The sequence below is a fragment of the Labrus bergylta genome, chromosome 20 (assembly GCF_963930695.1).
Source record: "Labrus bergylta chromosome 20, fLabBer1.1, whole genome shotgun sequence".
NCBI classification, from domain to species: Eukaryota; Metazoa; Chordata; class Actinopteri; order Labriformes; family Labridae; genus Labrus; species Labrus bergylta.
The window spans coordinates 6,346,225-6,418,313 of NC_089214.1; the positions used below are offsets into that span (position 1 = coordinate 6,346,225).

At 40.2% G+C, this 72,089-nt stretch overlaps 1 protein-coding gene across 2 annotated transcripts; it reads right to left on the bottom strand.

Annotated features, from left to right (window-relative positions):
• Nucleotides 1–16,208: 16,208 nt before the first annotated feature.
• cdh19 (cadherin 19, type 2) lies at nucleotides 16,209–42,132 on the bottom strand. Of its 2 annotated transcripts, XM_065948990.1 has the most exons (13): nucleotides 41,945–42,132; nucleotides 35,809–36,209; nucleotides 35,391–35,685; nucleotides 34,100–34,219; nucleotides 32,197–32,364; nucleotides 30,307–30,497; nucleotides 28,163–28,416; nucleotides 26,263–26,399; nucleotides 24,799–24,920; nucleotides 24,371–24,488; nucleotides 21,910–22,161; nucleotides 20,104–20,146; nucleotides 19,225–19,521 (listed from the first exon to the last, which is right to left on the bottom strand). In XM_065948990.1, the coding sequence occupies exons 2-13, from the start codon at nucleotides 36,064–36,066 to the stop codon at nucleotides 19,377–19,379; spliced, it is 2,103 nt and encodes a 700-aa protein (XP_065805062.1). In that variant the 5' UTR covers nucleotides 36,067–36,209; nucleotides 41,945–42,132; the 3' UTR covers nucleotides 19,225–19,376. The 2 variants fall into 2 exon arrangements, with proteins under 2 accessions (XP_020489345.2, XP_065805062.1); XM_020633689.3 differs by lacking the exon at nucleotides 20,104–20,146 and having other exon boundaries at nucleotides 16,209–19,521; nucleotides 41,945–42,129.
• Nucleotides 42,133–72,089: the final 29,957 nt, after the last annotated feature.

Sequence of the window (72,089 nt, forward strand, 5' to 3'; positions counted from 1 at the left end):
TTCATGTGATTAACAGCATCATTTCTTTTTAGTTTTATGCTTGGGTGATGTTTGTTTTTGTGCCAGAATAAAATGCATTGACTAAACAGAAGTATTATTATGTGTACACCTGCATCATGACGAGAAGAATTCTTTAAAGGTATATATTAAGGTTAAAAAATGTGCATTAAGTATATCTTTCTGCCGGGGTTAGAGACATTTACCTTAAGTATATGTTGCCCTCCTCTCTTGCACAGAGGCAGAAAAATTAGTTGAAATATGAGCTTATATGAGCTTAGCCAACTGGGGACTAAAACCTTGCATGTTTATGCATGCTGGTGAATATTTATTTCTGCGATAACCCAGCATGAAACCAAACTCCAAAGGAACCCTGTCTCCGTTTTCTTGCTCCCACACAGAACAAAAATAAAAATAAATAAAGCTAGTTGCTTGTCTGTGCCAGGGTGTCGTTGGCAAAAAAAAAAAAAAAAGGGGGGCCCCTGCTCAGGCATCAGCTGGACGACTCCTCACTAGTCCTTTGAAAAAGAGAAAAGGGGGGGAAAGGAAGATCAAAGGCCGAAGCAGCGGCATGTTTTATTCTCTGTCTCTCTCTCTGTGGCGCTCACAGTCTGCCTCGCCCTCAGCAAGAGGAGTGTCAGACCTGAAGTTTATGTACTCTATAGTCCCACACAAATTAGACCGGTCCCAGACCTGGGCAATATAAATAATTCTCTTGAGGGGTTTGTGTTTGAAAATGAGTGCAAAAGCTCACTCCTTGATCGCCCGAGGAACGCACGCTGCCCAAAGTAGGTCAAAGTGGCAAGATTAGGCTAATAAGGTGTAAAAGAAGACGGGTTTAGGATAATAACCGGAAAATAACTCAAGGTTGATTCATCAGACATTTGTCAATGTTCACCAAATTGGCCAGAGTTGAAAGTAGCCAGTGGGGGAAAGTTTAACGGAAGATATCAATGCATTCATCTTTCAAAGGCTGCCATTTTTCAGAGGAAGTTTAGAACCAAGATAACTGCGAGAACTAGCTCTCTTTTAGGTCACACAGTATAACTCTGACGGTTACATTTGACTTAAAATAAAACATATACAACTGATCTGCCGTTTAACTGCTTCGATAGATAGTTTTACCTCAAAACTCAAAATGTGAATGAAATGTCACATTTTGTACTTTTTTGGACTTTCTATTTTGAGCTATGAATTCTCACCATACAATAAAAATACCACCTTGTTATGTCATCCTTTTTCTTTTCCCAATGAACTTGGCTAGAGTTGTAAAGTGGCCCTGTGAAGGGAAGTTTGACTGCAGGAAATATGAAGTTTGATCAACAGGAGGAGCGATGCTTTCAGCTCTGAAGGGCAACCTTTTTTTCTGGTTTAGAAATGTTTAAAAAAGGAACCTGAGGCAAACTTTTATTCAGAAGTCACTCATGTAAGAATTCAGTTTTTTCACAACTTAAACAAAACAGAAATTCAGCCGTTAGATTTGACAACCAACGTTACATTGATTCATAATTTCAGGTCACATATTGTACTTCTTTTCAACCAGTTTGAATAAGTCTCAGAGCTCCCCAAAACATGGGGAGCCTGGAGTTTGATCCTGTGTTTGATCATGCCTATAAACCCCTCTATTTCAGCCCTGCTCAGAACAGGCTGTTTCTGTGTCTGTACCTTTAAATGTAAATGAGCTGTGTCTGACCACGCCCCCCCCCCCCCCCCCCCCCCCCCCCCCACTCTCTGGAAGGGCTTGGGGGGCTCGGGCTTTCGTGCACCATGCTCTATTTTTTACAGTGAGAAGGCAGACTCAGAGGGCAGAACAAACACCTAGCTGTGGGAGTGTCACCCACCTGGGAGAGGGGTTACTGCCCTTTGTGATGTCATGAAGGGAAAATCTCCAAACTGCCTGTTTGAGCACACATTTTCTTAGAGAAAATTTGAGAATAATCCCACTTTTAAAGGTAATCTTAGGGATTCATGCAGTTTGAAGTAGCCTAACATTAATAAATGACATCATCAACATTTTTTTATACATTATAGTTTAAGTTTAGATTCAAGAAAAACGTGTGACTTTTTGAACCTTTCTGTCCTCTCACAGTTTGAACTGTGAAGCTAGAAGTAAGATAAAACTGTATTACATCATCGTTTTTCTTTACCTTTGATGGGTGAAAAAAAACATACAAGAGACACATCTCAAAATACAACCAGAGCCACTGGATCGCTCAGATCTGCCTCCTTTTTCACTCGAATGACCATATAAACATGTGACTAAGGAGCACACATGAAGTCATGGAGGGCAACTGTACAATGACAAATTCAAGTAATTAGAAAACGATGCACTGGAGACCTCTCCACTGATGATTGGCAAAAACATGTCAGGGCAACATCAGCATTAATGAGCCATAATCGACATAGGCCTAATTAGCGATGCTTTGTACTTTTTACATAGGTTTATCATCATTAGCCAAGCCTGGCTTGTTATGGAGCCAAAACATGTGGGTGGCATAAGTGTTTGTTTATCATGTAGACATGTAAAATAGTTACATGCTACAACAGGCTGGGGTGCAGGGGATTGGTTTTAAATGTCTACGGCTGCCATGGGGAGGGGCTTAGGGGGTAATTAGATCTCAAAAGACCGAAGGAAACATGCATGAAAACGGTATTTACTGTGTTCTGGGGGATTTTTTTTTCATCTTAAGCTAAGCTATGCATTCAAATCAGGTTGACTAATTAATCACCCATCTATAAATCTAATCAACCCAATCAACAAAGCTTTAACACCGCTTATGTGCATTTAAGTACATGTGTTTTGTTGTTCAAATCCAATTTTCTTGAGCTAATATTAGTCAAAATGAAAGAGAAAAGTTCATAGTGGAGAGTTTTATTCTGCATGTCTGATCTTACTGTGTTCTCCGACATAACAAATGACAAAATCCATCGATCATGTCTTCTGCCATCCACTAATTTACATAGTTTTACATGCAGCAAATGAGTGCACAGACGAGTGGTTAATAATTTACACGCCGTTCTCCCTTGCTATTGCTGATTCAAGGTGGGAGCATGCCGGGTTTATTTTGCTAATAAAACCGAATGGCACAATGAGAGGATGGAATTATCCTGGTTGTATTTAATTGAGTTTGACCAGGTCCCTGCTCAGTGTCGGTCTAATCTCCCCCCGGCACTGTAGTCTCTCTCCCGGGGAGACAGGGGGAGGCCGATAAACTTTGAAGCCGGCGCTGAGAACCTGCTCGCTGCACCCTCTGCATTATTCATGATGCAGGGACTAGAGCATCTTCAAATGGCCTGTCATTTCCTTTTACCCTCCATCACAATGGCCATATGCTGCACACACAAGAGGAAAGGAAAGAGGGGGGTGGGGTGAGGTGGGGGGGGGGGGGGGGGGAAGCAATCTCCAGCTAAGCCTGGCCGAACAGGAACACATACATACTAACGGATACATTCACAGGTAAACCCACACACACAAGCGGAAATGTACAAGTGGGAAAAGCTCAGGGAATTCAAAAGTGTAGTGGCATATTTCAATCTTGTTTTGCCGTTCAAAAACTAACCTCCTCCCACGGCTTCCACCCCACGCAGCTACTACTGCTGCTGCTCAAGTAAACATGATGATAGTCCCGAATCCCTGCCAGACTGGAGTCAGCGGCGGAAAAGTTCCAAAAGGACAAACAAAAGGAAAACTTTTCAGGCAGATCTTCAAAGATCCTTTTTTTTTTTTTTTTTAACTTTCCTTTCTTGAAAGGTAGGATCTGTTGCTAGAACTATCCTCAGATGTAAATCTCTCACACCACGGGGCTGTTAGTTTTTTTTTTAAATGTTCCAAAGCTGAACAAATTGTGGAGGCGTAATCAAGAGTAGTAAGTAACACGGTCTCCAGTTTCCACCGTTCTTCCCTCAGCTCGGTGACACTCTGTCAGCCACCCCTGAGTCCTTTCAGCCGACGTTCCGCACCTTATTTGTGTTTACCGAAGTTTGTTTGCGTAACAAAAAACACACACACACACACAAGGCAGGAACGTCCCTCGGAGGTAATTGGGATTGCCGTCATTTGGTCTCCCTAACGTCTGCCATTCAGCATTAACATATCATTAGCTCTTTCTGGGACCGTTCACTCAGAAAACGAGAGGTCTCTGTAGACCTCACAGCTCCATCAGTATGGCACAAGAGCGGTTGGCACCTTTCTCTTTGTAGATCTCTGGAGAGAGAAGCGGAGCAGAAAGACACGTGGGAGTCAGCAGGATTTTTCAGGTGCGTCCTGATTACTCTGATTTGGAAAGACTCACATTAGAGGCTGCAGTTTATGCAGTATTATTTTATTTTTTCCTCGATAATTCAGATCTTATTTTCCCCTGACCTTCACCTTGAAATCGAAAGAGGCAGCTGACAGATTGTGGAACGTGATAAAATAAAAAACATATATGGTTCCCGGGGGTTGACGTGCATTCTCTTAAAATACCATCAGCCTTTTAGTGATTCCTTAAATGAGAAGGAGGAAAAGATGTCCTTGTTGACTGTTGGAGATGCACCGCGCTGCCTCGAAAAAAAACCTTAATGACAAAACATCTGGCTCATAGTTTTCCTGGCCGTGCTGGAATGGCGACAGCTTTAGCATTTAGTCTTCGTAAATACCTTGTTTTGACACCTTTAATGGCGCGAGGCTTAAACTGTTTTTGTTGTCGACTCACACGCTGAATGGGAAGCTGCTGTAAACCGAAGCTGCTCTTCCTTCCAGATAATTAAGAGGCTGAAATGAAATGCAAATACAGACGCAAACGTGCAACGCAACAAATAAACGGACTAATAGGAGAAGTGAGGCTCAAGGTGTGCACGTCTGCACCTGCAAGGTCAGGTTTGGTTTACCTGCTGCCCATTTTTCCTTCTGCTGTTATGGATACAGTTTAAAATAGAAGAAGACAACAAGTCAAAGCAGAACAAAATCCATTAAAAAGAGCATTGATGATCACCAAAACATGACATTTGTTTTCTTTTTTTTTACCATAAAATACTTTTTTTTCTCCACAGCATGGATAAGGGATGCTTTAAGTGCCCTTCCTGCATAAGAAAATCATTCTGTATTTCACAAGCAAGGATCACACAACATCCACATGCGTATTAGATATTTAATGATATATGTTATGAATGATGAGCAGAGGCGCTGCTTGTCAACAGGCCAGGCAGGCAACTTCTTGGGACCCCAGATCATTAGGGGGCACCAAAGCAGCGGCCGAAAATGTTACGATGGTAGGAAACCTTCTTAGGGGATCCCCATCTGACATAACTCACTCTGAGCTGAACGCTGGTTAGAGGGCCCCCCCAATTGATGTTTGCTTAGCCCCCCCCCCCCCCCCCAGATTCTAGAATCGCCACTGATGATGAGACAGATGAATGTATGTTGAGATAATGATTACGATGGAAGAGGATGTTGTGAGTTTGGCTGGTCTGGGAGGATGGACTGACTGCAGGGCAGAGGGAGACTCAGGATTGGGGTTCAGTCTCGAGCGTAACTCTGCCTGAGCTGATTACAGCCCAGACTGTGCCTATTAGACGGACGAGGTGAAGGGATAAGGAAGGAGGGTGAATGGATGAGAGGAAAGGAAGGGAGGGTGGGACAAAGAACTGAGACAAACAGAGTGTAGCGGGATGGCTCAGTATAAGTTGGCTTGTCAGGTGATTGAAGGTGTTGTTTGGGTGTTGCCCTAAGTTTATATATTAACTTAATTTCTTACACAGACAACACAAACATAGCCATTCTCATTTGACTCCTTTTAAAGCAGGAAATATACCAAGAAAGATTTTAAAAATCATATTTCCAGTTAACTTAATGCCTGATATACTGTATTTATTTCACTTCAAGAATGGAGGACTGTGAGCTGGAGACGGATAAATGTGTGATTCTTGACTTTTAATCAACAATATGAGAGACAAAAACACCTCCAAATCTCTGATAACCCGATAATGAACTCGATAATTGCTCCCTTTAGTCATTTAGGTATTCATTTACTAATGTTTTCCTCTCTGCCTTTTTAATGCCTCCTCATCTTCCACTTTTTGAGAAACTCCTGGAGTGGAAAAGTGAGAACAGAAGCTATTTGGTGATGAGTATGGAAAAGCTCCCTGGAAGGTAAATTAAAGGGCGGAGGGGTTTGTTGGGATCATGGTTTATATTGTGATTTTATATATTATCTTTAAAATCAATCAGAAAATCTTTATGCATCCAAAAACACAGAAATGACATAAGCTGTGAGCCTAAATCCTCGCGGAGATGTTCTGATGTGGATTAAACAGAATCCATTTCAAGCGAGGGGATCTATGTCCAGTAAGACTCTTTACTACTGTTAACAAATGTATTTCTTATTCTCCATAAAAAAAAATCATCTGAATCAGTAACATGATCATGACACATTGCTTTATTTTGGTGAGGTCGTGTATCAGATGAGAAAGACGACTTTCAACAGCTCAGTGCTCCTTGTAGGAATCAAATAAGAAAAACATCCTCCATGTTGCTTTGTAGCTGGCAGCTAAATGAAGCCATCAGTCCAGGGGACACGTTTGCTGCTCCTGATGGGCGTATCAACACATGCGAGACAGTGAGTAAATATTTCCCGTGGCCGGCCATTAGAAAGTCACTGTTCGGTGGTAAAGGCTGTCTAATCCCTGCTGCTATGTGTTTCAAATTCAGCAGACAGAAGGAAGCTGATCCAATTCCTCGCATCCTGCAGGACACAGATCTGCATTTCCTCTGCACTTTGATGAAACAGCAGCCAAGCTGTCCGCCTCCATTAACAGCCCCTCTGATTTTACACCGCGCTCTGACAACTCTGTGTGTGTGTGTGTGTGTGTGTGTGGGACTCTGCCTGAATGTGTGTCTGCGGGTGCATATAATAAATATGTTTGAGTGCATACGCCTGTGATGTACGTCTTGGGATGCGTATGTTTATGTTGCTTTAAAGCTCAAAGCTTGAGGTATCATGACCGGGGCAGCCTGTGGTTATTTTTAGAAAACCTGGACAGCCTGCAAAATGTTGGGAGACACAAAAATACAATCCAGCAGAACTTATATGGGTAAAGATATAACTTAGAGCCTGCAGCATGCAGAGGAACTCCTCTGACTTTATGGCAGAGTGTTTATTTCTTATGATGAATCAGAACAATTCGCATAGTAACAAAGGGAACTAGCTTTGACGTTGGGGAAAATAAAGATACAGAAAGGAATCTAAAAGAAGGTGATACTGGATGTTGCATGCTGTAATCTAAGGAGTTAGTATTAATTCTTTAAAGACTACAACATGTTCCAATAAGCTTTATCAAAGCTGTTTCAAAGTCAGGAATTATGGACCTTTGTTCCTACTGCCTTTGCTGTATTTGCAGGCTTATAGTCACAACATGTCTCAGACTTGCATGCCATGTGTTCTTGTTTTTAAGTCAGGCTACTCAGATTGTCAATTATGGGGGGGGAGAGTGGTTTTGACGTCATTTGCATTCAGAAGGCTTTAGGGTGAAGTGTCCCTGGATGGATGCTTGATAGAACTTCAACTTCAGAAAACATACAAATGAAAAAAAGCTTAAGAAAAGAAATAGAATCAGCTACACTAATGTGAGAACACACGACCTGTTAATAGACAAAAAAAACTAAATCAGGCACTGCAAAAACAGAAAACCACACTGGTTAAGGTTGGACTGTTTTAAGGGGACAATGAAAAGTGATGCACACAGCCTGGACACTCCTCTTGCTTAAAGAGTTATGGCCCATAACGTCTCGAAGTCAGCTCTCTTTAATTGATGTAGGAAACCAAGCTTAAGTTCTCCCACATTCATTTTTTTTTTCGTCCAGGCAATGCTGGTCACATGCAAGCTATTATCTCTGTGCAACTTGCCATGTTAATAATTTTTTTTTTCAATTTGCATGTGGTGTTCCCTTGCATTGATCCCATTGCATGCACCTCCAATGGCCGCCACTAGGGGTGACCTCGCATTATGATGTTATACTACTAGCCTATATAATGTTGATCAATCAATCAATCATTATTTATATGGCACCAATTCATATCAGTGTTATCTTGAGACACTTTACAAAAGATCATAGAGGATAATATGCAGGAAGGATTTCTCCTTTGTATTCCTCGCATTCCTGTTGTCCACACTTCCTTGCAGCTGAGGTGGAGGTCGGAGCAGGCTGTGCATGAACGACGACGGGAGTGGTTGTGGGGTGACACAGTCTGATGGTGGTGGCTGGGCGTCAGGATGATGGAAATTTGAATTTGTGTTGTGATTTTATTTTTCTTATCAGTAATTATCCAGAAAGATCTTTGAGGTTGACATGACGAGACCTGGCCAAGAGGAACACGAGTTAATGTGTAAATGCAGAAAAACACAAATATCAGAGATCAGAACAATCAAGCTTAAATTGAGTTGCATGTTGCAATGGAGCCTTACTTTTTTCAAAGTGAATCAGACAGTTTAGATGCTGAATACTCTGCAAACGATGCAAAGCGGCCTCCTGGTGAGGAAGTCACTTTGGAGAAGAAAGCCAAAGACTGAACGAGATCAGGGTCGGAAGATTAGAAACAGTTAGTGTGAGGGCAGTTCTCCCTGCGTGGCTTCGTACACAATTATGTACAGTTAGAGATAGCCAGCCTACTAATTCAGACGCTATTAAACTGTAATGAGTTTTGATTCCTCTTTTTTTGTGCAAGGTCCCACATCTTACTCAGATGCTTCCACTTTGTTTCTGCAAACATCTGTAGGTAAAGAGCAACAAAGTCACAGTGAGACATCAGAGTTTCAGTTTAGAGCAGTTAAAGATTAAAGCATCACTAACTACAACTCTGGCAGCAGGAGGCTCGGTGTACTAACAGAAAACAAGGCTGTGTTTTTGTCACGTGCTGTCACCTTTTACTTCACGTGTTATAAGACGGAGACAGCGACAGGCTAATGTAAACCAGCCCTCGTGTTCTTTTCTTCTTCAGGCCACATCCTTTCAAAACTGTAAGAGTACAAACATGGCTGCTGGCTCCAGAGCTCAGACTAAATGCCAGGCCGGCCCGTCGTCACAGTGATGCAGAACAATGATCCACGCAGCTTGAAGGGCAGGAGTACTAAAGGAAAAAGGGCATATTTTTGTTCCACCGCCATGATGACGTGTACACACAGGATGGTTAAGTACGATAAATTGGCCCGAAATTGGCCAATGAGTTCAGACGTGCTTGTAATGTGGCGTAAATTGCGTGCCCTTTCAGGCAGGGGGAACAAACCTGCTCAATGTCAGCGCTCTCTCCCACATGTTGAGTGCTTAGTTTGCCATGCAGTACAAGATCTCCAGGCCTGTTTAGTATTCACCCACTTGAGTTTCCTAAAGGTTACCAAACCTAATTAGACATTTATGCAGGATCTTCAAAGGTCCCCCCGTTATTAATGATGTGCTACTTCTGAGGACTGCATCGATGGCTTTTTTTCTGACTCGGAGAGCACGCTCCTCACAATATGTGCATACACAATGGAGACACACAGACATCCAAAATGCAGCAGGAGGCTGGTGGCTGGCGGGTTGTGATTACTAAAATTGCTTGCGTTGAGAAGCACACTAAAGTGCACAGACACACAATCAGAGTGTACTCATTATGTTCCCGTGCTGTGGTTAAAAACAGGTTCAAGTGCACCAAAGAAAGGCTGATCGACATGAGTCAAATATAACACAGAATGTTATGAAACTCGGCCTGGTGAAGCCCCCTTCAAAATAAAGGCATCGAGTCTCCTTCATTTGTTCTATATTTACTTGTTTGCACTCCAAAAGTTAAATCCTGAACAATGACCAATTCATGACAACTTGTGTTTTGGTTATGTTGTCGATTTTGGCACCCCCTGTGGAAAAAGCAGAACAGACTGATCTTGTTGTTTGGATGTGTATGTAGTGTTTACTTGAAAAAAATCTCATCATTCTCTTTTTAAATCTCTAACATTGAATTCACTTTTATTCTTGGACCTAGAAATGCTTAAAAAAGGCTGTTTCTGGGCTGTTAATTGGCCAGTCTGACGCCTATTCCACGGCAGGGGTAACCCCTAATTTTCTGCTTTACTTTTATTAAGGTCATCAAAACACATCATACTTTATTTCAGTTTCATAAACAGGTGAAAACTCCTCACAGGATCATTGTATCAGACAACTAAAAATGGCCATTTCTTTAAAACGTTGAAAAGAAACGAACCAGCTATTTGTTTCCAATTCAAAGAAATTGTTTATCTGTTTTATTGTAAAGTGTACACAGCAAAAAACCCACTCAGGATAAAAAAAACTTCAACTTCAATAATTATTCTGTTTGCATTCTTCTCATGAAGAAGTAAAAGATCCTTCAAAAATGGTCAAATTTAAGAGTTACATTTTAAGTTAAGCCTGCAGAGAAGGAGCAGGACCCTGGTCCATCCTCTCCTCATGGCCTGAATAAAAAGTAGATGAAAAAGTTTGAAAAATAAAATCTTCTCCCTAAAGCGCAACAGACACCTCCAGCTTCTCTTTGCACTTTAACACGGTTAGGGGGAGTGTGTGTGTGTTTTTCACAGTTATGTAGACATGTTTACATCCAGTCTCAGGGGCGAAAGGTAGCTGTAGTTGATAAGACACCCCAAATAAAATCCAGTTCCCATTTATTATTTACATTCGGACTTTAATCAATTATGAATGACAGCTAATTAGTGGTGTGCAGAGGCCATCGCTCTCTGCAGTGTCAAAGTCGACGAGATGTACTGTACGTCACTGAGTGTGGACATTGACGGAAAACCTCTCAGCACTTTACAGATTTGGGTGTCTTTCTGCTGAGGAGACTTCACTAATCATCTGTGAAAGCGTGGATGGAGCGGCGTGTGAGCGCATGTGCGTGCATGTGTGAACGCCGGTTGCACGCGTTTGATAATAATAAGGCAAGTGAAAATGAAGAGGAGCTAAACTATGTAAGTCATTTCTCATTTCCTTGCTTCGCTGCCTGTCAGAAGAAAAGCTCTGCATTTTGAATGATGGCTCCAACAACAAAAAGTGAACAACAAACCCTGTGGCTGTGAGGAGAGAAATGAAGGGAGGAAAAGTAAGACGGGAAGAAAGAAAGATACAAGAGCGCAACATGACTAATATACTGGTTTTAAAAAATGACCAAACCAGCAAATAAACAAAGCCAAATCCTCATATCAATGCCCTGATAATACCACTGGTCATGCCCTGAGAGTGAAACATGATAGAGAAAAAAATATCCTATACAGTTGGCACTGGTGGAGTTTTGGAAGGACCTTTCAAGGGGCTGATTTAATGTTCGAGCATCAATCCTTTAGCAGCACCAGGGCCTTGACAGCAAGTGAAAGTAATCTCTTCTTTATTAATGGGACTTTTCACTTTGGACCCGAGGCCTTTTGGTATTCCATAACAGTAGTTTCATAGCACAGAGCTAAGGTAAGAACAATATGAAATCAGATCAAGTGGATGTGTTAGGTATGATAAGTGGAAAGCATATCTTTCAAGATTTTGCAGTCCTTCGAAGAAGAAGAAGTAGGAATAAAAAAAGATGAGAGAGTATTTTGATTCGATGAAGGAGTCTCGTGCGCAGATGTGTAGAGGGAACACCTTTCCTGTGATGAGTCACAACAAAGAAAAACACATTATTAGATCCAGTTGGAAATGTGTTGTTAATTTAGTTTGTGTTTTGTGTCAGTTTGACCACTCTCTTCACACAATAACTGCTGTAGTGTCCTTGAAAAGTAATAATATACAGCGTTTAAAACCAACAGATTCAAATCGTTCATGACTTTTTTTTTCCTGTGATCGATATCACAGCATTGACAAAGTGATGGTGACATACTTCAACCAGAGATTCGATATATAATAAACTTTGTTAAAAGCTTCTTCTTTTGACCCATGACTCACTCCTTTCTTTTCATGCTGTTTCCTAGAGTTTCTCCCTCACAGCTTGGGTCCCTGAGATGTTCAGTTAAGAACATTCTCAGGATGTTAGAAAGCTCATACCCACACTCATAATGGATTTACCTTTTTGCCAGATACTCACCTAAAGAGAAAACAAACAATATCAAGCAACTTGTGTCGCTGCTAAAAGCTCTCTTGCAACCTCTGACCTAAAGTCCCTGAAAATGTGGCTATACATTTCAAAAGCTGCCATAATCAATGCTATATACAATAAGATGACCTTGGTCTATTGAATGTACTGTAAAAGGTATTCTTCTTAGTAAAGAATCTATATGCAGTTACCACCAGGATCTGAAGTTCCTCTTGATCCAATGCAGCTTCTTTCAGCTCTTCGTTTTGATATTCCGATGTCGATTTCACAGTTTTGGTTGTTTTCACCAACATCATGCAGATACCGAACATTAACCCACCATGAGCAAAACACTTGGTGTCCTTTTTACAGGCAAAAACCTTGAGCACAACCAGACTGATGTTGAGCATCCATCTGCTGTGACTGTGTTGGGGCGGCTGTGGCTCAATGGTAGAGTCGGTCATCTCTCAATTGGAAGTTCAGGGGGTTCGATCGTCGGGTCCTGTAACCACATGTCGATGTGTCCTTGGGCAAGACACCAAAATTGCATCCGCTGCTACTTTAGGGGTGTATGAAATGTATGAATTGATTAGTTAATACTGATGGACACTTTACGTGGCATCCTTTGCCATCAGTGTGTGAATGTGGTGTGAATGGATAGGTGTGACCTATGGTGTAAAAAGCACTTTGAGTAGTCAGAAGACTGGAAAAGCACTAGACCAGCTCAAGTTCATTTACAATTGGCTTGGAATAGAGGGAGATATGGATGCATTGTGATTGTTTAGGATTCAAGGAGAGTGAGCTATATGAATATTTGGAGGGTCTTTTCAATGGAAACCAATTCAGCAGCTCCAACATCTTTGATGAATTCTTCCGCCTCATTAACATCAATACTAACTTTGAGGCCGAACAACGCTTGGACGACTCATTTATGTGAATGATTTATCCAAGTACAGAGCTAGTTACTAAAATAAATGTGCTCCCCACATAAATGACAAACAGGAAATTTGAGAAGCGTTGTGAGTACCAAGGACACTTTGTCAGAGATAATATTCACTGTGATGGGGATTGAAGAGTCTTTAGTAGGAGAATGACCGCCATTCATAATGCCGCTCTATTGCCACTTGAGTAGCATCATGAGCCGTGCTGAATTGCAATCTAATTTGTCAAAGGAAATGCCAGGGAAATGATGGCAAAGTAGATGTTGATGTGTTGAGGCGATGGGGTTATCTTTTCGTTACTGGTTGGCAGTGTAATTACTGATTAGTGCTGTACAAGCATCCACACAGGCTAGCTTTGCCAAAATGTTTCTGTTGCTCAAACATAGTAAACCTATGTGCTTTAGTCTGAAATAAAAACCTTTGAGGACGTCTATGTGTGGCCAACATCATTATGACATCACTCAGCATGATTCAGCTGATGCCAACAATGTCTCTGCTGTTTGAGAGTCTAGAACAAAGTTTGTGCTGACTTGATGGACAGTGACACACTCTGGTGTTTCCAGAATGAGCTAACACATGGACCCAACTAAGCTAGCTATCATGCTTTTGGACCGTCTCGAACACTGCTAGCATTGTTAACCATTTAGCTAGCTGGTTACAACATTTTGACTGTTAGCCTTTGCTTATAAGCCTTTGTTCTCATTTTCGTCCCCCAACAGAGTTAAGAAAAAATAACCCCATTTCAAATTGCATCGCTCATATTGATTCATGCTAATGTTGGGATGGGTTTAGAAAATGGTCGATTTGTAATTATTGTTTTCTGCCAGATCAACTTATCCCTCCAAAGACTTTAAATGTGTTAGCTTTGCTAGTTGCAATTAGTGACTAAATATGATGCTGTTGGTACTATGTCCTCTAGTTTGTTGTTTTTGTGGTGTTGAAGTCAGATGATTTAAAATGGAGCGCACTGAAGAGAGGACTTTCTTAAAGGTCACAGGGATTTTATTTTTTTCATGAAATGGGTCTCTGGAGAAGGGAAAAACGTGATAGTCAATGTTTACTTCTTTATGTCTTTTTAAGGTGTCTCATAAAGAGTATGTCAGGTAGGTTACCTTGGTAAGTTATGTAACTAGTGTACTGTACACAATTTGTTTTGTTGAAACCCAAATCATTGTGTTTTTTTTTTAGAAACTTCACCAATTATTTCTAAGGCATGGGAAAGACCTACTCAATTATCCTCATGTTATAGAGTAGATTATTGTGCGTCAATGAGTCGCAAAATGTGAAATATTTGACTGCCAGCTGTGTTTTTAAATGCAACTGGAATTTGCCTGTTTATTTTCAATCACCTAAAATTCACAAAGTAACTCTGATGTTTTAAATTCAATTCAGTCTTTATATTATTTTCACGTATACAGCTCTAGTTCAGCACTGGTGCCAGAGTGGTATATAAATGTTCATATTTGGAAGCGTTGTGCCACCGACTCAGCTGCCCTTTCAGATTAGTTGGGAGTTAAAGGAGCTGGCCAGGTGAATCAACCCTGAGCAAAACCTTGAGTACAAATGCTCCTGATAATAATTCACTTGCCTCAGGCATCACAACAACTGTATTGTAAACAGGGTTGCCTATTAGCCTCCAAAACAGCCACCAATTAGCCTCTGAAGGGCAACAAAACAAGTTTCCAAAGTTTTTGCATTATTACTTATTAATTTCATTTCAAAGTCTGACAATCCCCAAGTCTCATGGCAATGAAGGAAAGCTCATTAAAGGACCAGAATAGAGAAGGCTCACATGAAATAACTTGCAGGAAATGTATTCTGTAAATCCTGAAATATTAAAGTTTGCATAATCTTTTAACACATTTGCTGTCAGATTTGACTCCAGCACACATGGGGCTCACATTTGGAGGTAATTGCTGCCAGTGTCAGTGTTGCTTGCATCTTTTACTGCCTTGGGTGTGTTTTTAGATTGATTATTGGGATGTTTAAGCACGATTTCTTCATCCTTATATAATGTCCGTCACATTCCCATTCAATTGCTTGTTATTTGACATTATTGGGATCACTGATTGATCAATATAGAATTTAAAATATGAGATGAATCATATTTAGAAATGCATTCTACTGTACAAGATATTATATCTCCATCTTCTCAAGCAGCTTATCATTCTTTATATTCAACAATGTGTACAGAATTGTTTTCATGTGAATTTCTAATGCTCATGCTGCCCAAGCATAAATAAATTAGACGCAGAACACAAGAGTCTAATTTCCATGAGAATAAAAAACAAATTTTGACTCTGAAAACACTGGGGTTTCATTCAAAAGTTGAGGCAGCTTTTCTTATTCAGGAAGTCTTATTGAACATCAAGATTAATACAAGTTAGGCCTGAAAAAAATATGATTAAAAAATCAAGAAGTAAAACTTTAATGCCCATCAATGAGTTCAGTTTGTTCTGGAAGCTTGTTCCAGTCGTGGGAAAAAAACACTCAAATGAATTATTGATGATTTGAGATGTGAGGTGCCTTCCGCTGTACAAAAGCTTGTGGGTCTGGTTTTCTAAGGAAGCATGTTTGCTTGAATTCTGCAAAATGCTTCCAAACCTGGTAGGAAGTCCTCCTATTAATGGTCTCATGAATTTGATGCATCTATTGGGAGATACTTGATCTTTTTCTGGTATACTAAGTTATGGAAATATGGATATTGAATTAGACACTTTGGTAATGCAAAATGACTTAACTACCAGAGCTGAATAACTCAGATCTGCAGAGTCAGATATAGGTTAGATCACAATTCCAAACCCTAACAGAATGTATTTGTGACATTGTCAAGACCATATCCTCAACATTGATTTTGGTAAGCACCAGACTTTGATTGGTTATAAACATATACTTGAACTGTCACACCAATAAGGTCAATGAACAAATCCAACCAAATGGACCATGTGGGTTTGAAAACACCCAGACGCAGGGACATTGGAGGGAATTTCAAGTCCTATGAAAAGCCATTTGACGAGTGCCAACTTGACTCTACTGCTATACAGACTTGCATGTTTGATGTCCTTTCACAAACGAGGGCCCAGTTTTCTCAGTTCTGATTTTTCTCCCCCCAAATCCAGTGCCCTTCCCAGACTCCGATTTTTTAAAACATTTTTTTACCAAGAGTTACTCTAAAAGTTCTGTTTTACCAGCAACCTAGCCCTGAAACCCAAATAATTTATTCAAGAAGTCCTTACTTTTTCAACTTTATTTGAAATTGCTGCAAATACGAATTACCATGCACAATTATTGTCTAGATACACATTCACAAACTCTTGAGTTTGACCGATGAAACACTACTGTGATACTCAGAACAACGTCCAGATCTTTCTCTGTTACAGTCTATAATTATGTTCACGATACCAAATTGCACATGAAAGATTTGATCTCTCTTCAGCCAAACCTTAAGGCATACATGTTCCTAATGATTTTTTTTAAATGGCTTTCAAAATCCTTTCAGGCATCTTTTCAATCAGCTCTCTGTCGGCCAAATGAGAGCCCCCTCTCAAAGACCCTCTAGTGAGCATTGTGGTGCTTTGTGATGAGTTTGGCACCAGGTTTGAAAGGAAGAGCTGAATCTATAACCTGTGCGGGCGAGCGGCGGACAGAGACAGTTGACGGAGTGGAATCCTTCACATTGCTGTAATGGGTATAATTACACAAAGAAAAAGGCTGTTAGGTTAAATTACCCGTGATATTCACCATGGGTAATGACAGAAATTCAGAAGGTTAAATGACACCATGAGCTGAATGACTTTTGACTTTAAGGTTCTTTTGAAAAGGGAATTAGAACAGAGGCTTTATGGGCAAATCCAATACCCTACATGTTGGACGGTGGAGATTGCTTTGAAAGAACTTTAAAAAGGCCTTTTTTGTGAACACCTGTGTCTTTAGAAGCCTTTGTGAGATGATTTAGTCTAAAAAGCGCTGGCCGGATAGATTGTTTCCAACAGCGGAAGCTATTTGAAGCTCACTTTGAGTTGCAGAGATGTCTGGAAATTGTCCTGCTGTGTGGCACGCCTCCTCATACAAGTAACCGCGGCAGCAAAGAAAAAGCTGAATAGACTCCAGCAATTAGTTGTTTCCTGCATATTGTCTGTTACTTTTGAGGCATTCCAGCTACTTTCCAAGTCATTTTTTCCTATTAATTTCTTGAGTTTTTTCATCGCTGAGAAGTACTTTTCTTGTGGTTCAAACACTGACCTTGGCAGACAGCAAACAGCCCAATTAGTGCATGAGAAGGTGAAGGGGGGCTGGACCTGTTCCCCATGCAATTACCTCGAGCCACCCCTCGAGCAGCCACCCACACAACTAACTGTGGGCATGTAGTGTTTGCCAATAAAACTGTAAATGACCATGAAGGAGGAAGAGAGCCAGGGACTATATATTATTTGTTTTCTTCACCAGCACTCAAGCTGTTGTGATTCTGAAGAGTTTGAATTCTTTTGTAAATTTCCAATCATGCCTCAGCCAACATATTTATCATTTCCTAACCACCCTCAGCTGGAGATTTGTTGCCAGTCACCCTTGTGCTCTTTCAGTTGCTGATTGGCTTACTTGTGTACTCTAGTGTGATGTGCCCTGTGGTGATTTATTTCTGAAGAGCAGAAATCCATATCACACGGTATAGAACATATCAAACAGCTGATTTTTTATGGATATCCTACTTTTCTGTATATGAACTTTCATATATGTGTGAATACGCCTAATCCGGGAATAAAGTCTACCCATAGTACTGTAAACATGCATGTGTATAATTTCATGTTGTAAATACAGCACAAACACAGAAGGAACGAATTGGAGCTGACAAACCAAATAAAAATGTTAAAAAATGTAAAAGTGAGTAATTCTACAAAAAGTAAAACCCTCACTTACATTGATGGTATAATATACCTTCAGGAGTACCCACTTTGTTCATAGGTGCCAATTCTAAATCAGTAGTGACTTTAACAAGCTTGTTGCTCAACAAACGAGTTGATACCTACCTCAAACTTGGGGACAAATCTTAGCAATGTTGTAGCAAGATATTGGCGTACAGTAAACGTTGACCAAGTCAACATCAAATGAAAGTTTCACGTTAATGTTATTGACTTCTAGCAGAGTCCAAACCACCTGTTTTCCAGCTGGTTTTGGTGGAAAACTAAAGTAAAGCTACCCAGGACAACACAGCAGAAGAAACTAGCTAATCATAGTGGCAGAGCAACCAGTTAAAAACCCATATAATTGTTCCACGTGCAAAATGTTCTCTCTTTCTAACTCGGTTTTGTTCTCCACCAACGACAGATAAAGGATGATGTTGCATCAAAAAAAGTAATTGTTTTTATGACTCTTATGACAATTTGCCATATCTGGTAACAATGTTGCATTGTTACATAAAACAACAAGAAAAGGTTGCAGAAATGTTTGCTATACCAATTTGAACGCTGTGTTGTCAATCATGTCCCCATGCCCCAATTGGTCAAAAAATAAGTTATGCAGCTTTAAAGTTATTGAGGGCTGATGGTTATGGTTGCACCAAACAGAGAATTGTGAACGGAGGCAAACTGCCCATTTTAAAACCGATGAATGATACAGGTGACATAGCATGGATGACATGGATTGTTCCATATGAATGAGTACAGAAGAGAGATCCTTTCCTTTTAATTTAAGGCACTGACACAGTCGAACTTAATCTTCAAGCAGAGCTTGTTATAAGTGCACTTTAGCGTAATTATAGATAACATACTAATGGTTTAAATTATGTAATTCATGTTTAAACATGGTAAAAAAAAATCACCAGACAAAATGGATACATGCCATTATATAAGGGTTAATTATAAGCATTACATTGCTTAATTGCTGAGTAACTTTGCAATACTGATAGCGCTCCTTCTCTGTATAATAAATATGAAGCTCCAGCCAGTAGCCAGTTAGCTTAGCTTACCATAAAGATTTTGAAAAAAGGGGGAAACAGCCAAAAGGAAGAACAGCCCTTCTATAAGATAACCCCTTTTAGAAGATGGTGTCCTCCTCTCCTCCCCCATACCAAGGGGTGAGTCTCACCAAGCAGGGTCTGGAATTACGAACAGGTTGCTCTGGTAAAAGCTCCAAAGAGTCCAGCGAGCTCAGGGACCCAGTGGGAGAGCCTGACCCCTCGTAAGCGTAGGTTCTTAAGCAGTCGAATGGGGGAACATAGGGATCCTGATCTGCTTCTGCCAGCCTGTCCAGGATAAACTGCCTGAAGACATCATCCTCCGGCCCGATGAGGTGCGACTCCCGGAGGGACATCCGTATGCTTGCTCGGACATCCTCCCTCCTCAGCCTCCTCTCCTTCCTCCTTGGGTGGGGGCGCAGCGGAACCACAGGCTGACAGAAGTCCAGGTTAGCTCTTCCTCCCCCGAGTTCCCCGTAATACAGCACCTTCTGCGACACCGTCTCTGGCAGCTCCAGCTCCTTCACCTCCACCTCCAGGCCCTCCTGCTGCTTCCGCCTGTGTCTCCTCAGCATCAGCATTAGAACTGACAGCACTGCAGACACAACACAGCGGGAGATCATTACAGCTAAACACCAGGGCATGAGCTTTGTGAGGGGAAAAAGCAGCCCGGGTGTCGGAGCATGGGTGGAAAATAATAGCAGCCAGATTTGTTTTTCTGTGCTTGTTGTGGATGCATAACACAAAACGAGTGTTAATTAGGCTATGAATTATTTTTTAAATTTCACCTCGCACATAAAGTTTTTTTTTTTTGTGGCACAGAATGCTGAAAGAATGCTTGATTGTTTTCACAGGCTTTTGTGCTCATCCGACACAATGTTAGCATAGCAGGTATTGCCATTAATCTTTCATGTGATGGGCATAGGGAGGACACAAAGCAGCCGAGGTCATAATAAAGCTCTTCACTATGCAAACCCATCAATGTCCCAGGGTGGCATTGCTGCTGATGTATTGCAACCAATACGCTCATTACCCAACATCATTGCTCTGCAAGCGTTCAGCATTTTAAAAGTGTGTGTTAAAGGCACACTGGTGAGTTTTTAAAACGGGGAATCAAATGAAAGTGCAAATTTGTTAATGAAGAATCCTGCTGTTCAGCACACGTTTTGATACTTGCCAAAATGATGTGAGGCTGGAACTGCTTAAGCTCAACAGATCCGCTGAAAAAGAACGACTTTCTTCTTAACAACAAATGACAGTGAGAAAAGCATTGTTTTATTAACTCTCTAACTCCAGAACTCAGAGAGACATAAAGTAACTCTTCAACACTGGATAAGTTGGTCAGCTCAGCCGTCAGCGTCGTGGTAAATTTTCACAGATGCTTTATTATTCAAAGCTAAAAGTGTTTGTCTTCTGGAAATATCACTCTACATCACCAAGGAAACTACTTCTGAAGCCACAGTGCAAAAAAACAATCATCTCTCTAGTACTCTTCCAATGCTCATGTAAACAAAACAAACTACATTTGCAACATGCCTCTGAGACGGAATAATCATGTTCAGCCAAACGTCAGTCTTGTCAATCTCCCTGACAACCCTTGCCAAAAAGATCAGCAGAACAAGATCTTTGGTGTTTGACGATGCAGCTCTCCAGGAACACAACCCTCTGGATAATTCTCTGGAATTCTTTTCTTCTTCTTCTCCGTGTTACCATTGTTTCAACAACCATCTGCGTATCTGCCTTTTACTCTCGGATTGCTCTGGACCTTAAGAAGTTGTTAAAGGTCTAGCAATGTATAATTACAAAAAGATATCACCTCTCGATCTAATCTGATAGTTTTACTGAAACATGTGAACACCCTGTCATCTGGCAAGCCTGTCGGGTTTATAAATGGAGCCCAGAATAGAATTAAAAGATTGGAAAACATCTGATATGAATACATCAATAAATAAAATGAAAATTAAGTTAAAAAGAAATCAATATGAAAGCTCTGTTTACAGTAGCTTTAGCCGGGGTGCTAACACTAGAAAATGTGAGCTGGGCAATGTTATTTAGAATTGTACAGACACCACAAAGTTACTGTTCATTAAAGTGTCATCATCTTCAACTTCCTGTCTCTCTTTTCTATCAATGACCAGAAATTCATTCTGCTCGTTGACACTAACTGATGACTGACGTCTATTTTCTAATTTAAAAAACGTGCAAATACTGTATACTTCCATGTAGCATTAGCTAGCTAACTTTGTTAGCATCTTATCATTAGCCTGCCAGATGATTTTACTGCTGTAAGACTTCATGGAGCAACAGTCATACAGTTGATTCAAGGTGTAGCAGCTTCTGGAGTTTCATTGAGGAATTAGGTAAACAAAAATGAGGCAAATAGAAAAACGATATCAATGGGGAAAGATAAAAAAATGAGTAAAGTAAGTTTCATATTTCTCAAATTCTGTTTCTTACTTTATACACGTATAAGTTTTATTTATTGGTTCCATGATGGCTATGTGGTTAGGTCCCGCCCAATGTGTGGAATATATAATCCTTCAAGTGTGCGGCCCAGGTTCAAGTCTGACCTCTGTCTTCTTTCCTGCAGGTCATACCCCACTCTCTCTCCCTGGTTTCCCACTGTCCTATCAAATAAAGGCAAACCCCCCCCAAAAAAAAGGAATATGTAAAAACAGTATTATTTATCAATGTATTCTTTCACTTATTCTTGTATTTAGTTTAGTTTTGTGACCCTAACGGTCGTCAGTTTTGGGCTCCATATTTGTACATTTTTAATTAAATGCACTAATCTGCAGCCTTAGTTTTTCATTTTCTTCACTATAGAATCTCCGATGATAACAGATGGCTAAAACATCCAATGGACAAATCTCCAAAAATAATTCTCAGCTTTATTTTTAGAATTTTTAATTTTATAGGCTAATCATTTTGATTTGTGGACTTCAGTCGGACAAAAATACAAATTAAGAGCATGCTAGCATACCTGTGAGTGTGACCAGGCAGACCAGAAGGCCTAACAAGGTTTGCAGGCTGACACCCATAGACAGAGCGAGGGCCTCCACCCCCCCTGTGGGACAGTGTCCGGCCGGCTGGCAGCTGCACACGCTGATGGTTAAAGTGGTGGTGCTGGAGAGAGCTGGAGAGCCGCTGTCCGCCACCACAACAGGCAGGAGGTACTGGGTTCGATCCTTGCGGGTGAAAGTACTCCTGCGTGCAACAATGCCGGCTGTATTGTCTAAAAGTGAAGTGAATGAAAAAGCTTTTCAGAATACTTGAAAAATAAATGAGCACTGACTCCAATGTTTAAAGCTCCTGAAAGAAACTCAAGGTAGGTCTAGATTTTTACGCCCCCTGTGGACAGTGATACCTCTTTTCGCTGTACATGTGTAAGTTGTTTCCTTTTTCACAAAAAAATCTAACTTTTTTTATTAAGTAAAAGATATGACTCATCAAATGTGTTTCCAGTTTGAAACGCAGATAGCCTAGCGGTTATGTGTAAGTTTGAGTCCGACCTCGGCCCTTTGCTGCATGTCCTCCCCCACTCTCTCCTCCCAACATTTCATGTCTCTCTTCAGCTGTCCTGTCCACTAAAGGCATAAAGGCTAAAAAATATATATATATTCTGCAGTATGCTGTTAGTGACTGAATGAAACCTACCCAAACCGGCTGTTTCTGGTATTAAAAAGAATCATGTAGAAATAGTCAATCTTGTCAATAACAGTCTTCCTCGCTCCAGTAGCTCATAAAGAGGCATTAATATTAATATCAGTGTTTTTCACAACCAGCAAAGAACTCCTGGCAGGCTGACAGTAGCTTTAAGAAGAAATTTAGGCAGATTGATAAGTGATGTGACAAATATAATGTGATTTAAAACACAACTTGAGCTTTCTGAAAGTTTGTCGAATCTCATTTTCTGTGTAAAGCAAATTAAGGAAAACTGTTTCAGCTTTGGCTTCATTCGTAAGACCCTAATTTGCCTCGTGGCGCATGGAAATGTGTTTTAACAAATGTGTTCCTTCTTTTGAATCGTTATTCTTCACCTGGTTGCTGACTTGACTGTTGTGCCTGCGTGGCTAACCACCCATTCAGTACACCTGCATAAATTTCATTCTAACGTATTGGGACACATTCAAACATCCCTCTGCTGCACACTTTAACAACACTGTTCGATTTTTACTGCCCATTTTCATTATACACTTGGAAAAAAAAAGGGGGTTGACTGATTACTGACTACAAGGCAAACACACTCAGTTCACTCGCTCTAGAGGCTGTCAGCCACAAAAAGTACAACCTACTGAGGCTTTTTCTTACAAAATGTGCCACATTTACACTTATACATGCAAAGTGTTTTAAATTAAATTTGTGTTTAATAAAAACAATTAAAATAGTTGCAAAACTGCTCATACAGGTTGTGTTTTAGACACAGTTTATCATCACTCCAGCCACCAAATGAAACTTCTGATGTGGCTTTATCTTTTTTCCCCCTCCATAAAACTTCAAATAAGTAATTTGCAAATGACAGTTCTTGGTAAAATAGAACAAATACACAAACCAAGGTCATTCACAAACTGGTTCATGGCTGTGAGAAGAAAACAACCAGATGTTTTACCTCTTTTTATACAACAGTAGCTGCCTGCTTTTTGACAGTGAATCTCAGACAGACTTTGTTGTCGTATCATTATCGCTGTCATATTAGGATGATAGCTGTCGTAGCTTCCAGCCAGCTGTTTAATCATTCAGTGTCTATGGAGTCACTGTCATCATCTCCATGTTTGTCAGTATCGGTGGTCTTCTTTTATTCTTTGCTTTTGTGTGTCTTAAACAAAAACTAACACTGTGGGGGCGCAGGGGAGGCTGTGGCCCAGTTGGTTGAGTCGGTCGTCTCTCAACTGGAAGGTCGGGGGTTCGATCCCCAGCTCCTGCAGCCACATGCCCGAAGTGTTCTTGGGCAAGACACCTAACCCTGAATTGCTCCATCTGCTTCGTTGGCAGCGTATGAATGTGTATGAATGGGATTAGTTATTTCCGATGGTCTCACTACATAGCAGCCTCTACCATCAGTGTGTGAATGTGTAGGTGTGACATGTGATGTAAAAGTGCTTTGAGTAGTCAGAAGACTTTCTATACTTGCTATATAAGCTCAAGTCCATTTACCATTTACCATTTACTTTACAACACAATCAGAAGAAGATATGGGAGTTTTTCTTTGGCTGAGCATATTTACCAAAATGTCAAACATGCTCCTTAGTTTTTAGACTCGAGGCAAGAAAGCCAATACCTATCCCTAAATGTTAAACCATTGCTGTAAGCACATCAGTACACGAATAAGAGAAGCTCTTTCAGTCTTGACAGAGCCTGGGACAAAGTTGCTACCAACAATCACGAGTGAATAAGTTAAAAAAGTTACTGAGGTAGCCTACGTGAAATATTTCCTTAAACATAACCTTGATTATCTCTGATAGTGAAGTTTGGATTGATGTGCTTCTCGGGGACCATGGAGAAGTAGAAGTGGTGTCCCTCCACGGGGTCGTCTGGATCAACAGCATTGAGCAGCTGAATGAGCTGAAACACAAAGAGACCCATTACTGGAAATTACACAAACAGATTCCCCAGAAAGTCGACGTAATCGTATGCGGCCTTGGTATTTCCTTTCTGGGAAATGTGAAGAATCTCATTCAGCAGCTGAAAATGTTATGGATTCATGCACAATAGACCAATGGTCCTTCATGAGTCTTTCACTATTTAGGAACAAAATAGTGGAATTGTTTTCTCACAATGTGACGCAACTTTTACGGCTATCATTCATTGGATTTATAATTTCCGCACTTTCATGCTTTAAATCCAGAACATCAGTGCATCATAATATACATACTTGTCCCGCCTGTGTCCCCTCGCAGATATATGGCTGGTAATCTCTTGCAAGCCTTGGCACATTGTCGTTTATGTCCAGCACTTTGACGAACACCACCACAGAGGAGGATAAATGGTTCTGCGCTGCAGTAGTGAAGACAGACATTTGCTGAAGTCCACTGGGTGCATGCATCATAAATGTTTTGTAAAAGCTCTGACAAAATAATGCTTAAGACTGACGAATGTTTCTCCTTCTTCAAACACAACAGTGGAAGTAAAAATGAAAAAGGGCATATGCTTTTCCCTGCTCCTTTTCAAACCAACACTAATAATAGACAAAAAAATCATCCTTGGTGGGAATTTGAGTGTTAGAATCATTCTAGTCTCGTGGTTCCCAACATTTCAAAAATACTTCCAAAGGCCCATCAGATAAACTCATTGTTCCACCATCCCAAACTTTTGGCGATTTCACCAAGCTAGTCATTGTTCCTAGCTAGCATCTTGAATGCTAGTTTGTTCCTCTTTTCTTACAAATTGTCAACAGCTCAATAAATTGTTCAAGCTGAAAGTTTTTCTGAACTGAATAATTGTATCATTTTTTTTTTTTTAGCTAAAGAAGAAGAAGAAGAAGAAAAAGATGTACTTTATTAATCCAGCGTCTGGAAATTGAATTTGTACACTCTGTTATTGAGACAAGCTACACACACATATAGGCTGAAATACACACACATGCACAAACAGGATCCTATGGACATGCACTGATGGAGAGATATCAGAGTGAGGGGGCTGCAAGAACGAGTGGCAGAGCTGTTGGGTGTTCGGTGCCTTGCTCAAGGGCATCTTGGAGGTGCTCATGAATTGAAGGGGCACCTCTTCGGCTACCAGACCAGTTTTCAGGCTCGTCTACACGGGGACTTGTATTGGCGACCTTCAGGTTCCCAACCAAGGTCCCTACTGCCGTTTTTTAAGTCAACCATTTAAACCTTCTTGTAAGATATAAACAGTTAAATTCAGCAACTTCATCAAAACTTTAAGCTAACTTTCTTAAATATTTGATAGTTCTTCAGTTTACTTTTAAAACACATTGGACAGTATTTTAAACTATCTGTTTGTACGAGTAACTACTACTTTAAATTAAAAATGTTGACAATTCATTACTTCTACTTTCAGATTTGTCAACTGTTCATCACGTTTCATCATTTCTTTTTAGCTAAAAGCTGCTAACCTTTGTGCTTCCTTGTTAATACATTTAAATGGGTTTTTAATGAAGCTGTCTTTTCTATATATGATTTAAGTTAGCACAAACGTTCAATTTTAAATTTGTCAACTGCAGAAGTGAGTCACTGCTCAGCTGTAGACATAGAATACATCAACACATTGCAGTGAATCATTTCTGAACGGGTTTCAGTGCTGAATGCGGATAAATCTGCCAGCATTTTACCATATCAAAAACATTCTATTGTACAAGACATGAAATTCTTCTTACTTGTTTCTTTGGCTTCAACAGTAACATTGTGCCAGTTTGAAGTCTCTCGGTCCAAAGCTTTAGCGACAGTAATGGTCCCATTGTTTGGGTCTATCTTGAAAGCTTTTGTTGTGTCGCGCCTTTTGTCAATCGAATATCTGAAGGAAAAAATCATAGAAACACATATTTAGCAGGGAAGGTTGTTTTCTGGGCAACAACAAAGAAAACATTGTGATACCAATGGGAGATTAATTAGGCAGACATCTCAGACGTTTCAACCAATGACAGATATCCAACAAAGAGAGAACACACATGAGCTATTGTGAAACACACACGGCAAAACAGTGAAAACAAAGCATCGTACGCAGATGGCAGAAGTACAATTTTCTAGTTAATTTTTCAGTGATATTAAAGGAACGTTATTGCTATTTAGTTGGCAGAATTCTAACATTTTTCTAATCAGGAAATATAATTAAAAAACAGTTTGATTAGAAATCTTGCAAACAACTCTATTCAGTCTTTTTAAAAGTGATTAAAAGTATGTCTACACATTTCTGTAAATGGTGAAGCTTTGTTAGCTTTACACATATTCCTGAGGCTGTCATGTTTCCTTCTCTGTAAACCTTTATATGCATTAATTATCCACTCACAATGCATGAAAACTTTCTTTTATTTAAATGTCATATCATGCAAAAAGTCTATCTACAAACCTCCCAACTATGAGAAAAGTCCATCCTCATTGTCTTTTTTCTGCTCCACTTTTCTCAAAAATGTGTGCTCAAACAGGCCGTTTGGAGAGTTTCCCTTCGTGACATCACAAAGGGCAGTAACCCCTCTCCCAGGTGGGTGACACTCCCACAGCTAGGTGTTTGTTCTGCCCTCTGAATCTGCCTTCTAAACATAATCAATAGGGCATGGAGCGAGAAAGCCAAAGACATTCAAGCCCTTCCAGAGAGGGGGCGTGGTCAGACACAGCTCATTTACATTTAAAGGTACAGACACAGAAACAGCCTGTTCTGAGCAGGGCTGAAATAGAGGGGTTTATAGGCATGATCAAATACAGGATCAGAGTGGATTTAGAACAAGAAACTTCACACACATGTTTTGGGGAGCTCTGAGACTTATTTTAACTTGTTCAAAAGGAGAATAATATGTGACCTTTGAAGAAATGTTTTTGGTCTTTACACCACCATACTTTAAACACTCATTAATATAAGTGATTAGAACACCAATTTAATCTAGTAATGAATCATTTCTGGGAACCTCTTTGCTGATAACAACATGGAAATAAGCCAATTTGACCAAAGCAAACTTCATCATATTTAGTAGAGCTGTGGAAACCCCTAAAATGTCAGTCTGAATTTATTAATCAATGAGACACTGTCACCAAAGGGACAGTAATAGACGCTAGGCTGAGGATGATATGCAGCACCTGCCACTCTTAAGCTCGGTCGAGATGGACTGCAGGCACCACTACTGCTGCTGTCTCCTCTGCAACGTGCTCCACTTGCAAATGACTGCAAATCTCAATTCCATATGCCACCTTGTATGGTGCTTTATTACATTCCGACGTCCTAGCCACGTCGCTTTGTGATAATACCACAGCAATAGATAGAAAAGCCTGTGAGGTATGAAAAAAAAAATCGTCATGATTTATTCAGCAGGGCTCATTTCCTACTAAAGTAATATGAGATAAATATGACCATGTACAGGGTATCCAGAGATCAAGGGTAAAAATGGATGCACCGAGCCAGTAACACTATTTGAAATGGAATGATTTTTCACCCTGTGGAGGAAGCTGTCTAGGACAGGCTGTCTGGGGACATTACGCCCCCACCAGCTCGGGTATCTACCTTGTCATTATCATACTGGCAGTCGGGTGGCAGATGCCATTCTTCCTACTTGAGACATTTCACATTACCTGATGGGATTGTTGACTGTGTCAGTGTCTCTAGCACTAACACTGCCAACCACCGTTCCCACAGCTGCATTTTCAGGAACTTTCCACTCGTAGAGCGGCGAGAGGAAGACGGGCGGCTCGTCCACGTCCTGCACAATGATCTTGAGCGTCGTCCTGTCCGTGAACTCCTCCAAAGGCAGAAAACGAGTGTCCACGTGATCGTTGACCGCCTCCGCTGCCATGACAAAACGTCTTTTAGTTTCATAGTCCAACGGCTGTGGAGGAAAGACATCCCTTTTAAAATTCATACTCATGCAGTTGCTCTTCACCTAAAAATCTCATTAGGCAAGATTAAAGAGTAATAGCTTTCCAAATATGTATTGCCAACTCATACTTAAGACAGCTGATTATTCTGTTGGGAGCAGGATGCATCCCAGACTCGATGTTAAAATTGTTTAGTCAATGTCAATAAGCTGCCAGCTGTGAGCACGTACTTAAATAATGCTGCGGTTTCAATAAACATTATGATGCTTGTAATAAGAAAACAGCATGCAAACCATTACTGCATTCCTAAAATGATTCACAGACAGAATCAATATTGTTTTTCTTTTTTTATAAATTTCATTATCGAGTTGAAATCTCCAGGGCTTTAAAGTAGAAGCATGGGCCTGCTGAACGAGGGGGAAGAAGAGAATGAAGTCTGAGAGGACAACAAGATTAATTAAACACTTCTGGTTGAGTACTGCGTTGAATAGAAAAGTACCATGGACCCTCTTTCTATTTAACTCATAGTGAACTACAGTACTTGAAAACGCAGCGCTCAGCTCTGAACAATCACAGAGCTTCTTACTCACTCAGGGTCAAATCTAAATGAAAGAATTACAGCCAATTAGGAAAAAGGATTTTTGAAGTCTTTGGAAAAAAAACAATATTTAAAAAAATATTTTGTTGTTATAGCTTCAGAAAGTAAATAAGAAGTATGGGCTTCCACTAACTCTAATTACAAGCCGCACTTGTGTATTTGTTTCTCTTTAATACCGGAGACAGAAGCTTAGGAGTGGAGGAAAGATGTACCCATGAGCACATTGCACACCAACAACTATAAGCAGGCAGCAGAGGGATAACGTACATCGAGCTGAGACATAAAGAGCGAGTCATGCAGCGTCACTGGATCAAAACATTGACTGTTTATTAAGGTAGATCAGAGCAGCAGAACAGACTAGCATGAGTCAGCATTTGTTCTTTAGTTTCTCTCCAAAGAGTTAAGGAAAAAATATGTCAGTAAGTACGAGTGCATATGGCTTTGTTTGTTGAGTATGATAAGTAAAATAGATAGTTTACCAAGTTAAATTTGTTGCGATGCGATGTTGATTCTGTTAGCCAGTTAGAGGCATTTTCTGTTTATGTGTTAGCATTAAGCTAACAAACTAGGATATCCATGAGAATTGTATACTTGCGATCTTCAGAAATCTAACTAAGTGACTTGTTATGACTGTCTGTCAATCAATCTACACTCCCCCTCAGCACCCGCGGGGGAGGGGTCCCGAAGCGAAAGGTCAAAAAGGTTGAGAACCACTGCCCTACTCAATAACATACAGAAATCGGTATGCGTTAGTGTCAAACAGCAGAAACTGGCAGATGTCAGCACTGATGTGCAATCATTGAAAGTAATCCTTGTCTGATGTCGTGTGGTAGCAAACTAGTTAACTTTGCACATGTGCTCAGACTGTGCTCGTATCGTCTATGACCTGTAGAGGTGTTGATACTGCTGTTCCTGCCAGGTGTGTGTCTGTGTGTGATTATTGGGTCCCTGTGCCAGGCTGTTACACTGCAGCGTCTGGTAGCCTCATTAATTTTTAAGAATCTTATTTAATTTGTTTCTTTTTTTTTTTCTACCTGTGTAGCAGTGGGTTTAAAATTGCTTGTGCTGCTGTGTGCCATCTGTCTCTGTGTGAGCATGCTTGCCTGGTTATTGGGGGGTGCCAGGATACGTCACTTTGCCCTTTATCAGGTGTAATGATTGTTCAAAATGTAGTTCCTGCTGGTATCTGTAATGTCAGACACACCTGATTTGATATGATGTGATTTGAGGGCAATATGATTGGTGGCTACTTATTCCTAAGTGAAAGTACAACAATTATATCGTATATCTGATTTTTATTTACCTTGGCTAGCAGAACCACTCCCTCCTGCGTCACTGGGTCTGTTTGGATGATAAAGGTGGAGCTTTCCTCCAGGTCATCCTCCAGGCTGTAGGTCATTCTGGCGTTGGTGCCAGTGTCTCCATCCTGTGCCATTATTCTGCCCACAGTGGTGCCCAAAGCTGCATTTTCAGGCACGGCAAAGGTGTACAGGTCTGGTTAAAAAATAAAAAAAATTAAAAAGTCATGTTGACACCATTAGCCTAAACAGTAAAGTAGGATATGAAATCTAGATGATAACAAATTGATTTATTTGTAATGCAGTGATGAGTTCAGATAAACTTACTAATCGCCTTTGAGGGAATTTCATTTGTTGCAATAATTTGAGAGTCAGAGTTGAAGAAAAGGGTCATCAAGTGATAGATAATAATAAACTAATAAATAATAATCATTTAGAGAAATATATACACTAAGCACACCCTCTACTTATTGATAGATAGGACTTTTGTATTTGCACAGAAACGCAGACTAGAATATTTCAACACACTTAATTAGCCCTTTTCACACATGCACAAAAACTCCTGAAAACACTTCAACGTTTTGGTGGTGAGCTGCAAATTATACACAAGGCCGAACTTTACTTCAGCCTCGACTTAAACCAGATTTTTTTCCCCCAAGCCATCTAGTTACATTTCTGCAAAAAGTAGTAGTGCAGCAGGTAATAATCAAGAAAATTCAGCGTCGGAGGGGATGATGACGTCGTTTATATCCTGCAACCTGCAAGCTACTCGTGCAATCTTTGTGCACGTAATGTAGCTGCTTCTCACTCTTCAGCAGAGAGAACTCTCATGATTCCACGCCAGCCTCAACGTCATCTTTTGTCATTGTAGTAATGATTGAGAGCCCCCTGGTAGTGGAATCTACATATTGTATCATTAAATATAATATGTAACATAAATGTAACCAAAAAATGATATACTGTCTCGTGTTTGTAGAAAAAAAAATGACAACAAAAAGTTTCTTAACTAAATCATCCCTTCAGAACTTGATGTTAAGTTGTTAATAGATAGTCGACTGAGTGTGCTGGTGTGTAGCGTGATAAGAAGGGAGAACATTGTGTTGGAGGGTCAATTTGTGTGAGTCAGTGATAAACTGTGGCGACTCCACATAATCCCGGCGTAACTCTAATAAGAAGATGAGAAAATGTGATTGTGTCTTTGAGGGACTCTATTTGGATGCCTGCCACAACTGGGAGGACTCAACAGCAACCAGCTGCTTGAGAGAAAAATCCCTGCAGATAATAACTTGCAATTATGTGACAAAACAGAGGGCACAGTTCAAAGTGAAGTGTGGTCATACAATATTTATAAGGCCTCTTGCCTGAACATGGAATCCATGGGATACAGTAACACCAGCAGTGAATGTGAATGTGACATTAATAGTTAAAAGTCTCATCCTTGCTGTCTCATTTCTGCAGAATTGATTTCCTCCCAGGGCATTCATTTAGTGAGGTTTATTGCTGAGAAGGCTAGGTTTGTTTCCAAAGGTCATGACAAATGTCCTTTCATCTGTGAATGATTAAATTCATCCAGCGGGGGACACATGAGCGTGTGAGCGTCCCCATCCCCTTTCCCATTTCTCTCTCTCACACGCGCATTCTTCGGCTGTATCCTTTTAATTTTAGCTCGCCGTCTGAATAACAAGATGTGTACGGCCGAATGCGGCGCTGGCAGCGGGAACCACCCACCCGTACCGGAGAAGTGTGATCAAATAAATGCCTCATAGGTATAATATTAAACACGTCCTCGCAGTCTGCAATGCTTTGTACTCTTTCATTGATTCCCTGAGTGTGTGTGTGTGTGTGTGTGTGTGTGTGTGTGTCTGTCGCTGTTTGCATCACCACCACTAACTCACGGTGCTGGAACGTGGGTCCGTTGTCGTTGACATCAGTGAGGCTGACGGTGACGGTGGTGGAGGACGAGTAGCCGCCGGTCAGGCCGAGCATATCCTTCACCTGCACCACCACCAGGTACTCCTCTCTCGCCTCGCGGTCCATGTTTGGCCAGGATGTTACAATAATCCCTGCAGGTGTAGGAGAAAGACACACAGATGAGATATACAAGAGGGGCCCTGGGTTTATTAAGACACCGTCAAGTGCATCTGTGGGTGAAAAAAAATGAAAATTGGAGTCAGCAAACTTTGCCTCGAGAAGTCTTGAAGAGAGCTGCACACTCACTCAAATAACTTCAAGTCTGCAAACTTGATCAATACCTAAAGAAATACTGAGAAGGCTTTCAGATTATTCAGTGCTACACTGTCTGGTCAAAGTCAAAGCTCTCAGCAACAAGAAACAGACAGAAACATTTTACACCGAAAGTTAAAATTTTAACAGCTGGGTCATTGAGTCTTTACCCAACATGACATAAGTTTTTTTGCAGTCATTCTCTTATTTCACTTATAGTAACTTACTGTTGTATCATGGACACATTTGAATAAGCATTCTGGCATGGCATCATTTTCAAGTATAAGGCATTAGTTTGGGGAGGGCAATAAAAAAAGACCCCCCAAAAACTGCTTGTTGTCTGCTTATAAAAACATTTTTAAAAAATGTATATTGAAAAAGTGGTATTCCATTAGAGAGAGAAGTCACAAATTATAGTTCACCATCATCACAGAGCAGCCATTTTTCTCCAACATCCCCCTTCAGATGGGAAGCTCAGAGTCTCTGAAAATATTGTGCTGCTGTGATCCGGGTTTGTAAATAAATGCACAGTATCTGATTGTTCTTCATCATGTTTCTACTTCACATGGTTTGAAACTGAACGCAAACATGCAAAAGTAAAAAAAAAAAAACTGCATTTCCACTCGAGACTGGCAGCACAAGTCAATGATTCTACAACTCTTGCATTTGGATGACATTAAGCGTGAAGAGTTATTCATAAATTTGCATAATACGTGGCATGGCTGAGTTGACTGGCAGGTGGACACCCTGTAGCCAAAGAGGCCAAAGAAGCCTAAGTGCATTCTCTTTGTTTGTTACTAGATTTACCACAATTGGTAGAGTTTCCAAAATGGCAACCCCCATCGTTCAGCTTCACAATGCCTCTAAAGAAACCAATATGTGATGTCGGCTTCATGTTTTATGGGATTTGTTGACAATTACAAAACTATAGAATACATCTCCAGACGTATGCTCGCAGGTTAACTGAAGCCATGAGCAAAAAGTTCAACTTAGTGGTTTGAAGTCATCTGCTGCTGCCCACTCCTCACTAAAAACTTACTCTTGCCTCCCTAAAAAAAAATTGGATTTGCCCTTTTATTTATTGGATTTATTTGCATTTAAGAAATTGACGCCAATATTTCCTTCCCCATCTCCTCACAGTTCAGGTCAGCAATGTGTGTGGGAGGTGCTGAATCTGACCTCCGTGATACCCGAGTAAATAATGTACTGTATATGCACATGCATCAGAATGAGTTGGAGCCGTTTCAGGGTGTAAACACTGACTCTTTTCCCAATGGACCAAAAGAGCGGCTAAATCTATGAAGCGTTGTTGTAAGAGATAAAGTTGGGAGTTCATACAACTCTCAAAGTGAGCAATAGTGTTCAACTTGTCAAAAGTGACTTGGTACCAGAGGGACAGAGTCTAAAGACAGGATATCTCACTGTCACAAAGGCTTTACATTGTCAACATTTGTGACATTTTATAAGCCAAGTGCTATCAAGTCCAACATTATATCCAAATAGTTCACCTCAAACTGTTTCTATAAGAAATCTGTATACGACGACAGGACAATTATCAGTATCTGTTGTTAGTACCTGTCTTTGGCTCCACAGAGAAGTAGGGTTCCCCCTGCAGGATGGTGTAGATGAGCTTGGCATTGTTTCCGAACATTGGATCATCAGCATCTGTGGCTGTCACCTGGGCCACTGTGGTCCCTGTGGGGGGGAAGCGGATCACACAGTCGGAGTTAGCTCAGGCTGCAGTTCCAGTCGACGGGGAAATAAAGTGATTATGCCACAGTCCCGCAGGGTCTGTCTGTCTGGCTCTGGGGGGAGGGAGAGCAGTGCAAATGGAAGAAGGGAAGGGGGGCGAGGTTGTGGTAGGGTTATAGCGGAGGGATGTTGACAAAAGGAGTGGAGGGGGGGTTTAAGGGGGAGGCGGGGGGAGGGGAGCAGCGTTGGCCTTTCACAACTCAGGAAGGCGGTGCAGGTGTGTGTGACAGCCTCTCCAGCCCCACAGCGATGTCTCTCTCACGATCCACCTGCCCCTCCATTTCTCTGCCTCGCACTCTGATACAGTTTCACCTCTATCTTTTTCGCACTTGCTACCCTTTTCTCCGCCGACCATATCCTTCTTCTCACCTTGCTTTCTACGCTATCTTTCTTTTCCTTCAGTCCTCTTGTCTATCTTGTTCTATTTTCCCCCCAGAAAGCACTCTGTCTCTCTCCCTCTGTCTCTCTCTCTCTCTCTCTCTCTCACAGGCAGGGAATTTATCACGGGATTTCTTATTTCCAGTAGCCCACACTTCCACCTTACCCTCTCACTTTCTCTTTCCAAGTCAAATGCATTATGATTTATTATGGGCAAGATATTATGCTTCAAAAGCAGATTACATATAAATTGAAATGGTAATGTTTGTGGTATGAAAGGGCAGTGGATATAATAACATTATTTTAGAAATTTAAGGCACCAGAGCTACCCTTCAGAATCCAATACTTTTGACTTCCTGAGTGGGGACAGATGACAGACATTCATATAACCTCTACTCATTGTTTTCTGGGAGATTTAAGTTAATGAAATTCAATTGAGAAGTAGTTTATATCCCTTAAAACTATAAAGCCAATAAGTTGTTATCTTTTCAATAAAATACAGTTGGCTATTTGTAAGTGAAACAAATTTCTTCATGAGTATTACCCTTTAATCCACATTTCCCTGACAAATCAAAATGTCTAAGTCTAAACTAATGTCAGTGTCCGGACTTGGATTAAACCACAGTAATTGTATTTTATGTGTGGTATTTTCGACAAGTTGACACTCTAAATTGAATTCTACATCCTGACTCGTGAACTCTTACTGTTACCAGTGTCTCATCTTTCTGGAACATACCCATTGGACACATCTCAGGGATGCTGGACACATATGGTTCATTCTGGAACTGGGGGACATTGTCATTGATGTCCTGAACCGTGATGATGAACTCCGACTGGGGTTCCTCTGGCTCATTGGACCTCCTGTTGATAGCCTGGGCTTGAAGGACGTAGAAAGCCTTTTCCTCTCGGTCGAGCTTTTTCAGCGTCCGGATCTCCCCAGAATACTCATCTATCTCAAAGACATCGCCGGCACCTTCTCCTGAGAGTATGTACTTGATAGAAAACTCGCCTCGGTCTGAGTCAGACTTTAGCTGCATAAAAAGAGGAGGGTGAAATGAAAGCTTGTTTTTATTTCAGAGGTTACCAGGCGACATGCATTGACTGAGGAAAGTACCGTATCAAGGACATGGAGGACGTTCAAACAGAAGCGGTACCTGGCCAATAACTCGCAGAGTGGGATCTTCCTCGGGGACAAACAGCTGTTTCCAGATCCAGCCTCTCTTCAGGCGGCGATGTAGATGAGTGGACCCCTGGGCCATTTGTTGGGCTTCCAGGCCCTTAGTACCTCTTATATCGCTCAGCACTCCGCCAGGAATCATAGAAAAGACCGTCACCATGGCCAAAACCCTGGATATGCTCATTTTTACTGACCATCCGTGCATTTCCATTTGAATTTCCTCTGCACTTCCCATGGTTTTTTTTTTTTTGGAAAGAAGAAAGAGGTATCACTCGTTCCAGTGCTACCAATTCTTCATTCGACAGCGCAGTAATTCATGATCCCGGCAGGGCTGTATCCCATCTTGTTAAGACGTGGTTTGTATGCATGCTCATGTCTCTGAAATAAAAGTTAACAATTTAATTAATGACTGCAGTGAGGATTTTCAGCAGGGCACAGAGATTGCAAACGGAATAAAATTTAAATCACTATCAGTCTAGGATAATGTCCAAATACACAGTCTTTTATTTTACAAAGATATGTAATATGTAAAACAATTAATATACTTTAAATGACAAAGCCACATTTAGAGGCTGTGCATTGATATCTGACATTAGTGAGAGGGTTTTAAGTTTGGTTTTCAGTTTGAGCATGCTGTACATTAAAAAGTTGAGTAACTTCGTGAACGTGTACTTTTTTGCAGTTGCTTCACAATGTAAAGATCATGTAGGGTAAATATTCGATTACACAACATGGACATTACTTGAATGAGATAATATCCAAATGAGGAGTTGAATCACTGAACAGTCTTTGTTTGATTCACCATGCCCAAAAGGCAGGTATGTTTCACAAATTAACTGTTCAAATAGTCGGCTCAAAGTAATGAACTGCTGGTGGAAAATATTGGATGGAAGGTTGGAATTGTTAAGAGTAAACTGCAGCTTGTTGGATTTTTATTATTGGACCATTATGTTAAGCTGAAGTCAAAAATGTAAGAAGTACGGTCAAACATTTCAATCATTTATTAACTGCATTTCACTTTGACTTAAGAATGAATGGCTGAAATTGTTCAACGTTAGCTAAACTAACTAATGATGTGATGGATGGTTAAAGTCATTGTTAGCGTCACTATGGTGACGATGGTTGAAATAGTTTACATTTCATCAATATGGATAAAAGTTTTTCTTTCAGCTTACTGTATGTTGGACATTTTAACCCTTTTTTTTTAAAGAACTTTCAGCCTTTACTTCATGATAATGGTTTAAACATCTAATGTCAGCTATACATAATAAATAGCTGAAAAAGGAGGTTAGTACTGACAGAAAAGGTTGGGGAACCACTGCTCTAAATAAACTTTATAATGATTTCATTAAGCCTTAGTCAAATCCATTGCACAGCAACAACTTAGACGTATAGCACATTTCAGCATTAAAAAGCCAGAGCCGAGTTTCATTGTCTTGCATCCTGCAGTCCTGAACTGGCAGCTGAAAACAGCCCTCTGTTTTGTAATTCAGACAAGGCCTGGTATTGTGTTTCACAAGGGGGGAGCAGGGCCTGAACATCATTCCTTAAGCATGACACTGCACTCTGCAGATGACTAATGAAGACTTCTAATTAGATCAATGTCTCCCCAGACATGGAAAACAAAGACACACATGCCTCTGACAAACCATGAGTCAAATCAATGCTCCAATTATAATCAGGACCAAGATCAGGGCCAAGAGTGTAAGGACGGAAAAAGTCAGACGGAACAGCAGATTAGTTTGAACAACACAAATACAAGAACTTGAGCTGACGTCACTGCTGAAGACTTTAATTGAAGAGATGTGTCAGTTAACTCTTTATATCTGTATGTATCTTTTTATACATGTTCATTTTCTTTTTGTTCTACTAGCAGCAGTAATTATCATCTGTCAACTTTGTGCAGCATGTCACTGTCACAGACTAAAATAAGGCCTCAATCACAGTGTTGTCATCCATTGTTTCCAAGAGGGATCACTGGTGTCTAGGCTTGACTGACATCACAACCTTTTGCTCATAGGAAATTATCACTTTCCACTATCACATGAGAAAGTTTCTTTTCAAAGTATATTTCAAGCAGCGTAGGTGTGTTTCCTTGACTTTTCTTTCTATTCTTTCTTTCATACATGTTTGTATGTGTGTATAGCAACAGCAACTATTTGCCTTGACATACTGCAATCCAACTTTGCTGCTCCTCAGTCAAGGTTCAACCATACATCAGCACTCAGCGGGGTCAGTTGTTATGAAGGGATTGAGGTCACATCAGCAGTAATTCCAAACAGTTTTATTAGAGATTTTGACACTCTAATATCTGCACATAATGTATACAGTACCACAGCATGGGTGCTTTAAACCAAAGTGTTTCACAGAAATGCAAGTGCATACATTTTTTTACATGGGTGGTCTCGGTGGAAATTTAAAAAATCTAGTGCAGGAAGTCGTTTCAGCAGTTGGAGTAGATTCAGCATTAATGCTTTAACAGCTCATAATGTTCATGTTTAATCTTGCAAAAGTAAATTAGCCGTCAGGACCCATTTGTAATGAGCTGGTACAATCAATTACCGATGAGGGCTTTTGTTGCTGGAATTCAATTTCGATACAGTTCATGAATGAAAGTATGTGTTTGTGCTTATGTACCTCTTTACGGGGTCGTTTTCATATCTTGGAGCATTGCGGAGTGACATTCCAATTAGTGGCCAGTGAATCGTGAGCCGTTATGGTCTTTCATAGGGCTGCCAAGCACGCGCCCAAACTGAACGCCTTGAGCCAAATGTAGACAACAGCCCTAGATGATGTTACTCTAAGCAACTGCACAGCTGCCAACATGCCAAGGAGTCTGCTTAAAAAATCGTCCTGGGTGTATCAGGCTCTACCAATGTGGCTGGAGTAGTGCACAGGTCAACAGATGTTTAGGTGCCAATTTAAGACTGGCCTTTCTCGAAATAAGTGATGAAATTCTGGGGAAATAATGAGTATGCCCTCCTTAAAAAAAAAAGGAGAGGAAAAAAAAAATCCTCCCTCCAGGTCTGTATATAGCAAAGGTATTAGGGAGCAAGTAAAACACATGTCCGTGCGTGACAGCTAGCTTGATGGTGGTTGACAATAATGATGATCCTGCCAAAGCCTGCTTTTAAAAGTGTCAAATATAGCGATAGACCTTTCATACTCTAAACCCATTACTTTACATTTACAGGCGTACATGTTCTGAGAAAAATTGAAAGAAAGTGAAAATAAGAAAAGAAACACCATTGAACTCTAAGGTCAATTGTGTCCTCTCAAAAGAAAATCTCATTTCATCGTGACATGCAGTACATGCAGAGTGCCCTGTGGTTGATGGCCATTCATTACCTCTAATAGGCCTTCCTCCCATTTCCAACTTCCTGTAGCCTGTATGTACTGAACGCTGCTCTACCGCATGACAGAATGACAATGAGCTGCAGTCTCACAATGTTAAGCACTAGATGCGCTGAGACCGTCACATTATTTTCCTATATGGTGATGTGTTCTAGCTAATAAAATGTCACTCTGTTGTGGAGATGGTTCCAGGGTGCCGTTAAAATGTGTCTAATGTGCCAATGCAAATGTTAAAACACGGCAATAAAGAAAAAGGCAGCTTCTGCTTGACATTGTGGATGACACGATCAATATCAATCTGCACCGCCGACGCTAACTGCTAAGGATGCTAATGTAATATGACGATTAATGATGTGGTTCTTTGTGCATTCATCTTCTGACTTGGCCTTGTGGATCAATTAAAAAAAAAAAAAAGGTAAAGTAAAAAATGTGAATAAAGTAAAAAAGTGTATATTTAGACTTCAAACTCATTAAATCATTATCCTGCATTCTTCACAAAAATCCATCCGTTAAGGCTTGCTTCTCTCAGATCACCCTTCCAAGACAAACTGTCCCTAATTGGTCATTTGGGAACCTATCATGAGACTTGTTTACTGTTCGGCTCTGTGAAACAACAACGCTGACTGACACGCAGTTCATGTTTCCTAAATCAGGTCCTCAAATGAGTCCAGAGACCGAGCTCGAAACAACAGGGGAACGTCAAGCCATCATGTACTTGCTAGTAAGTAATTTGTTTGATTTTATTATGTGCACAAGTGGAAATCATGGCTGGTTAGCAGAGTGTCACGAAACTCGCACCGACAGTAATCAGTGATGGGACATGTCTTCCTTCTTTTCATGGAAAACAATTAACCGATGCCCGCTTAAAACTTTACCAAAAGATAAAAAAAGACAGACACTTGGATATTAACTAGAGAGGTTCATCTTATAAGCCTTAAGTGGGTGATAAGGAGAAGATTGTGACAAAATGTTTGACAGGTTGTTTCAGGGCGTATCAGACATGGGCAGCATCATGAACAGACAATCATCATAACTCACACATTTAAAAGGAAAGTATGACGACCCTATGCCCCCCAGTGTTTCAGTCATATTGTTTACGGGCCTTTGGCTGGGATTGTACTGAAATGCCACATTATGTTAACGGTATCCAGACATTTAATTATTTCACCGAGGGGTTTCTCTCCATGAGCTCTGGTTGTGTGGTGTGTTTTCACTGCCCTGTTTACTGCCCTCGAGTTAAAGGCATTGAGTTATTTCACAGAGCAAAATGACAGCTTAAACCTTATTGAAGAAAGTTTTTAAAAACTCTAAAATCCTCATTTAATTTGGAATAACCTCTGAAAGGAATTTAACGCTCAATTTCTAAATATGGGAATATACATTGAAAGTTTGAGTGTTGTTGCAAACTAAAGGCCTGAATACAGAAATCAACCTCTCAATATGGGATGAATAAAATAATGATAGAGGTCTGAGATCTGACTTAAAAAAAACGTTTTTCACAATTTCATCACGTATTAATGAAATCACTTCTGAGTGTTTAAAACTGTCAGTTATTGGGATTAATGGGTTACTAAGCAACACCGCTGCTATTTATCATAACTAGTAACATATATGTTTACTTTTGAGATGTATTAAATCTGTTACAATTATTTAAAATAATGCATTACTATCAGGGAGCGCAGAGTGCTACAGACAACGATGACCAAGGAGGAGACAATCCAAACTAACAGACAAGGCGTCACCTGTTAGCCAAACTAGTAGACTGATAGACAGGTTGGTTGTGATTGACGTGCCTCATATCAACTGTTGAGTCTGTTACCTTAAGAGATGTAAACGTTAAAATACCTTTATTGAATATGACAACAGTGTTATTTGAAACGTGTGAGTTGTCCCAACACAATTCTGCCGCAGCAGCTCAAAATAATGTGATCATTAATCTGAGGATAGAAGCGGAATAAAAAGTAACGTTAAAGTTAATTTACCAAGTAACTACTAGAACTGTGCTCAAAAAATCTATATGGCAATTTATCGTCATGCTCTCCTTGCAAATACATGTATCGATGCAGATGTTACAGAATCGATTCGGCTGCAAAGCTGTTCACAATACCACCGTAGCCATAGCTCTGTGGTTCAAATATTTAAATGTATTTCTAGGATCTCTGAGGACCTGAACTGAAGTGTTTTAAGTTGTAGGATCCTTAAAACGCCTCTGCTGTTATTCTCAACAATAAAGAACAGCTGTTATAGTGAATTCTGAGTCGGTCATTATTTAAAATCAATGTACAGTATATCACAAATTTGTATGATATGATATGATATGATATCATATCATATCATGATATCATATCATTGGGTTGTGGGAAATACTCAGCCTTGGTAAGTAGTTGCTTTTAAAATGCTGTAACTCTGTAACTTAATGATAGTAGTATCTATAACTAATTACACATTTTCAGTGACTTGCCCAACACTGGTTATTTCAGATGGTACAACATTGCTTAAAAGCCAGCAGCCCATTTTCAAAAGTACAGAAAATTACATTATTTCTTGCTGTGAACACACAAAGACCCCCTGGACTCCTTTAGACTAGTGTGCATTCATTTATCATGAATTTCAGCATTTCTGTTGCTGCTTTTCTGTTCAAACATCTCGCCACTCTTCGTATTTTATCTCTTCCTGGATAAAACATAAAACTGCCTCTGAATATCTTCTGACTAAAGAGCATCACTTATAGCTCATATGGCAGACTTCAACACACCCACCTGTTTGTGTGATGCTGCTGTCCCTCAAGCCACTTCACCAAACGCCGTCAAGAGAGATCATCCCGGGCTGTAAAGAAACACAATCTGCTTGACTAAATACCCTGGTACTGGAAAGCAATTCAGTCGCCACAATAGCAGAAGCGAAACGCGCGTGGTTCTCACAATGCGTAATCCCCCTCCGCTGACGACCTCCCCTTTTCTTCTTCTTCTCTCCCCTTCTCTGCCCTTTTCAAACTTCCTGGAGAAGAACAAACACAGGCTCTATTGTCTGAGACTCGCATCTCAACGCTGCTGAACACTCGGGGCCTTCATCGCCATGCAAATGGTAGCAGGCGAGACTCACAAATGGATTTCTATCTTTTCACCCTCTCTGGTTTTTCTCCCTATTTTTGTGAACAATTCAGCGCTTATTAGAGTCGGGCCGAAGCATGCAGGGGGACGTTAAATCATCCACTGTTGGGCCTCTATTTCTGCCACTGATAGCAAGGCAACAGTCTGTTTTTTGACATTCATACCAGGGAGCATGCTGTTCCTGCCAGCCCTGTCTCGATACGGTCACATTTAAAAACTGACCTGTTATGACACAGCGTATGCAAATTACACAAGACGCTCTTTTCTTCCAGTTGTTTACAAGTCTTCTTTACAAGGGCCATAGCAGTATATAAAGGGTATTCCTACTTCACCTGGCCTCAGATTCACTCTGTGGGTCAGTGCTGTGATGGATGACAAGATGATCTCTTTAGTCTCAACAGTCTTAAATTAACAGGAATCGTAACAACAATCAAATTTGGGTACAGAAAAGTGAATGTGACGGCTGAGAATTTGTTGAGGATGGACTTATAAACGACAAAATCTGTCATTCTCACATATTGTCCGGGAAACAGATTTATCTTTAATACATTTATTAAACGTGAATATAGGTGCATTTATCTGTTACACTCTTTACAGCAGGTTCAAATCTTGTGTTCTGGATTAAGATTCATGTGTAAGTATATGGTAAAAGGCTGAAGGGTGTGATCTCTCTCTCATTTCGGTCCTTCATATTTCTCAAACTCTGAATCAGTGACACAATTGTTTTGTGTGTTTTTTCAGCGTTGTCAACTGCATCGTTTGTTTTTCTCCCACTTGTCTTCTCTGTCGGTGACCTAAACATCCCCCTCTAGAAATAGCCGATAGAAAGCTGTCACTAAGGCGGTGTTAATTGCTAGGGGGGAAGAACTTGGGGCCTGATTTACTCAGATCCCAATTAAAGAGTACTAAATTGTGTGTTCGTTCCGACAAATTTGCACATTTGGTTGGTGGGCGTCTTGTGAAAGTAGTTTTCAAGCTGTAGGTGAAGTTGCATTAAAGTTCATTTAAACTACATAACAAAGCAGAGCACGGTGGGGAAACACATCTTAAAGGTTCTATTTCAGTTTACAGGTGTTCACTGTCCATATCTCTGATTTATTATGGCAGTTTGTATAAGTCTACAAGATTAAATGTAATAACTTTGTTGGTTTGTTACTGTTAACACTGAGCTAACTTTACTGTTAGCTTCGGCGCACAGTGCTGGCTAAGCTACTCCCCATCCAATTTGTGCTATCATTCAAACATTTGAATTTGAATTCCTCTTTTAATTTAAACCCCACACGTAATCTTAATAAAAGACATTAGGCCTATTACATTTTGCTTACTTTAATTTCTAACCCATTTTTCAGCTGGCTGGCGGGATTAACCATTGGATAGTCAGAAAGCCACAACGCATGTTTATGTTGTCTTTAGTGTGACCAGTGTTTTTCCATATCAACCTTAAAAATATAGCCAATTTAGAATACATCTGAGTATTTCTCATGTACACAAGACTGTCTACTAAACCCCTCACTCCAAATCTTGTTGCTAACATCCATTCCTAAACTAACAGGAACAACAAAAAACATCTCAGCTCGCTCTCACTATAGCTTTCACACTTATCTGTCAAAGGTTCCTCAAATGAGTGACAGAGTCAAAAGCGTTTAACCCTTTCAGTGTACTTTGTGACATGGAAATCGTATTAATTTACACTCAAACGATAACTGCTTAACATGCCGTCCAGTAACCTTAAAGGCTCACAGAGGAAAGCCGTAGGTAAACCTTTTTGGTAATTGTGGTCACACCAATTACCACGAGTTTAAATATTGTTTTGAAATTGTTTTTGGACGACCACATAACCTTTTGGATAAAATACCAAGAGGGCCTTCATTACATACTTCCCATAAACATGCTAACCTCCGAGGGCTAATTACAAGCCTCAACAATGCTAATAGATTCAATAATTAGAATGCTCTTAGAGCAGCAAAGTTAGCATTGTTATGGGTGTAAATGTCTCTCCAAAGTGGCAGCGCTGGCCTTCCCTCACAGCTTTGTGACAGGGTGGAATTTGTTATTTCGGAAGTTGAGATTAGTTCTCCCTGTGAACTCCTCCGCTCCCATTCTGATTCCATATCAAACAGAGAAATGTCAGGACCTGCACTGTGACATTTAAAACCCCCATTGTAGACCTTGTCTAATTGAACCTCCCTCATTATAATGATGGAGTGTGGACCGAACACTGCAAAAAGAATATCACAGATGAAAGCCTGGATCTGGTGCCAGCAAGGATTATTTACATTCCCTGCTCTCCTTCTCTCTCCAGGCGAGGCTGTGAATTCGACTATCTCTCAGTCTCTGGTGACATTTCAGGGCTGTCAAATAATGGTGACAGAGTAATGGTCAGCATATTTGCGACAAGATAAAGGTGAGTCTGGTCAAATCAGCATTCACCGGGATGTCATGTTGTATAAATAATGCGAGCTGTAATGGGGATATACTGCTTGTATTATTCTCTATCAGTGGACGCATCACTCTCTTGACAGCAGACATAAAGAAAAGGAAAAGATTCCTTTGACATTAAACTGTTGATTTGGAAAGGCGGACATTGTTGTTCTTCACATTTTCACACAAGTAGCTCCTTTGACTAATGTTCTCCAATTACACTTTTTTTAAAAACTTGATATTTTGTGACCACATGAGACCACTGGCAGTATGAAGTTCACAAGGTCAGGCTCACGAGAGGTAAAGTGCTGAACTGTTGAGGCTTCATCATGATGTGCCCTTCACGGCCTGCGTTCATATTGTTGCATCGTGTTCCTGTAATTGGAAGAGGAATAAAGCGTCATTGGCATTCTGCTCAGTCCACTGTGGTGAATTTGATGAGAATGTCACATTAAAAATGCATGTTCCTCATACGTTCTTTGGCCTTTGTCTTTAGCCATGGGAAACAGCGGACACTTATGACAAATAAGGACGGAGCTGACGCCGCCTGAGGTGGATCTCTGTATTCGACAGGAAACATCAGCATCTTTTTCCATGCAGTGTCTGTCTGCCTCCTCCACACGAGACCGTGCATTTGTCAACCACCCGGGTTGAAGGAAGGGGAAAGAAATTGGGTCACATTTTTAAAAAAAAGAAAGAAATTGCACAGTAAAACATTTTTTCTCAGAGAAGTAAAAACATAATCTTCACCTGATGTTAAAAAAAGCGAGGCCTAAATTTCCCCTTTACATCAATGTTTGAATCTATGTTAGTGAAGATATGTGTAATCTGTGAATCTGACAGAAAACCTCTTAAACAGCGTCTGGTTTATCACCTGTGAGATATCTCAGGACTCCCAGATCTTTCATTTTAACTCTCAGTAAAGAGTAATAACTCTGGATAACAATATTTGATTAACATGAACATTAATTATATAAACTAAAGGTCCAAGTGGGAAGTGGTGGAGTACATTTCAAGTATTTGACAAAACAGTTTTTTGAAATAAAGCTTGACTGAAAGCTTGTGCAATTAGATGCATTTATTCGTCTTGACAGTGGTAAGACTTGTTGAGCAGAGAGATTCAATCCCATGATTGCTCACGGGAGTCACACTCGGAGACAACATCGATATCCGTGACATATAAAAAGTCTGACCAGGGGCGCGCTGGTGGCGCAATGGTTTGGACGCGCGTCCCATATATTGAGACTCTCGTTTCGAGCGGTAGGCCCGGGTTCACTTCCACCTGTGGCCCCTTTCCACATGTCATTCCCCACTCTCTCTCCCTGGTTTCCAACTCTATCCACTGTCCTCTCTCTGCATTAAAGGCACGAAAAGCCCAAAATAAATCTTTAAAAAAAAAAAAAAAAGTCTGACCAGATCTAGTACCTAACCGCTCGTTGGCGGCAGGGTTTGGGTCGTCAGAGCGTTGTACGATGTAGCAGTGACCTGCTTAGTCCTTTCAGGCGTCTCTACTCGTCAACATATGGGGAGAACAACTTTGTCTGTATGTGTGAGCATGTAAAAGGTCCAGTTAGCAACGTTAGCACCAGTACTAGTCTTGTTTACGTCTGCCATTCCACTAATCTCATGTAAACAAAAGTGACGTCAAACCGAAGAGCAACCGGCCCGCAGTGTGACAAAGTTAAAAGCCCAAAACTCAGTATCCAGCTACATGTAAACACCATAAACAGAGTTTCTGAAAATCTTCACCCTGGAAGGAGTTTACAAAGGCTTACTTTTTCAATGTTTGATACCGGCAACCATAGCAACTTCATTTAAAACCTCAAATGCAGTGCATGCAAACTTTCAAAAGAAATGAATGAACACCCCCTACCTTTTCTTTTTTAGAAAGTGTCCTTGGTAAGAGAATTCATAAAACACTTTTAAGTGTATTTCTGAAAACAAGAAGAGAAGAAGAATGTTTGCTGAATAGTTGAATGCACAGGGTGTTTTCTTAAAGAAAAGTGTTATTTGGCAGACTTGGGCATGTGTCAGGAAAGATGGGGATGTCTGGTTTGACTTTATAAGCAATTCATGCTGAACGCTGTCACATTTTAAACGATCGCTAAAGGGCGACTATTGATTTGTTGTTTTGAACCGTAGAGCAATTTGGTAGTCTGCCATCCAGCTTTAACTCAAAATGTAGTCTTTCCTTCGTAACAGTTTGGATTATAATGCCCCAGTCTTGATTTTTGTCTACATGAGGTTCAACACTTGGGCTGACTAAAAGTAAAACCACCTACACTCGCCTCGCTGCTAGGAAAGTCATATCACTGTTTTTCTATTTAATGTCAGCGAAGTTTCATCTTCTGAGAGTGAGAACTGACAGCATTTCTCAGAGGATTAACTGACGGAAAGAGCAGGCTCCTCTCTGTTCTCCTGGGAAATATAGTTTTTGAGTTGAACGTGCGGTATCCATCATGCTGATGAAATGCATAATTAATTCTCATCATTCCCGTAATCCTTCTCGAGACTTGACCGCAAAGATGAAAATTACAAGCGCAGGGCTCGTGTCGGCAGACTGGGTGATATCTATTGTAGTTTTCTCACTCGGCGGCAAAGCAATGCAGATGATGAATCGGCAAGGTTACAAAGTATTTACACAAATAAGTTGAGAACAATCGATCCGGTGCACCACACTGTCATACCCTTAGGGATGTGGTTCCCCTGGAAGAATGCACAATCCCCCTGGCTGGGGTTCATTTGAGACGCAGATTGTGTCTGATTGATCAATGAGAACCACTGCTGAGCCATCAATCTAACAGGAGTGGAATAGGAAAAAGGGAACATTAACATGTATAAGCTGCCGTGTCCCGACAATGTCCTCTACCTTGAGTTGGCGGGAAAGCAGCCACCTCTGGGGACGTGAACAAAAGAGGTATGTCTAAGACCTGCGACAAGAAACGCGTTACATAAGGACAACAGGGAGGCTGTCAACATCTCAGCCTCTTTGTGATCTCCACTCTCACTCAGTAGCGTCTTGTCGTATATCTCTATCCTCAAAGAATATCCTTTTATGGAGCTGCTGCTACTCCCCAGCACCTGCACAGCTTTTTTTTTCTTTTTAATACACAGGTTAGAGAGTTAATTATCTCTGTAAAACGTGGATATCACCTTCAAATGCCCTACAGGTAATCATCACTGTAAGCCCCTAATGAAAGCATAAAATTGCTGGCACCTTTTCGGCCACCTCTGGGCTGCAGTATTTAAGACAAACAGGTGATTAATGAGTGATTTGTGCTGGTATTGCTGGTGGACAGATGTTCCATATTGCGGCAATCACTGGGCGGAGTAGTGAGGAAGTGTTCTTCAAGGTCTTTCTGTGACAGTGAATTGCTTCTTACCTGGGAAGATGTTGTACTACGGTTGTTATTTTGGTTATTTAAAGCTCCTGTATGGATTTTTTGACTAAACGTGAAATGGACTGGAATTAAAACCACTGCCTTTATATGACCTACAAAAGCCAAAAAGACCATCAATGACAACGTTGATAAATATTATATATATTATTTTTATGCTTGTAACCACTGCTGTAGGGTAGGTGTCAGCACACTGCCGAAACAGCATGTTGACATTTTTTTAATGCCAAGATTCCCAGTGACTAATACATTTGACTGTTACATGCAAAAAGGATGAGACTTTTTGACTAGAAAACACCTATACCTACACAGGTACAGGACAAGAACAGCAAAGATACATTAAGTACTGCTTCGGCCACAGGGGGCGCCACAATCGGTGCAAAGCAAAAGTTCCGAACAACATATAATTATTCTTACATTGCAATGAGTAAAAGACAAGTTTGTAATCATCTTTATTCATCTTTAGGGACTTAGACTTTCTGCTTAAGAAATTAGTTTGGATGGGGATTTGATTTAAAATGAAGCATGTAGCATTAGCATAGCATTAGTTAAAAAAAAAATAGTCCTATTTCATGGATTAATGTCAGATTAAAAGATGGAACATTGTAGGAATATTTATATGATCCATCTGGAATCAGAATTAGCCTTAATTAAAGAAATGTGTTTTTTACAGCTTCTCTGTAAAGGCTCCATTTGGGGTGTTGTTCATCATCAGTTAACCTCCAAACTCTGAACACAACTCCATTATTAGAATTTAACATGCCATCTCTCTTGTGAAAAGGCACAAGCGGTGGGGATTTCTAAATACTGTTTGGCTGAAAATGTAGACAATTTGCTGGTTAACTATCTGTGTGTCAGTTTGATACAAATTTAACAAACTAAAATCAACCTCAAAGTTCTGTCAGTTTCAGCCTTGAAAAAAAAGAAAATAGTAGCTGTCGCCATCACGGCTTAAAAAGTAAATCGAAAACATTAATTCATTGAACTCGAATAGCTTGTGCAGATGAAAGGGTGGTTGAAAACCAAACTGTTTACAGCCACAGGCAGTTCATCTGAAGATATATGAAGTTAACGTCTTTGCCAAAGGGCATGTTGACACATGTTGACAAGTGTTGAAAACAGCATGTCTCGTTAATGTTTGCCACCCTGATTTTTGCACCTAATCTTGGAGGTTGAGTGGGTGACATTCCACTTGCTTCTCCAACCGCCCTGTCATTTCACACTGTCTAAAAAAGGTTTCATTGCAAAACAACATCGAGAAGTTTATCTGTCTGGCAGAAATATGTAAATAATAGACAAGTTTATGAATTACCACGCATTCTGACGTTATTACCATAAATTGCTAAAAATATGCTGGTTGAACAAATGTCAACTCTGGGGATGTATACAGAATAAGCTTAAAATGGACAGTGGAGAGATTGCAGCAGTATCAGTCTTCATAGTAGCCAGTCACAGTAATACTCAGCTTTGGCGATTATTCATTCAGTCCTGCAGTCATGCATTGGCGCAGCGGCTAATCTCTGCCCCCGAGGCACTTCTGCAGTAATGCACCTGTTTAAAAAATCCCCATCCATGTCATTCTGAATGGTGGAGAGATTAACTAATATTTTAGGATAGTTTGGGGGATTTATTGGCCACTTGTGTGTGTATATCTTGCTGGAAGGCTGCATTGTCACTCAGTTGATTACATCCCAGTTTGCTCAGAAAAGTGAACATCCTAAAAAAAAAAAATCTGCTGTCAGTTTTTCTTTTAACTGAAAATGAAACGAGGCATATCTACCAAGGCATTCATGCAAGTTTTTCCATATTTTAATTTACATATGACTGATAACAGAATGCTTGAAACACTTTGTAATCAATCTTTCTTTAAAGCCTTAATGTGGCCTAGAGTCACAGGGCTGCATTTTCTCTTTCTTCATTAAGTTATTTTAAGCTCACACTTATTTTTAGTATGCTTCATTTCAGATCAAAAACAGAATTGGTCCAGAGAATGATTTCCCACAATATTGCAGACATAAAGTGAAGCACCTTGCTTTATGGCTGCCAATAAAGAAAGCCACAATGACAATTACACAGTCATGCAAAGAAAAAAACAAATGAGATGTGTCGACAAAAAAATATTTTCCAAGATACTTAACAGATAGAGGAGGAAATCGAGAGAGGAAAGACAAAGTGATAATCACATTCAAAAGGTACTTTTTGTTTAACTTTGTAAGTCACACACAGCTGTAGATTTGCACTGGTAACATTTTATCATCAGTGGATCAGATATATATGTTTCCTCTTTTGAAGCCCTACTAATCCTCCTTCTTAACCTTGTTTCTCTCAGACATTTGTTGCTTTTATGTTTTCACAGCCGTTATACAGCGTACGCACTGAAATAAATAATTTCAAATTGAGCTGAATCAAATTGAATCACGGCCAGAATGTCAGATTTTATGACGCACCGCATCTCTTCTGAGCGGTCGGAAATTGAATGGAGAACGCCGCCATTAAATCTTTACACCTCTAATACCTACACATCAGCTGTTGCTTCTCTTTTGACAAATGAGGCGCTGGATTCACAGAATTAATACTGTTACTGTTTATTCAAGTGGTGCAATCAGAAAAATGGCCGTATGATAGCCACAAATATGATAACACAATTAGAACTTTTATATACTAAATGGTAAATGGACTTGAGCTTGTATTGCACTTTTCTAGTCTTCTGACAACTCAAAGTGTTTTTTCCAAAACAGGTAACAGCTTCACATTCACACCCTGATGGTAGAGGCTGCTATGCCAAGGAGCCATCAGTATTAACTAATCCCATTCATACACATTTTTACGCCACCGATGAAGCAGCGGGAGCAACGTTGGGTTAAGTGTCTCACACAAGGACACATCGGACAAGTGGCTGCAGTAGCTGAGGGTTCATACCATCGATCTTCCTGTTGAGAGACAACCGACTACCACTGAGCCACAGCCGCACCTATAGACTATACAATATCACTATAACATTTAACTATTGAAGTAAGATAAATCGATAAAAGATAAATATTTGGTATTTGGAAATACTCCTTTTTAAGAGTTTTGTTAACTCATGAAAAAAAGCTCTTAGTTTCAGATATATTCATATAAATATGGAAAATAAGAAAAACAAATCATATTTGATTAAAAAGTATTTGTTTATTGAATAACCCAGGAGCCTCGAAACCCCTAGGAGGCATTTTTAGTCAGTAAATTTATGTGTTCTCTTTGAGATGTGCCTCCGACAAGCAACAGGCAATTAAAATAAATCTCTTCATACTCTGTTGGAGTACAACAGGAGGCAGACTGAATTTCACTCATCTTTCTCCAAACATGTTTTTTTTCACGGAGGTCAAATCTGTGCCCTTCAAATAACTTCTATGAACTACGTACTAACTCCTAATTTTAATGTTACAAGGAGACTACTCTCATTATCCTCACAAAATTGCTGAGCATAAAAAACGTGTAAACCTATCACAGCCACTAGATTCTCTGCGTACGCTGCTGGAGGCTAAGCCACTTACAAAGAGGAAACCTCACAAGTGGAGGGGAACCGCGGGCCTTGTTGACTTGACCAAACAGTTAGAACCAAAGATAAATGTGAAACGGAAATGGTCACAGCTGGAGCACTATAAGACAGAGGGCCTGATTCACAAGAGAATTGTGAAACTTTTGCACACCCTGAACTTTTACAAATGAGTTTAAAATGCCTTTATCTAATTCACAAAGTACACTCATACAGTTAAATGCTCCCCTAACTGTGCTGGAGAGCAAACTGAGTCTCAATGCACCGGTGCTATATGCTATATGGACGACCAGTTCAGGGTGTATCCCGCCTCGATGGATGGATGCTAACATGGCAACAAAGTTTCTTCATTATTCGCTTATTACAAGTCAGTCCTTGGTTACCTGTGACTTCCTCCGTGACTGAACTCTAATTTCAGGACATCCTTAATCAAATAGACGACAGGGCTATCTCGTTTTCTTTTTTGAGTCTCGACATAAGATTGACAGTTTAAGCCTCGCGCGTTTGCACTATTTTTGCGAAAGCTCATCTGGTGTGGGGGCTCAAACAAATGTTTAGAGAGTGGCGAGTCACAGATTTGTCTCTGCATGACACTAAGATCTATAATCTCTTGAGGCGTTTCTCTATCTCTATCCTAATTCTTTTTCCAGCGAAGTCACACACTTATGGAACTGCCCAGCTTGAGGGCCGAAAAAGGCTTTCTACTGATGAGTGCCATAGATTTGTTGTTCATTTGGATACACTAACCGACTAGGAGACAAGCCTGGGTTGTACTTCTACAGAATCCCTTTAGAAAAAGGAAACTTAGAGAGGGGGAGATTGTGGATTAATGCTGTTAGGTCGCTCTACTGTCCCTGGTGAGAGAACATAAGATCGGACTCATCCTGCCATAATACATTTAGTTAATTTGATCAAAATATTACTGCATTTGAACTAAAATTACAGCCCCAGAACATTGAATGAAAATGACTGATGACAGTGATCTTGACACTAACACTTGCAAATGTCTTGCTAATTAGCACTCACCTATGCTTTGATGATGCTCTTCACTTCCCAAACGGCAGCATTATTGACCCAGTCACACAAGCTGTCCGTACTATTAAAAAGCTTTTTAATTATTTAATTACTTAAGTGGAATTCTGGAAAGGACAATTTGTTTCTCAGGTGCTGTATAAGAGTGCCCAAAACTTGCAGTTTGTCCTTATATCTCCGTTTTACTTCTGTTGTCAGCTGATGTAAACATGTGTTGTTTGGAAGAGCTGTAAAATGAACAAGCCCATGCTGCAGATCTACAGAGTGGTTAATGGTGGCCTCCACTTTCCTGAGATACTTTTGCCCTCCAGGCCTTCGTGCTGATCACGTGACTAAAAGCTGTAAATTGACAGGCCGCCATGGAAGTGCATTTACAATCACAGGTCGCCTTGTCCTCAGAGGCGTTGTTTGTCAACAGGCAAGGCAGGAAACTGCTTGGGGCCTCAGACCAGGAGGGGGCCCCTGAGGGCTGACAAACCTTAAACAACAGCAGTGGCCCAGAATGGGCAAATTTTGAAATGACAGTAGAAAGCCTCCCTAAGGGGGCCCCATCTGACAGCACTCACTCTTGTTGCCCTGCTTAGCATCACATATATGAATGCTGTGAAAACCAAAGTTTGTAAATGACATTCAAAAGAGACAAATGAAGAGAAAGTATCCGTCTACAGGAGAGAAAAAAGAAAGAGGAAGAGGGGTAAGCGTCGGGACTCTGGCAAACATGATGGTTGGAGGGCCCCTCAATTGATTTTTGCCTGGGGCTTCATCAGACTCTAGAATCACCGCTGCTTGTCCTAAACCTCGCCTTGCTTTATCATAATTGCGATAGACACAAACCTTCTGAAACCCAAGCTAGGATGGTCAATAAGACCCAACGATGAATGTTGGTAATGGACTAACATGTTAAGGCCTGATGTATTTATTAGTTGGTTTGCTCTTTTCAATGGTAGATTTCTTAATATAATGTGGCTGGCCAATGATTATATCACATTAATTTAACTCCCACTGCCAAGCATAACATTATTAGATTATGTACCATACGGAGACTTTATGTATCAACACATCCCACACCTCAACATGGCATCTCTATTCCACGGGCCTAACAACTTAATTCAGAGTGAGTTGTTCCTTGGCCATGACAATGCTGCCAGCTCTAACACTGCACGTCAGCCTGGACAATTGATACGATAAACCCAACTGAAACTTTCAATCTCCCCCCCGCTGACAGGAACAGAGGGAGTCTGGGAGGGAGAGGAAGGAGGGGGGACTTCCTTCTCCTGATGGCCCAGTGTCAGTGGCAGCAGAATCTCCATTAGAGCAGCAAGGAAAACAACATTTCCGAGCACATCTCCTGCAGTTCAGCTCAATACTATTTCCACAGCAATATGGTTTCGGGTTCAGGGAGGTGAAGTAAGGAAACCTTTGTGATTAAATGTGTTTTTGTAAAGGCAGCTTGTTGCTTGGTATGCCCTTCAGTATGTGCTAAGAAACTATACAGAAGGCAGCCTCTTAGGCTAAGGACTCTCGACTCATCAGTGACATAAAAATAGTAATCACAGAGATGAAACAAGAAGTCAAATATTTTACACAACGTCAGAAAATCAAAACAAAAATATCAGTATCAGAACTCAACTTGCCCCTTTAAAATGACTAGAAACCCTGTACCGCCAAAACTCAACATCCTTGTGCAATTGTTTAACATCTCCCGTCAAAGCCATGGGCATTAATCTGCCGCTGTAACTCCCTCTCACTCCTCAAGAGAGGTTTCTCCACAAGATTTTGGAAGCTGTACGCAGGGATTTTCTCTCATTCAGCCACGAATGCATTAGAGAGGTCGGCCCCTGATGTAAGTGATAAGGCCTGGCTCATGGTCGACGTTCCTCTTCCTTCTTTAAGTGTAGGAGGGCTGCTCTGTGCAGACAAATAGGGAGAAAAGGACTGCACTTATACACAGGGGTCTCATCATGTTACAAAAGAGTACAATAAAATTATTCAAAATATGGGGCACCAGTGGATCAGTGGTTAGTTCTGGCACCCCATGCACAGAGGCTGTGGTTCTTGAAGCCGACGGCCTGGGTTCGAAACCGACCTGTGCCCTTTCTGACATCCTGAAGAGTCTCAGAGAATCATTGATTTTAATGTGGCACTGCTTATTTTGTCTTTTTGAAATTGAATCCTCAAATAAATGAAGCCATTGACTATGTGCTCGGGAAATAGCAGGTCTGATATTTTTCTCGCTTTCGTCTTAGATTTTTGCTCGAAGCACACTGTTTGTTTGTTTGTTTTGCTCACGGCACATCGTTTACCTGAAAACTGTTTTTCTCTGCTGCTTTGCAACAGTTGCTGCCTGGGGTAGCCATCATTTCTGAAGACTAATGTTTTGGAGGAAAAAAATAATAAAGTAATGTTTTTAAATATCTGAAAATGATTGTATCTGATCGTGATGGATAAACTCTCTAATGCCAGATCTTGAATTTTAAGCTGTACCAGAACAATGTTGTTACTGGCACCGCTATGGATTGGAACATGAAGGTAATGATCGGCTAAGGACCATAAAAAAATAACAAATCAAACGATTTATTTTACTGTTACTGTTGCTGTTAATTGTTATTTCCTTCTCTTCATAAAGTTACCACAAGATTCATTGTTGTTAAGGCCTTCAAGAGTTCAAGGAAATACAGTTTGTCTGAAACCTTTTTTGGGTCAGTCAAGGTCCAACATGATGAGCCAATCCTTTTAACAACACAGCCCATGAAAGGATGCTGGGGGTTGAGAGTACATAACCACCCTGCCTGTGTCACTGTGTCCATCAGTGTATCGATCCAAAGACCTTATCAAGCAGTGTATCTGAAGCTAACAGGGTGGTGGGGATTGACTTTGCAAATCTCTACCCCTTCTAACTTTCCCTTTGATCTGCGCACGGCCTCTTTGCTCTGTGTTTCATAATCAGCTGAGCTGAACTTGTCGACGTCTCGTTCCCTCTCTCTACATGTTCAGACTGGAGCACAGCAGGTCTCTTTGGGGTTGCCTATGTGCCACTTCAAATATATTTTACCCAATTCTGTCAGTCTGTGATTAACTGGTAGCTGAAAGAGTGCATCTTTAGTCAAGTTTCAAACCATTTAAAAAATTAAAGTTGTCTCATCAGCATATTCATATGTCACACACAGCTTGTTGGCTTTTACGTTTGAGTAATCTTTTATTGATGCACCTTGTGTAACTATTGCATCATAGATTACAAAGAATAAAAGTGTGGGAACATCAGTATCATCAGAATAAATTGAATAATTGCAATAGTTGCTCTGTCAATGGTTATTTCATGATGACAAGATACAGAAGCAGACATCATGTCTCACTTCCTCACCGCAATCCAAAGATGACACAGAGCGATAATGGATACTGACAGGTCCCCATTGAATGCACGGCTGACATACTTAGAAGAGGTAATAAGCAATGATTTTAACTGCATGTAAATGGCCTCCATTAGAGAGTCTAAAAATGAAACATCCCTTTAATTTAGCAGAACTTAAAGTAACACAGAGAATCTAATTGTTTTGGGTTTCGGTCTTTGGATTTGAGACCAGTTACATCAACCACATTAGCTTTGAAACCTTATCGAAACACTTCCCCTACACCTGACAATCATTAGTCCTATGTTTCTTGAAAGACCAGTTGACGGAGGCTGCTAATAGCGTGCCCAGCTAACTAGCTAACTAACAAAAGAGGAGAAAGAAGAAAACACAAAGACCAACAAATGTATTTGATACCGGGAAATATTTAAATAATTTATGTCAAATAGTCAACTGCTCAGAGGGTGACCATACGTCCCGATTTGACTGGGACTGTCAAGTTTTCAAGGTTTGTGTCCCGATTCCCCTCAAATATCTATAAAACACTAATATGTCCCTGCTTTCAACAGTCCCTGTTTCGATTTTAACCAACTGAAACAATACACTGAGCTTGCAACACTGTTTTGTCTGTATAAACTGTATGTCAATCGATGTTGTTGCCAAGGCTGTTGCTATTTTAAGCAATAGAAAAACATCACTAATGCACCACCAGTCAAAGTTCAACACTGATTTGTCTGTACATGTGTCAATCAATCTCTGGGTTGCGGCTGTTGCTTAGCTAGCCAAGCAGAGTTTTTCAAAAAGTGACCAGGAGAGTTACAGCTTCCTTTGAAAGCCAATGAATATGCAGCGTTTTGCACACACTGCAAGTGTCCATTTTCAGTCGCCCAAGGTGGAAATGTCAACATACAAAGCCATATTAAAAAGAGGAAACGCAAACCGTACAGGCTGGAAGTAGAACTGTTGAGACCAAACGCCGTTGACAACCGACTTAAACAAAATGCTCAGGTGGAAACCTTTACCTACCACCTTGTGTGACCAGTGCAGGTCATGTACATGTGGGTTTACCTTGAAATTAAAGTGTCCCGATTTGTAGGTTTCAAAATCTATTCACCCTAACTGTACGAGATATTCTGGTGTCTGAAACAATAAGGTTAGCTGATTTGTTAGGTCACAAGTTATACAAATAATGGCCTAATAAAAACAGGCTTATCTAGATACCGTTCTCATTTACTTGACTTTCGGTTGACTCTTTTTTTTTTAGCCATTCCTTCTGATAGTGTTCATGGTTAAACATTCACTTAGATTTACTTGTATCAGAGAAGGACATCACTTTTCAGACGCTAAATTCCTGAAATGACTAACACCTGCTCTGAGTTCAACTTTATGAATGTTTTGTCTGCAGTTCCACTGTTTAACTTTCAGGAGAAGCACGTTTGAGCTTTGTGAATCATGTAGAAGGTGATTTCATTCAGCTGGAAATCTCCATGCGCTCATTTACATCACAGAATCGGAATTCAAATCCTCCCTTCAGGTCTTCCAATACCTCAGCAAATCCTCTGTGGCTGTGTCACTGCAGAGACGGGTCATTTGTGGTGACAGCTCTGAGGTTTGGGAAGCGAAGGAAATCTCTGTCAGGTATATATACAAGGAAGTTATTTTGTTCTGGAACACTATGATTGAATTCAGTGGGTTGCGTGAAGGCTTATCTCTGCCTTAAAGCTTCAAGTTCAGAGTATTGAGGTGACTGGTGATGTCAGTCAGATGAGATGCTGTACGGTCCGGTGTATCTCTTTTTTTTGCATGTTTGGAGTGCCATGAATGTAATCACAAGCAAGACTCGACCAGCTGAGGCTTTTTTTGTGCCTTCAGAAATAGTATCTCTTGTTTTAAGTAATCTAAGAGGAAATTAAAGTAGGACATTTCTTTATGGAAAGCCACCAAAATGCCCAGTGACATCTATCAAGTCACCGTTTTTGTCTACTATAATGCTGCAGCACATTGCTGTTGACATGTTAACTGTTAGCATATTTATCAGCAAACTTAAGACCCTTTAAAAGTTTAGTTTTTGAATCAGATTTGCTGAAAATGTAAAAGAAAAAAAAAACAGCTTGAGATAAAGTTCTCAAGTTATCTTAGTGATAACATTAGCTAATGTTAGCTAGCTACGTAGGGTAAAACCTGCTAGCTACAGTGGAGTGACCGTATGTCCTGCTTTGACCAGGAACGCTCCATGTTCAAGCTCTGTGTCCCGAGTCCCCACAAATATCTATAAAATGCTACTACTATTTTTAAAGTCAAATAAGAATTTGAAGGTTAAATCTGCGTAGTTTGCACTGTGCCGTGCTAGCATAGGTAGCATAGGCAGAGCTGCAGTAGTAATGACTGGGACGAACAAGCAGCTGATGCTAATTCGTATTGAAAACAAAGTGTTGCTATAATTGTCTGCAATATAACAATGATTTATACACATTAGTTTAGAGCAAGTGACACTTTGTTTTCAATATATTAAAAGCCAATCAGGTACACCATGTAAGCATTGCTCAACAATTTGTCGAACCTGACTTGGAATAAGTCTTTGTTTACATAGATGGAGCTGTTCCTGCAAACAGTCAAGGTATTAACCCTCTTAGCCTGAGTCACACTGTTGCTGCTAATACAAGGAGAAAGGAAATGATGATTCCAGTGTTAGCTGTGTAATCCTCTTGGCACTTAGACAAACAGTCAGGGGCAGCAGGAGTGAGATTTTCCGCACTAAGTATGTTGATGGCTTTTTGTAAGATCTTTGGGCTTTGCTTCTTTGTAATCAACTCCAAAGGAATGTAGGGAAAAAAACGATATATTCTATATTCAGAAGTTGTGTTACCCAGAGAAGCTAGTTTTAAGCCCTGCATTGCTACAGTATGCATATTGCATTAGCGGGGTATTAAAAGCTTTGTAACCAGGAGAAAACACGGATAAAGATTAAATGGTCTCTGACTGACTGCTATTTATTTGCCAGTTTGAGATTCGACAAATATTCAATTTGCAATGGATCTGATATTAAAACTGAGAAAACAGAACAAATGCGTTTTAAACATAAGGTGATATTATAACCTAAACATGTCAAAGTCATTACTGTGCCTTTGATGCTACACCTCCAATCAAATATTATTCACTGCAGTACTGTTTATTGGCTGGTTGGGCGTCACTTTGAAGCTCTGTCAGTTTGCTTGTTTACTGGGTACACAACATATTGTCTTGCAAAGGAGAATTGGAGGCATAGTATAATACAAGGATAATAAATGAGGGAGGAAATGCAAGCATAATGTTTCAGTCATGCTTTTATAACAACATTGATAATTAGAAGGCATATTATGGGTTGTTATTCTAATGTACATAGTCCATTAGACATGCTGCCTTAGTGAATAAATCATATTTATTTTGTTTGTTGTATGAAAAGAGAATAGGTTTGTTGTCAATCAGGCATGATTTCTTAAATCTGTTCATGGCTGCCAAACTTTCAAAGTCATCAGCCAGCGCTCTGAATGCTGTGGGGGAGGAGTGAGTCAAGGTCAAGCTCAGTGATCTCCCAGATGTTGTTGTAAGAGCTGAGCTGAGACGGTCTCAGCACAAATGTATCAAACCTGTCCTGTTTCCACCCAACACATTTTTTCAGAGATCACGTTGGCTAAACGTGATTTTATTTTTCATTATTTGAACTATGAAGTTGCAGTCCAGCTTTGACTCATACAGTTTTATTTTTTAAAGCTTTGGAAGTGGATTGCATGTTCTGAAAATATAAAGGAACAGCATTTCATTGGACAGGAAGGATATTAAAAAATGTCATCTGAAAAGTAATTACGTTTTCTTAGAAATTAAGTGTCATGAGTTCAGCATGAAGTTTTTAAAACTATTGTTGTTGAAGTAATTCAACGACAGTCTCTACAATTCATAGTTTTGTTCAGTGAATTAGAATTACTTAGAAGTTTAGAAAAGAGGGGGAACAGAAGTAAGGTTTTGACTCATGTCTCATCTATTGACATGAATTAGATGGGGTTTATAACCTCTACTGCAGCCAGTCAGTAGGGGGACCTCGAAAACATTTTGGTTTCACTAGAGTCGAGGTATTCTGCTGTCCATTTTAAATACAGTCTATGTTTTATCTGCTGCTTGAGCTCTGAGTATACCATGTTCCGATGCTGAGGATTTTTGTGTTAAATATGTGCTAGAGTTGATTTTGACTTTTGGTTATAGTTGGCTTCTGTGGCTTCGACCTACACTTCTGCCGAGCGGCTCTCTTTGTCCTTCACTTCAGCCTCTGCTGCACTCACTTCCTTCCATGTTTTTCTTCCCCTCTTAAACTCTCCGGCCTCCATCTCTTCCTCTCTCTCGCTCTAAACACAGAGCTGCTTTATGACAGGGTCAGCATCCCTCTGGGCACAGTTACTGTCTCTCTCTGCTGCTGTGATTTACGCTACAGAAAACTGTATAACAGTCAGTTTTTTTAAATTGAACAAAAACATTTCTCAAATTGTATTTTCTGAATAGATGCAGCAATAATTAATGAATAGCATTAAACAGGAAGTAGCTAGCAACTCCGTTTTCTACACAACACGGTCGACACATTTAACTTATCTACAAGTATTAAATGGAGAAAAAAGAAGGGCTAGCTGTCATGGGCTACCGCTTCAAGCTAACGAGCTAGCTTATTTTCTGTGTTTTGGTTTAATGTCAATTCTTCAAACACATTCAAGCTAAAGTCTGATTTTACGGAAAGCCCGTACTTTAAAGGACTTTAGGATATGTTATTATCTTCTATCTGTTCCTACTGATGCTACATGTTTTACTTTTTGCTTTAGAATTTTGTCTCTGTAGAAAGTATAACAAACCCTAGTTAAAAAAGGATTGCAATTTGCTGGACTTTTTGACTCTTTGTAAAAGATCAAAAACATGTAGATCAGCTGTATTTGCAAATCCACTCACTGCAGTACTTCAGAACATCCAAGTAATCAATGCACAGTAACAGGCTGATCAAAGCACAGAGGTATTAGGCTTAGTACATACACAGGTTTAGACAGCTGAAAATCCCCTGAATTGTCTGCAGCGCTGCAGAGATTTGAACCAAATGTAAGAAACACTACCCATTATTATGGTTTTCATTGAGAAAAGTTACATTACTTATTATCCAACTGTGGTCAAGACCATTAGGAGGTGAATAAGACAAGCCTAGAATGTCAAAAGCCCAGTCTTGACATCCCTGGCTCTGTTTTCAGAATCTGCTCCACGAGCTAATCTCAGGATAGCTGAGCAGTGCTGAGGATGCAGAACAATTCAAACGTCCCAAAATTTTTCCTGCTTAGCATTAGCATATAGCAGGATGCCACCATGTTGCCCCAACAATGACAGTGTGTTTGTAGATTATTTAACATTTGCATAAAAATAAGTAAGACTGCAAATGCAAAGCCTGCTATTTCCCCCCCTCACATGAGGGATCATCCCGGAGCCATGACAAATCCTGAGCTTTGTTCATTGACCCTGTGGGGTCAATTACGTTTGCAGCGAGAAGGCACGGAGAGCGCCTCAGGTTCACAAGACGGTAGTGTTGGAACGATGATCGATGGTGGGGATGCTTATCAGCCACAGTGTGTTACAGACACCTAATTGCAATTGATCTTCTTTTCTGTACCATTAATTGTAAATCCTCTCTCAATCACAAACTCCCTACTACTCATGTTGGACTCCAAAACTAAAACTTCATTCATCAGTGGGCTCTACATCGGTTATCGATACAGACTGTACCAGAGCTAAGGGACACTAGTCTCCTTCTCACAGTGTTCAGCCTCCCTCTGTCTGCTGTATGCGGCGCCTGGATGGTTTAAAGGTCAAGGTTAGGTGGCTAACAGCTGAGTGCTCTCTTCAAGATGTCAACACATTGACTCATGGTGTCAAATCACTAATAAGAAAGCTCAATCAAACATAATATAATTCTTATTTAAGATTGTTTTTATTAGCTATGCAAGCAGTTTACCTCTGAAATCTGAAAGTTAGTCCACAAATTTTACTAAACTGAAATATCACTACAAATATTTCTTTAGGTGGCACGAATACGCTCATGGTCCCACAAGGCTAAGGCCTACTGACTCAGGTTAACCCCTGACTTTGACTGCAGCGCCCCAGTGAGGCTAAAATATGGTCTTGGTTTGCTAATTGAAGTATTTGTTGTACAGTAAGGCAGGTATTTACTGATATTCAGCAAACATTTTGGTAACACAATGACGTTATAGCAACAGAGTTTGATGCTTTTGATGATATGTCTTATTTCAACTTTGAATAATATGATAATAACCACTTCTACTTTAATTATTAATATATGTACTAATATTTACCGTCTTTGTGAGTATGTTTTACTGAGTATTTTAGTGCAGCATAAGAAAGTCTCTACGGCTGTTGAATCTTTATAGTGCAACAACACAGACATACATGAACATATCTAAAAATCCTTGGGGGGGTAGGGGAGGATGTCTTAACTCCAGAATCCAGTGTTAGTTGTCTTGACATACATCTGACAAGGGGCAATCAGTGAAACTGCTTATTTCTAATTTAATTTTCCTTCAAAAAGCCAGCCAAAAAGCCAAAAGTACTTAGACGCAAGTTGTAGCCCATAGCTAACTCCTGTTTAGAGGCCCCACTGCTCCCACATTATGGGTAATGTAATTCCAAAGCTTAGAGCACAAACAAAGACAAACAATATTAAATATACATCCGTTCATGAGTAATTGGAATAGCCTTGATAGGAGGCAGCTTAGGGAGCCCATTCTAAAATCTGGCCAGGGACTACAGATGGAAACTATTAATATGCACAGTCCCTGTAAAATAAAATAATGCCTGGTGGCATTTGGTGTGATAACATTGTAAGGGCCTGTGTCCACTAATGGAGTAGCTGATTACAGTGTTTGCAGCACTCAGAGTCCTGAGGACAAAAACACCCTGAGCGTCAGATGGTTCCAGTTTACCTCATGCACCCAGACTAGTTTTACTGGAGGTGCAATTTACAACTTCACATGGTTTTGATGTTTTCTCAGATAGATGTCCTTCTAGATGTCCGTCTTTTTCAGAGAGATGGTAGTAGCTCAGGGCTCAGTACTTACAGTACAAGTTTACCACCTAGCATAGTTGCTAACATGGCGGTAAACTTTTTTTGCTTCTCACGAAAGAAGAAGAAGGCTATCCTCAGCCATATTAAAAGTTTACATTAGTGTTTATTTATCGAGGGGTTAAAATGAAAGGAATAGCTCAACATTTAAATTGATGATTAATCATATAACATACTGCTTGCATTAAAGAAATACATTATGCAAACATTTCTCTAAGAAACTGTCCTTGCTTTTCCCAGATCAGACTCTGTATTCTAAACACCTCCACCCAATGAAGCACTTCCCCAGAGCTTTGTTAGAATAAACATAATAAGAGACAGGCCGACAGAAGGTGTATAACTATAAGTCTAACAGCTATGAAAGTGCTCTTTCCCTCTGGCACTGGAGTGTACATACCTAAAGAGCAGATTCTCAGCACATAGAGAGGCTTGCCCAAAGGATAAACTCCTCCAGGAAGCCTTGAAAGAAATTGGTTATTAAATAAGGTAGAGCGGAGATAAAGATGTCAGCAGTAATAATGCTTTTCATTTTGACTCTGATCTTATTTGTTCAGAGGGGAGGCCGAGCCGTGCAGTCTCACCGAGTTGACACAAGGGTTTCTCCCGTTGCTGAGAGACTGATCTGTCAGCAGATACATGGCAATGTCGTCTTTGTCGCCTCTGCCCTGGTGAGGACAAACTAATATAGTGGAACTGCATAGGTGGCGTTTTCTCACTAACACACTTAAAACTCCATACATACACACAGACGGGACTTAATGCTCACGGTGCCAGTCGGTGCTGATGTTTACCGGCTGTGGAGGTTTCTGTGAGAGTAGCCCAGGTGCTCTGGGGTCTTACACGTCCCAGAGGTAAACAGAAATGATGGCACATATTGTACAGACGACCATTTGGTCATTCCTTCTGTAAATAACTCAGATCTCTGTCGGCGCTCGATGTATTCTTTGAAAGCCAAGATTTAGAAAAACTGTGCAAATGTAGAATATGGAGATGGTACAGAAAAATAAACTGACATAAATACAATAAACTGATTTAATGACTCTTTTAAAATTCTATTAATGCTTTGTGTTGGATAAACATACAACATAAAAGTACACATAATGGAAATCACCTGGAGACACAATTACTTGGGGAAGAAACTAATTAAAGACATCAAATGATTAAGAACATTTACATCATTCTTGTTGAAGTTCTCCAGGAAAGAGTACAAACAGGAACGCAGCAGCGAGAACTTTTCGCTGCTAATTGCGGTTGCAGGAAACCACAATCATCTCTGCCTTTCACAGAGCATATTAGCGACAAAAGGTCACTAGCTCCATCAGCTTTTATATCTGTGATAGTCAAAGCCTGAACACGGAGCCTGAACTGGTCGTTCTGGGCATTCACTTTGACAAAGCATACAGGAACACGGCGACATTAGGCTAAATTAATTTAAATTATAGATGTAGCATCCAACGGTTTTAGATTTTTAGAACTTTAAACTGAAAACTTAAGCAGTCGAATGCAAAAGTCATTTTTCAACACCAGAGGTTGTGGAGTTGTGGAGTTTACAGAAAAAAATCACTGGACACGGTAGCTAACCCTCCTTTGTCTGTTAACTAATTGTTTAAAAAACAGAACATAAGGATGCACTGACAATTTGCATTGCCAATGTGCATGCAGGTTTTTTCTTAACATGCACAATATAAAGTAATACCAGGACCCTCTTTGCTCCTGTTGGTTAAAATACTGTTGAATAATCAGATAAACTCACTCGATGAAAATGTTGACACCTATTTGAGGTATTTTGGGAGTGTTTCACATTTTTAGATCGACTTTGCTCCAGAACAGCTGGACAACACGTGAAGGCAGCTGTTTGAAACTGTTCTGATGGGGAGGCTGCTCTCAAAGCTTTGCCCGAAAGCTTTTTATTTCATTTCGTCTTTTGTGGGTTTTATAGATTTTGTTCCAGGGACTCACACACACACAGCACTCAAAGTATGTTGCTTGTCATATTTATTTCATATATGGCTACTGCATACCTAAGCCTCAGATCATGTACTTTTAACAAATAAATCCTGGATATCTGGCAGAGAAATGTTAAAGTGTTGTGAAAGTAGTACCACTGAATATGGGGGGGCACTTAAAACTAGGCCAGGCGTTATCTCTGCAGCAGGAATAGGAGCTCAATTGACAGCAACCCACCTACAGGGAGCGCTCGTTAATCGTCTGTCAATGACATGCAGGCTGGCTGGAGTTCAATATTAAATGGACTCTCTCACTGGCACACTCTCAGCCTGCCCACTCTCAAATTTGTGCAATAGACTGTAACACACAAAAACCACATGGCTGAAAACAAACAACAACCGCAAGCATAAACACAATCCAATGTGAGAACAAGCCAGTTCTATAAAATATTTATAATTTATGTTTCTTACTTCCATTAATTTTCTTTTGGGTATAATGAACAAAGGGCCATTTTTCTTCAAATAACACCACTCACATAAAATGTGAACAATGCGGCTCAAATTCAGTTTACAGCCCACTCTTCTTTAAGTGGACTTACTGTGGCATTATAGCCTGCTCTGATTCTCCATAAAGCAGGCTTTCAGTATTACAATCCCTTTTCATTCATTCTCAGATGTTTTACAGGCTGGACCAATTTTATTTGTAGTTTTAGAAAGTTTTTCCTGGTCTTCGTTTTTAATATCAGCAGAGAAGTTAGCATACATCCTCATACATGTACACATATCAGGAAATGTCAATTTATCTCATACATCGTGGATATTTCTCAAATTGGACAAAATATCATAAAAGGCACATCACACATTTTTGCTAACTTATGATGCTATAAATCATAAAGATGGTAAACAAAAATGTATCATCTTAAACTGTTACTTTCACTGCTAAAATGATGTGCACATTCAACCAACCCCCCACACACACACACACACACACACACACACACACACACACACACACACACACACACACACACACACACACACCCCCTCCCTTAACCTGTTGCCCGGGTATAAATAATTTCTTCTAAATAGGCCTTTAAAAAAAGAGGAACTTGGCCTAACTGGGGCAGAGACAAACTTTGGTCATTTAGCTCTGCCAGGTTTAACTAAACTAATAAGATTAGTTGAGCCTCTGGAGCAGCTGCCTCTGAGAAATGTTTATATAACTAAAACTCCAATTTACTTAATGCAAATAAACCTCTGCTCATTGTCTCTGCAGGCCTCCCTCGGCTCTGTCCTCCTCCCGACCAAAGTTAATTTGTCTCCGTGCTGCCGGACCACTTCATCATGAAAGTCAATAAAGGCTAAAAATGTTGGAAGTTGAAAGTAAAAAACGATGCATTTAAATGAAATACTCAAAGGTTATTATTGTCCACACCCACAATAATATAATACAATACAGTTAATACAATCAGAAATGTTGCCCCTATGTTACTTATACTTCAGAATTATCACATCCGCTGTAACTAAATCACAAAAATCGTTTTTGTAGAAAGGAAATTTCAACTATAAGGTGCTATAATGAATATTTGTGTACTAACACTGTAAAACATTTGTTTGAAATGTTCCACATGTAGTAACAAACTTTAGTGTCAACTTAAATCAATACATACTAGTATTGATAAGAAAACATTAATTAATATTCGAGGGGGGAAGTTCAGTTTTTTCCTCTAATTTAACATGCTACACACACATACTGTAAGCCTGTTAAACACACATGCACAAACAAGATCCTACAGACATGCAGAAATGGAGAGATGTCAGAGTGTTACATGCACACTCAAGGCTTGAAACTGGATAAGAACATTAGGCAGAGCTCTTACAAGTATTCAGAAAAAGAATCATCTTACCTTAAAAACATGTCAGTTCAGTTTATTGCAGCCACAGCGTATTTAATGAACTGAACACACTACGCTTGTAAGGTGTCGGTCAGTAATGAACTCTCACTAGTTTACAGTCTGTTGAACACAGTGATGTCAACCTATGTTAGTTTCGCTGCAGCTCATGTTAGTAAAGCCTTTATTGTAATGTCAGATTAACTAACCACACATTAAGAATAACAAGCGTTGTTCAACATGTACAGTACTGCTTGTGTAAGGGGTAATACTCAATCATCTTGTGGATGCTTGAAAAACATTGCACCTTGTTAGAAACATAATGTATAGTGAGGGCGCTGGTTAAAATGTTTTATCATTATAGGACCTTAAAAGTAAAATATAACAACAAATAATGAAAAGTGGGTTACAGGGCCGCAGTAATCATTGATCTCATTTATTTGCGAGTTAATGGTTTCTCCTGATAACTGCCTCAGCTCATTATCAACATATGACAGACTCTGTACCCCTCTGCTATGGTGTGAAAATCTCACAACAAAAGGTTGAAGGACATCACAAGCAATTTGCAATGTTTTTCCATTGGCTTCAGCTCTGTTTACAGGTTGTCAGAGACAATAGAGCTAAATTAAAAAAAACATGGTTATCAACCTCATTAAGGCCATGAATTTAAGCAAGTCAACTCAGGCATCTCATTTAATTAACCAGCTTTTAGAAAGCAGCTTAGCACCTCCGAAAAGTTAATCTCTCCAAATGTCCATTTTTTTTCTGGTGTTGCCTTCTTTCCCAATAAAACCAAACCAGAAAATGTGCGTCAGTTTTATGTCTCTGCAATGATACATAAACCAGAAAGTGTGTGTACGTAAAAGTCCCCACATCAACAAGAAACCAGAAAGTGTGTGTCAGTTTTATGTCCCTGCAATGATACATAAACGTATTTGCTTTTACATATACTTGCTTGTGGCATGCAGTACTGTATTGAGTCTTATATTCTATCTTATTCTACCTCTACATGCACAAGAGGAAAAAGAAAAAACAAAGTTGTGAGAATTCCTCGAAAGCAGGGATCAAGATTTGCAACAAATTAAATTCCAACCCTATTTTTGACATTTCACTTTAAAAAAATAACTTGATGGTGGAAAGGATCACCAGAGTCATTAGGGTTCATCATCAGGGAACCAGGAATGTCTGTACAGAATTCTGTGCCAACCAATCAAGTACAGGTAGAGATACTTCTCTGTGAAGGCAAACATTTTGCACTAAAGCCCTACAGGAAAAGTGAAGGGATCACCAAAGTCAGCAGGAGCCATTCTATATGTGCTATGACTGTCTGAACCAAAAGTTTTTGTAATATTTCAGCCTCATCCGGAGTGGTTTACCAAGCACCAGAAAAACAGACTGACATTTCCACCTCTAAAATGTATTCATGTATAAATGAATGTTAAACGGTTGTATGGCAGAGAAACGGTTCCCATTGCTAAAAGAAACAGCAGCAGCTTGTTAAACTTGACTTGGCCTGCCAATAAAACCTAAAAACACCTTCACCAGTGATGCACATGACCTTTCCAAAGTCTGTAGGCTACTTCTGCGTGACATTTCATTTAGCATGAACTCACTGTATTAGTTGTGGTCCGTACACACATCATTCAGCAGCATGAGTAATTCCTCTCACACATTAAGTACACTGGGTAAACCGGTCCTATTGATTAAAGGGTGTTTTCAAACTCGGTTGCTCTCGGTTCTTCCCTTTTGAGTAAATCAATGTTCTCACCTCGGCAGGACATTGAGGTGACACTAGTAACACGGCCAAGTCAATGCCTCCCCCCCCCCCGCCACTCGTTGACCAACATTCACCTCAGTGAACCTGCTGAAGCTCCAAGGCATAAAGAAAGGCTTGAAGATTGAAACAAAGACGCAAGACTGGGAATACATTACACACAGGCCTTTTTAATTACACATCCCCAAATAATAACCCTCAGATCTCAGAGCTCGTTGAGCTTTGTTCTCAGCTATCAGTTTTCTCTGCGTCTAACCTTGAGACACCGTAATTATACATTACTTCCCTATGAAGGGACCCAGCGGCGCAGTCTGGCTGTGGAAATGTGGGTCGTGAGTGTTTTGTGTTCTTTTCTTTAATCTAAAATATATTTAAGGGAGACGGGGGCCAGACAGGACCCAGCTCTACATCACCCAGTAGGGTGCCTGTCTGCTGTAGCCACAGGGTCCGGTTGGATGATTTATACCACAATACCAATGGCTGTGATGGTAATATACTACAGGTAATTGAAAAGAAAATTGAATTAGGTCAACAGAAGCAGTGACAGTCATTCGATGTCACACAAAGGCTTTACAACTACAACATCATTCTGCCACACTGGCCCCATTAAGTATCCTGCTGCCAATTCAAATAACAGGCGACCAGATAATTGTCGCCATATTTCATTTAGACCTAACAAACCCTGAAACCGAAGCTCAACCTATTGTGATAGCGTGCTGTATCACTGATAAGGTATTGTACACGTTGTCTAGTTGTAAAAAATGAGTTAAGACCTTATCTCTCGAGTGTGCCTCTCATGCTGTGTAGGTGGTATCCTTAGGGGAAGCTGCCTGGACAGTCCATGAACTGTCATGATATACTGGCATCATCACGGGGCCTTAGGGGTGACCAGGGGTGAGACCCCTGCTGAAATTTGTTGGCCATCCCTGATGTCCCCACTGCCAGAGTCAAAGGGTCATAGGTAGTTGCCTTGTCATGATTTTGGATGGATAACTGCGAAGGTGTACTGGTTGCAAGCCTAGAACCCTTGAAACATGGCCCACAAAGACATAAAATAAAGATCACTGAGAGATGAAACGTAGCCACAGTTAAGACAGTTTCCATTAGAATGCATGTGAATCAGGGTAAAACACACATTCAGGAGTGGTGGTAAATTAGTTCCTCTTCCATGGCAGACTTAAATATTAATCAAGCACTTTACATGAATAAGATGCCACCTAGAATGTTAGCGGCTAAATGCAAGTGCAAGCCATGATTCACTCTAACCATCTCTAATGACACACAATGTAATTAACAGATAACAAAATTAATTAATTTGGATTTACTGCGACACCTTCGTGGTTTTGAAGTCACTTGTTTACTTGAATGAAGCCGTTTTGTTGATGCATAGCCACGGGGCATTTTAAGTGCGATGGAGACAGCCGTGATCAGAGTCTGAAATGAGGGGGAAAAATGCAGTCCAGACCTTTTTGCATTGGGGGAAAACACAAGACGATTGGCATGGCTCCAGATGTTGCTTTTTACTTATTGTGTTGTCACAACTAGTTTACAAGACTCTGTACCCTTTACTTAAGTCACCCAGTGAGGTATACAGATGAAAATTATGTTTGTATGGAGCCTTTATAATAAGTCTAGAACTACAACTTTCTAATGCAGTGTGGCATGAATAAAAGTGTTTTTTTTTTCAATGTCTCCACAACAAAAAAAAAGAAAGTATGTTTCAGTTATGTCCCTGCAATGATACATAAACCAGAAAGTATGTGTATGTAAAAGTCCCCACAATGTCAATAAACCAGAAAGTGTGTGTCAGTTTTATGTCCCTGAAATGATACATTAATCAGACAGTGTGTTTAAGTGAGGGTCCCCCTCAATTATACTTGAAACAGTGTGCCGGTATGGTCTCCACAACAATACTAAATCCATAGAAGCATGGTAGTTTAATTTCCCAAGTGAGTGTCATTACCAAAAATAAATTTAGACCAGAAACTGTATCAGATAATGTCCTTATAATGGTATTACAACTAAACAAAAGTATGCATCAGAAAAAGTGCCAAAACACATAAACAAGAAACTGTGTGTCAGTTTAAGTCCCAGGAACAATTTTAAATGAAGAAAGTGCAGGAGAGGAAAATTACAAACACTTTGAGGTAACTAGATAATTGTAATACGTTGCACTCAGGGAAATTATAAAAATCTGCTGAAATAGCTCCAGGTTTTTGCCTTTGACTAAAAGCGTTTTCATTATTTTTCACACTTCACTTCAATATTGTCAGAGTTTTTTCTTTTACTTGCAATGTTGTCAAAACTCGTTTTCAGCATCCTGCACACTTTACTGTAATCATCTCATTAAAGAAAGGTTATACTGCATATACTGTTTGAGGCTCTGGACTCACTCTACAGCTCTGTAAAGCACATTGTGACATAGATGAAAACCTTACCTGCCGCTTCTGAATATTCCTTCCATTATTGTACTGTACTGTTGCTGTATGTGCAGTGGTGATAAAAACGTCATGTAAATTATACTTGGATACATGGCCGGTAAACATATTCTCTTCCTCAGGTCTGTTTCGCCCTTTCGTCTTCACTACGGTCAACGCGGAGTTCGTTTTCACGGGGGAGGGGGGGGAGTAGCAGAGAGAACTCCAAGCCTCAACGTCATCTTTCGTTTATTGAGAGCCCCCTGGTGGCGGAATCTACATATTGTATCTTTAAAACCAAAAAGTATAAATCAGTGAGTCCTCACAATGATCGGAAAACCAAAACGTTTGTTTGGTTTTCTGTTTGTTTGTTTTGTACATTTTTTCCATCGATCTGAGAACCAGAAGGTCGGTGTCCGTGTCCACAAAACATTATCAAAAACAGAAAGTGTGTGCCAGTTTAGAGTCCCCACAATGATAGGAAAACCAGCAAGTCAGATTATAACACACTTTTGGGAAAACAGGACTTTTTAGATGGCACTTGCTTTTTCGCCTCATCATTTTGGGTTTTTTTTTTTTTTGTTGTTTACAGCACATTGGACACTTAACTGTAATCATCTCTTGAGGTTTATGTATGAAAATCATGTTTTTAATGGAGCTCAAATTACTGGACTAGAACTACAGTTTTGTAACTCACAGTGCAGTACAAATGTAAAAGTTTATTTCCCTACAAAGCATATGCTTCCCACAGTAATATCCGTTAATGTTATCCAGTCATATTACTACAACATCAGTGTTGTACCATTATATTAGGAGGGCGCCCCCCCGCCCCCCTTGAAGGTCAAAGTATATATATATTTATTTATTTTTTAAGAGTTATTTTGGGGCTTTTTGTGC

What these genes read in the sequence shown, in the direction of transcription:
- cdh19 (XM_020633689.3), bottom strand. Translation starts at nt 36,066, where the DNA reads ATGGGAAGTGCAGAGGAAATTCAAATGGAAATGCACGGATGGTCAGTA. An exon ending in CCCTGAGATGTGTCCAATGG is followed by an intron (nt 34,220 to 35,390) that starts GTATGTTCCAGA and finishes TCCCCCCCACAG; the next exon opens with GGACCACAGTGGCCCAGGTG. An exon ending in TGTTGAAGCCAAAGAAACAA is followed by an intron (nt 24,921 to 26,262) that starts GTAAGAAGAATT and finishes TCACTACTGCAG; the next exon opens with CGCAGAACCATTTATCCTCC.